Source organism: Aegilops tauschii, chromosome 2 (assembly GCF_002575655.3).
Source record: "Aegilops tauschii subsp. strangulata cultivar AL8/78 chromosome 2, Aet v6.0, whole genome shotgun sequence".
NCBI classification, from domain to species: domain Eukaryota; kingdom Viridiplantae; phylum Streptophyta; class Magnoliopsida; order Poales; family Poaceae; genus Aegilops; species Aegilops tauschii.
This window is the reverse complement of record NC_053036.3, coordinates 371,357,358-371,428,891: the sequence shown is the minus strand read 5'-3', so window position 1 is coordinate 371,428,891 and position 71,534 is coordinate 371,357,358. Positions and strand designations below refer to the sequence as shown.

At 46.6% G+C, this 71,534-nt stretch overlaps 3 protein-coding genes across 6 annotated transcripts; 2 read left to right on the top strand and 1 right to left on the bottom strand.

Annotated features, from left to right (window-relative positions):
* The first annotated feature begins 24,489 nt into the window (after nucleotides 1–24,489).
* On the top strand, nucleotides 24,490–34,235 carry LOC109774549 (sucrose nonfermenting 4-like protein). Of its 2 annotated transcripts, none has more exons than XM_020333285.4 (13): nucleotides 24,490–24,877; nucleotides 24,965–25,040; nucleotides 27,138–27,323; nucleotides 27,428–27,544; nucleotides 27,618–27,677; nucleotides 28,097–28,186; nucleotides 28,259–28,384; nucleotides 28,782–28,923; nucleotides 29,013–29,186; nucleotides 31,483–31,546; nucleotides 33,346–33,415; nucleotides 33,824–33,923; nucleotides 34,071–34,235. In XM_020333285.4, the coding sequence occupies exons 1-13, from the start codon at nucleotides 24,810–24,812 to the stop codon at nucleotides 34,160–34,162; spliced, it is 1,365 nt and encodes a 454-aa protein (XP_020188874.1). In that variant the 5' UTR covers nucleotides 24,490–24,809; the 3' UTR covers nucleotides 34,163–34,235. The 2 variants fall into 2 exon arrangements, with proteins under 2 accessions (XP_020188874.1, XP_020188873.1); XM_020333284.4 differs by having other exon boundaries at nucleotides 28,253–28,384.
* A 1,262-nt stretch (nucleotides 34,236–35,497) lies between these two features.
* On the bottom strand, nucleotides 35,498–36,895 carry LOC109774559 (pentatricopeptide repeat-containing protein At5g61800). Its single transcript, XM_020333300.3, has one exon. The coding sequence runs from the start codon at nucleotides 36,893–36,895 to the stop codon at nucleotides 35,498–35,500; it is 1,398 nt and encodes a 465-aa protein (XP_020188889.3).
* A 2,309-nt stretch (nucleotides 36,896–39,204) lies between these two features.
* Nucleotides 39,205–40,322, top strand: LOC109774550 (uncharacterized). Of its 3 annotated transcripts, none has more exons than XM_020333288.4 (2): nucleotides 39,205–39,456; nucleotides 39,578–40,322. In XM_020333288.4, exons 1-2 carry the CDS (start codon nucleotides 39,220–39,222, stop codon nucleotides 40,106–40,108), a joined length of 768 nt encoding a protein of 255 aa, XP_020188877.2. In that variant the 5' UTR covers nucleotides 39,205–39,219; the 3' UTR covers nucleotides 40,109–40,322. The 3 variants fall into 3 exon arrangements, with proteins under 3 accessions (XP_020188877.2, XP_020188875.2, XP_020188878.1); XM_020333286.4 differs by having other exon boundaries at nucleotides 39,575–40,322; XM_020333289.4 differs by having other exon boundaries at nucleotides 39,283–39,427; nucleotides 39,575–40,322.
* Nucleotides 40,323–71,534: the final 31,212 nt, after the last annotated feature.

Below are 71,534 nucleotides of genomic sequence, written 5' to 3'. Positions count from 1 at the left end.
ATAAATTTTTGAAAACATGCAATATTTTTATAATGCAATAAAATTGCGAATAAAATCCGAATAAATTCCAATAAATGATTTTAACACTTTTCCTCCAGTATTTCAATTGTTTTGGAGAAGTCATATTTTCTCCTCTCGTTTATTTTTAAATGAAATATTTTTCCGGAGAGAAAATGATTAAAACCAAAATCCTCGTTTTATAATTTGATGAAAATCAAATATGAAAATTCGAGAAAATCCCCCACTCTCTCCGAGGGTCCTTGAGTTGCTTAGGATTTATCGAGGATTTGTCAAAATGCAATAAAATATGATATGCAATGATGATCTATGTATAACATACCAAATTGAAAATTTGGGATGTTACAGGAATGTAGTTTTGACATCCATTTGCCAGATTTCATAAAATGTGGCAATTTACTAACATGATTCGGACAGACTTAAGCATCGCTACGAGTGAGAAAATCTCATCGCAGTCAACACCTTGAACTTTGTCAAAACCTTCTTCGACAAGTCTAGCTTTGTAAGTAGTAACACTACTATCAGCGTCCGTCTTCCTCTTGAAGATCCATTTATTTTCTATGGCTTGCCGATCATCGGGCAAGTCAACCAAAGTGCACACTTTGTTCTCATACATGGATCCCATCTGAGATTTCATGGCCTCAAGCCATTTCGCGGAATCTGGGCTCGTCATCGCTTCCTCATAGTTCGTAGATTCGTCATGGTCAAGTAACATGACCTCCAGAACACGATTACCGTACCACTCTAGTGCGGATCTCACTCTGGTTGACCTACGAGGTTCGGTAGTAACTTGATCTGAAGTTACATGATCATCATCATTAGCTTCCTCACTAATTGGTGTAGGAGTCACAGGAACAGATTTCTGTGATGAACTACTTTCCAATAAGGGAGCAGGTACAGTTACCTCATCAAGTTCTACTTTCCTCCACTCACTTCTCTCGAGAGAAACTCCTTCTCTAGAAAGGATCCATTCTCAGCAACGAATATCTTGCCTTCGGATCTGTGATAGAAGGTGTACCCAACAGTCTCCTTTGGGTATCCTATGAAGACGCATTTCTCCGATTTGGGTTCGAGCTTATCAGGTTGAAACTTTTTCACATAAGCATCGCAACTCCAAACTTTTAAGAAACGACAGCTTTAGGTTTATTGCTAAACCATAGTTCATACGGTGTCGTCTCAACGGATTTAGATGGTGCCCTATTTAACGTCAATGCAACTGTCTCTAATGCATAACCCCCAAACGATAGTGGTAAGTCGGTAAGAGACATCATACATTGCACCATATCTAATAAAGTACGGTGACGGACACACCATTACGCTGTGGTGTTCCAGGTGGCGTGAGTTGCGAAACTATTCCGCATTGTTTCAAATGAAGACCAAACTCGTAACTCAAATATTCTCCTCCACGATCAGATCATAGAAACTTTATTTTCTTGTTACGATAATTTTCCACTTCACTCTGAAATTCTTTAAACTTTTCAAATGTTTCAGACTTATGTTTCATTAAGTAGATATACCCATATCTGCTCAAATCATCTGTGAAGGTCAGAAAATAACGATACCCGCCGCGAGCCTCAACACTCATCGGACCGTATATGTTGGGGATATTACCACTGGGCGTAAACCGGCCAGGAGAGGCCGGGTTAACCCCATAGGTAGTTCATCTGTATCTGAAGTCCATGAAGACAGACGGTGACGCTTTATGGAGGCCCAGGGCCCAAAGCCAGTTTAAGGCCTATAGACATAAACCGGCATTGATATGTAAACTTGTATTGTAAGATAGAAGTAGCAAAGACCGAGCCGGACACGATTATGAGCCGGCCTCGGGATTCTGTAAACCGACGGGCGTCAACCCATGTATATAAGGGGACGACCCGGCGGCGGTTCAGGAACAACAGACAACAACTCGAGACTCAGGCAAAGCGTATTCGCTCCCTGGTCATCGAAACCCCAGAAATTCCATCACAACTAGACGTAGGCTTTTACCTTCATCATAAGGGGCCGAACTAGTATAAAACTCTCTTGCGTCCCTTGTCCGCTTTAACCCCTTTAAGTTAACCCATAGCGATGGCTCCACGACTAAGTCCTTTCTCTAGGACAACTATCGTGACAAAACCACGACAGTTGGCGCCCACCGTGGGGCTATTGCACGATGGTTTCAAGTTCTTGGAGGGCAACTTCGAAGGACTCAAGGGTTACGCTGTGGGCCGGATGACCAAGAGTCATCGCGGCAAGCTCTACATCGACGATGCAGGCTGGGGCCCCGAGGCCGACTCAATCGAGTACGAGTATCGGGTCCCCTTTGGTGGCATACACGTTTTCATTGGCAAGATCGGTGAACCGGGCCCTGAGCCGGACATCTGCACCGACCTCATCGAAACGGCTCAGCATGCGAGATCTGCCCGGGTCAAGCCTGTCATGAAGCGTGCCTTCGTGGGAGTTATCCATGGAGGGGAATCTAAGGATAGATCGAAATCTAGTGGTGAGACCATCGTTTATTCCGGCGACGAGTCATCGACCGGAGAGACCGAGTCGTTATATCAGTTACAAGATGGCCGGATTGGGGGCTGTTCTGATAGCGACAGTATTCCGGACCCCTTCGATCTGCCAAACCGGGTTGCGATCTTCATGGCCGGTACGCAACCGACGCTCCACTCTTCGACCGCAGCGGCGATGATTTCCTGATTGACAGCGGCAACAGCGGCCGGGGCAGGAGGCCCTGTGCGACCGCCAGCTCAGGTTCTATCTGATTTGTTTGACGCGTTGGCAACGCTGATGGCGGAGGTTAACCCGACGGATCAGGATGCACACAATGCGGAAATCGCGAAAGTGAAAGATCAGATCACCCAAGCCAAAGCCGACTTAGCAGCTGAGGATACCAGGATGGCCGCGGAGCGGGCCGCTTTGGATGCACAAGCTTACTGGATTATGCTGGATCAGAGTGCGTCGAACGAAGTCCTGAAGAGGAGGTACCGATCTCGCCTGCCGCCGGTTTATGACGCTAGAAATCTCTTTAACACCCCAGGAGCAGGGACCAGTAATCCGCCGGTGGTAAACCGGGCGGAGGCACCTGGAGCAGGGGCGCCGGTTCAGCCGCGTTTGGTGGATCCGCCTCGTCAGAACAACATTTTAAGACTGCATGTCCCCACGCCACCGGGTCATTACTCTAACCCGATGGACAACATTGTCGCTGCCGCTTCACGGCTGGCGGCCATCCCGATCGAAGGCGATTCTCCGGCGGCGGTCGAGACGCGTCGGGTTAAGGAGCTTCTTCAGACAGCCTTGGTTCAACAGGAGGCTTATTCATATAGTCGCGATCGGATTCATTCCACTCCCCGTCCAAGCCGGAGTTACAGCAGGCGTATGGATGAACTGGCAGTATCAAGCAATGCGCGGAACCGTGATCCGCCCCGTGGCAATAACCCGGCGGGTGGTGCTGGTGATGCTCAGGAGGTGGTGGACCGGGCTCGGGCACGCAGAGAGGCTGAGTTAGCGGCGCAGCATGAAGCCCGTCAGCTTACTCCGGTTCGTCCAACCACATCGGTGGAACCAGAAGTTACCTCTAGTTCTTTGGGAGTGCCGTGTCTCATCCCGGCGTTGCGCAATGTGCGCCTGCCCAAGGATTTCAAGGGCCCGCGCAAGGTGTCGAATTACACCGCCGATTTATCCCCTGAAACATGGGTCGAAAGCTATGAGATGGCCATGGAGATGCTGGACGTAGATGATGCGGCATGTGCAAAATACTTCACCATGATGCTAGAAGGGACGGCCTGCACTTGGCTAAAGAGCTTACCGGCTAATTCTATCAGGTTATTCAGAATTTCAAGGATACATGCAAGCAGCCCATGTCAATTGTGGACTTAGCTGCCTGTGTCCAGGAGGAAGGAGAGTCAACAACCCATTGGGTGCGCCGGGTTTCGGAGATTTTGCATTCATCGGACCGCATCAACGCTGACACCGCAGTTTTAACATTGGAAGGCAATTGCTGGTTTGAACCCCTGAAGTTGAAGTTGGGACGGCTCAAACGTCATTGTAATGACATGGGAACCCTCATGGCTGCACTGGTGAAGTATGCCGACTCTGATAGTACCAAGGATCCCGAGTCTGACGATGATAAGACAGGGAAGGGAAAAAAGAGCGGCAACGCCAAGGGGCAGCACCACAACCCGGCGGGTCATGGAAACGGCGGCAAGCGTAAGGCGGACCACGGTTTAGACTTTGTGGCTAATACTAATACACATGACAAGGGCCAGCGGCGTAAGGGTAAACCGCCCCAGCGCGGTGGAGGGCCAAGTCCTAATCCGGACCGTTTGTCTTATCTGTTGAACCAGCCCTGTCCAAAGCATGGGACGAAGGAGCTCCCGTCCACGCACCTCTGGAAAGATTGTTACATTATGCAAGAGTTCAAAAATTCTGATTCTTTCCGGTATGATCATGGACCAGGAGGCGGTTCGGGCCCTGGGTCTCATGGGCTGGGTTATAGTGGAGCAAATTTCGGTTCAGGCTTCTACGGTAATCAGGGTGGACATAACAATCAAAGTAATCAGGGTAACCAAGGTGGCTATAATCATCAGGGCAATCAGCAGCAGCAGCAGTCGGGTTACCAGAGCAACCCAAAGCAGTTGAATAGCGGACAGTATCATGTCTTCACCACTAGCTTGGACAAGCGCGATCAGAAGCTTCATAAAAGGGCGGTGAATGCCGTTGAACGGGCGGTGCCCCGTTATTTGCGCTAGTCCGAGCAGCTGATTGTGTGGAGTAGAGAAGATCATCCACCCCGGGTTGACAATCCGCGTCATCTGGTTCTGGTGGTGGCACCTCAGGTGGGAGGTTATAAGTTCACTAAGGTACTCATGGATGGAGGGAGTAGTATCAATATCCTTTATTATGAAACTTTTTGTCGTATGGGGTTAACAGATAAAAATCTTAAACCGTCCAATACGATGTTCCATGGTGTGGTGCCTGGTAAGTCGGCGTATCCTGTTGGTAAGATAGCTCTGGAGGTGGCTTTTGGAGATGAGCATGACTCGAGATCAGAAACCTTGACCTTTGAAGTGGTGAAAATCAGAAGCCCGTATCATGCCCTATTTGGACGGCCAGCTTATGCTAAGTTTATGGCACGGCCTTGTTATGTCTATCTGCAGCTCAAGATGCCGGGTCACAAGGGAACTATAACCATGCATGGGAGCCGCAAGATTGCTCTGGAGTGTGAAGAAGGTGATGCGGCTTATGCTGAGTTGGTTTGTGCAACAGAAGAGTTGAAGTTTTACAAGGACAATGTTGATCCGGCAGATATGACTTCGTTGAAGAAACCAACTACAGAGCATGATCCGGCCCTGAAGTTTAAATCGACTGATGAGACTAAGCTTGTTGACTTCGTGCCTGGCGATTCGTCCAAGCAGTTTAGCATCAGCGCTAACTTGGATCCGAAATAGGAAAGCGCGCTCATCGAGTTCATACGTGAGAATCGGGACATCTTTGCATGGAAGCCTTCTGACATGCCAGGTGTACCGAGAGAACTCGCTGAACACACTCTCAATGTTGATCCCAAGTATAAACCGGTCAAGCAGTTTCTACGCCGGTTCAATGAAGAAAGACGCAAAGCTATTGGAGAAGAAGTAGCCAGGCTCTTGGCGGCTGGATTTATCATTAAAGTATTCCATCCTGAGTGGTTGGCTAATCCGGTGCTGGTCCTTAAAAAGAACGACACTTGGCGTATGTGTGTGGACTACACAGACCTTAACAAAGCTTGTCTGGCAGATCCCTTTGCCCTCCCTCGTATTGATCAAATTATTGATGCTACGGCGGGTTGCGAGCGTTTGAGCTTTTTGGATGCATATTTTGGTTATCATCAGATCAAAATGGCAGTTAAGGATCAGGAGAAGACAACCTTCATAACTCCCTTTGGAGCCTTCTGCTATGTGTCCATGCCCTTTGGGCTCAAGAGTGCCCAGGCGACTTATCAACAGTGTGTGCAGAATTGTCTTCATAAACAGATCGGCCGCAATGTTCACGCCTATGTGGATGATATTGTGGTGAAATCAAGGAAGAAGGAGACATTGATTGATGACTTGAAGGAAACCTTTGATAACCTGCGGGTTTATAAAATGATGCTTAATCCGGCCAAGTGCATCTTTGGTGTACCTGCAGGCAAGCTCTTGGGCTTTTTGGTGTCTAACAGGGGCATTGAAGCTAATCCGGAAAAGGTCAAAGCCATCACCTCCTTGGCAAAACCGAAGTGTATCAATGATGTTCAACGCCTGGCAAGCCGGATTCCCGCGTTGAGCCGGTTTATCAGTCTCCTTGGTGAGAAGGCCATCCCTTTATATCAAATGCTGAAGAAAACGGATAACTTCGTTTGGAGTGACGCCGCTAATGAAGCATTTGAGGACTTAAAGTGGCAGCTAGCTAATCTGCCGATTCTAGCTGCTCCGGTTGACAAAGAACCATTGTTGCTATATGTGGCAGCTAACGCTCGGGTTGTTAGTGTGGCTATCGTGGTGGAGCGCAAGGAGGCCAGAAAGGAATATCCGGTTCAACGGCCGGTCTACTATATCAGTGAGGTACTTATTGAGTCCAAGCAGAGGTACCTGCATTGGCAAAAATTGGTGTGTGGGGTTTTTATGGCAAGCCGGAAGCTTAAGAAGTATTTCCAAGGTCATCCCATCACGGTGGTCAGCTCTGCTCCGTTGGGAGATATAATCCAGAACAGGGAAGCAACTGGCCGGATTGCTAAGTGGGCTATAGAGCTCGGGCCTCACGGGTTGAAATACATACCCCGAACGGCAATCAAATCTCAGGCACTTGTGGATTTCATCAATGATTGGACAGAATTACAAGCGCCAGAGGAGAAGCCGGATCATACTTATTGGACTATTCATTTTGATGGGTCCAGGCAATTGGAGGGCTCGGGGGCTGGAGTCGTATTAACTTCCCCATGAGGTGATAAGTTTTGTTATGTTCTCCGTTTAATGTTCCCTTTCACTAACAATGCAGCTGAATATGAGGCTTTACTCCATGGTCTTCGGATGGCTAAGGAGATGAACCTAAGCCGAGTTAAGTGCTTCGGTGACTCGGATCTGGTGGCTCAACAAGTGTCCGACACTTGGGATTCCAAGGACCCACTAATGGCAGCATATCGTCGTGAGGTGGATATTGTTGCAGGTCACTTTAAAGGTTATCAGGTGGATCATGTGGACCGGCGGAAGAATGAAGCAGCGGACGCTTTAAGCCGCCTGGGTTCCCAACGTAAACCGGTTCCACCTAACGTCTTCCTGGATGTTTTGCATAATCCGTCCGTCAAGCTCCCTGGTGAAGAGGATTTGGTTGTTCCTGATCCGGAGGCTTAGTTGGTGGCGGCTCTTCATGTTATCCTGGATTGGACGGTTCCATATCTGGCGTATATGAACCGGGGCGAGTTACCAGAGGATGAAACTTTGGCCAGGCAGATAATCTGGCGGTCCAAGTCCATGACTATTATCAATGGAGAGTTACATCATTGCAGTGTGACAGGGGCGTTTCAACGCTATGTGTCTCCTGAGGAAGGCCGTGAAATTTTGCGTGAGATCCACGAAGGAGATTGTGGTCACCACGCCGGTTCAAAATCTTTAGTGGCCAAGGCGTTTCGTCACGATTTCTATTGGTTGACAGCTCATGCTGATGCCGAGGACTTGGTCAAAAGATGTGATGGCTGTCAGAAATTCTCAAGGCGCGCTCATGTACCGGCTCAAGAATTGAGGATGATTCCAATCACCTGGCCGTTTGCAACTTGGGGGCTGGATATGGTTGGGCCTTTGAAGAGGTCCAAGGACAAGAAGACCCACCTTTTGGTGGCGGTTGATAAGTTCACGAAGTGGGTGGAGGCAGAGCCAGTTAGTAAGTGTGACGCAGCCACGATGGTTCAATTCATCAAAAAGGTGATCTTCCGGTTCGGCTTTCCACACAGCATTAGACAATGGTACCAATCTGTCAAAAGGTGCCATGAAGGAGTTCTGTCAACGTGAGCACATCCGGCTTGATGTGTCATCAGTGGCTCACCCACAGTCTAATGGTCAAGCGGAGAGGGCCAATCAAGAGATCTTGAGAGGCATCAAACCCCGGCTTATGGTTCCTTTGCAACGGATGTCGGGTTGTTGGGTTGAGGAGTTACCTTCTGTGTTGTGGAGCATCAATACCACACCCAACAGATCGACAGGATACACACCATTCTTTATGGTTTATGGAGCGGAAGCAGTTCTTCCTAGTGACATCCGTCATGACTCGCCTCATGTAGCGGCATATGTTGAAGCTGACAACGAGAAGGCACGGCAGGAAGCTCTTGACCTGTTAGATGAGGAACGTGACATGGTGGCAGCCCGTTCGGTGATTTATCAGCAAGATCTGCGTCGTTATCATAGCCGCCGGGTTAGAACCAGAACCTTTCAAGAAGGCGATTTGGTGCTTCGGCTCATCCAGGATCAGACGGATATGCATAAGCTATCCCCCCTTGGGAAGGACCCTTTGTGGTCAGCAAGAATCTGCACAACGGGTCATACTACCTAATCGATGTTCGAGAGCGCAAAGACTCACGTAAATCAGAGGAGGAGGCCAACCGGCCATGGAATATTGCTCACTTCGGCCCTACTATACTTGAGCTATAGGCTCTGCTTATGTACATATTATGACATGGTATATATTATAATAAACTGGAACCTCAGCTAAAGCGGGGTATCTGTTGTTTTTCTTACATCATGTGTGGTTACATGGAGCTTAGAAAGCGGCGTCCGGTTTACCCCTTGATTTAGCTTCTCAAAGCTTTATATTACATCACTTGGGGGCTTGGTCGTATCCGAACCATAGCTACACCTCTTGATCGGCGCAATGCCACAACATCACTTGGGGGCTTGGTCGTATCTGAACCACGGTCACACCTCTTGATCGGCTCAAAGCCACATCAATCCGGGGCCAAAGAGAGTGTTGTAAAACAACAGCTCAAACATAGGCACCCACTAAGCACAGCTCACAATGTTGCTTGGGGATTCTTTACTGTCGAAATGAACTAAGAATCTACACTTGTAACAGGCTATCAAGCCATGGCTTGGAAGCCTGGTGTATACACCTAAAACCCCGGGTTAACCTGCCTATTTAAGTAAGTCACTCCGCCCAGGTAAACCTGGTATGACCCTTCGAACTTTGACAAGTTACTCTAAAATGAAGACCCTGAACTTGTCAAGTTAAAACGATGATTGGTTAAGGATTGAGGGCCATCTTAAAAGGCTTTGCAAAAATGGTTTAACTCAGTGGCCTGGCAGCCCATGAAAAGCCTCGAATTTGGGGCCTGGCAGCCCGTGAAAATCCTCGACTACAACGGTTTTTATTTGCCTTTTGCTAAGTTTTCTTTGTTTCATAAGATTTGTGATGTTTTTAAAACCGGTGTTTATCAACCCGGTTAGGCTGTCAACTACAAGTTGTCAGTACACGATCAAATTATAATCCGGAGACTATCAGCCCGGTCTGGTTTTGACTCAAAGTCACCAGTATGGAATAAACCGGTGTTTATCACAGCCCGGAATGGTTTTCTGATAAACCGGCATCATATAACAGGAATTACTTCTACTCCGGATTAGGGTTATTACCCTCATTACAAAGTTGGTCAGCCAACACTATGCCTAAAGGTCACAGGTATCATATATTTCCATATTTGGTTATCTTTTACAACCTTGGTTATAAACCTTGGTCATATATATATTTGGGTATCATGACCCGCCCGGTGGTAAACCGCCAGGGCGCTTTAAGCTTCTTATCTGCAGGAACAACTTGAATAAATAGCTATGGATTATGAACATTATATCTTAAGCATGGCGGATTAACACGCATCAGTTGCAGATAAATATGCACGAAGGCATAACAGACCAAGTGTTTTAACTAGCCTATTACAAGGCGTTTCAGTGCCCAAAGGGATAATTGTTTCTCAATAAGCATTGCAGCACGTGGAAGACTAAACCGGCCCCCGGATTATGATTGCTTATCAGCTTGACCTGACGGCTGTGGATCATCTTGCACCGGTTCATCTTCTTCGTCTCTACCCAGCGGCTGGAAGTCAACAGTTGTCCAGTCGATCCCAGTTAAAGCTTGGAACACAGCTTTGTCGCTTATAAGGGTTGACGGTTCAATATCAGGGGCATAAGTGTGCTTACGGATTGGAGGGATCAGATTTTGCGCTTCAGGAGTTGGTGCAGCAACCCGTTTGTTATTGGTGTCATAGCTCGCCTGGTAAAAAGAAGATCAGCTTCTTCAGCCAATTGACAAGCCAGTGGACGTACTTCCCGGTTTATGGCGCAGAGATCCTCCTGATCAAATTCTGATCCGTCTTCTTTTAAGCTGGGATAGTCTTTAGCCACTTCCACCGGATCAAGGTCAGGTACCCATGCTTTTGCCCGGGTTAGTGCGGTCAAAGCACCCGCCCTTGCAGCAGATCTCTTTAGCTCTTCTACTCGGGCAGGCAGCATCAACAACCTTGATGAGGTTTCCTTAATTAAAGTGGGGGAGGCTTGTTGTGTGAAGCGGCACAGATGATCCGTTGTGCACCGGTATATAACTGCTCTATCAGCGTGTAGGCGGCTTTCAACTTCTTCTGTACATCAGGGCCCAGATGGCTAATGCGAGTTCCTGCACCATTGTACACATCAGTAAACCGACAACACATGGGAGAGATATGTTGAAAGTATTAAGGAAAAGATGTTTTACCGAACACAGCAGCAGTCATGGCATGAATCTGCCGCTTTACGCCGGTCAGTTCATCAACCACCGGTTTAAGAGAGGCTTCTGCTTTTTCAGCCCATTTTATCAAAGCGGATTTTTCAGTCTCCCAAACCGCCCGCTCTTTGTTGAAGCCCTCTTTCAGTTTCTCCATAGTGCCTAGAGCGCTGGTCAATTCTTCCTTCGCTTTGGAAGTTTCAGCTTGTTGGGACTTGAGGTTCTCTTGCAGATCAGCGGTTTGGCTTTCCTTCTTGCTCAATTCAGCCTATAAAGAGACAGATATATAATGAGTTGACAGTACATATTTTAAGTACCAAGCACATAACAAGTTATGCCCTTAGTACTTGGGGGCTAATGCATATTTGCTCTTAATCAGAAATTTTTACAAGTCCCAAGCACAATACAAGTATTAAGCTTGGCACTTGGGGGCTAATGTGTATTTGCTCATAAAATGCTGATATGGGGATTCTTGTACAAAGTCCCGGTTCATCTTTATAAAGTTAAACCGGCCCTTGGGGGCTACATCAGTGAAGCTAAGATGCATTGTTGCAAACATGAAATTGTTACTAAGTCCCGGTTTAAATTGGTATCTTAAACCGTCACTCGGGGGCTACTGGAGTTGATAAACTACAATTAAATATAAGAGAGAAACACTTATGAAGTTACCTCATATCGCTCCTTCATCATATTTACCAAACCGGCTTCATAGTCACGGCTGGTGTACAGACGGTTCAGGAAGCCAGAGTGAAGGTCTTGAGCATTCAGATGGGCATAATTTGACAAATCGGCGTTCCATTTGCCTTTGCCAATTGCAGAGAGCTCATCTTTGGCAGTATGCTTTGACAAAGCGACAGGATTGCCCGGAGCGGTATGGCTAGTGCCAGTAATCATAATGTCATCATCTTTGTCATCAGCAGCCGTTACCGGGGTTGGCGGTTTGTCAGTATTTTTAACTGGACTTGCTGGTCTATTGTCAGTTCGGACAGGGCTAGTTGGCTGGTTAGCATGGCTTGTGGTGTCAACTTCTGCCTGCTCAGCAACGAAGTCATGATCTTGAGGCGGTGGGTCATTCAGTATGGCATCAATGTTGGTCTCTTCAGGATCTGGAGTTTTCTCCGGTTCAATAGCCACGTCTTCATCAGCCAGTTTATTCAACCGAGCTTTCTTGCTAGGTCTGGGCTTGGCGCTGAGAAAAATAAACATGAGGATCAGTACAGTATATCAAAATAGCAACATCAAGGATAACAACAAGTGTATGGCTCACCCAAGAACCGTTTTGAGGGGTGGAAGTTTTGTGGCCGACGACTCGCCAGAAGATGAGTGAGAAGTACCCTGATAATTTGAATCAGACGGGTTAAGAGGCTGGCGGAAACAACCTGCTTTGGGGCATGAAGTATCAATGGGATAAGAGACCTCTGATCGGTGTTTCCGAACCGGACTGTTCGGTAAACCGGCGGAGGTAACTACCTGGCCGCTGTGCCGGGTTGTGCAGCGAGCCTCGTGCTGCTGCGTCTTCAAAAGAAAGTTTGGGTCCAAGTAAGCAAGGGGGTGAGAAAATTTTACTTTCCGGTTTGCTTGACGGATTTTTGATGTTGGCAGAGGATCTGAATCGGAGGAAAGAATGGTTACCTCTATGTCATCAGCATGACTGCCTTCAGCGTCGTCCTGATAATAATCATTGTCAATGAGATGTACGAAAAATGAACCAAGAGAGTCAAGTTCTACCTCTGATTCCGGATTACGCACATCGTCATCAGCTGGTAGCTCGGAGGATGTAGTGGTCCTTTTCTTGGCAGGTTTTTTGATAACCTTGGTCTTTGGACGAACTGGCTTGACCGGTTTATCTTGCGGCTTGACCAGTTTGTCTTGTGGTGGTTTCTTATTCCAGAATGGATCATCACCCTGTCAGAAAATAATCACACTTTCAGAGAATATTTGGACAAAAGTAACTTCAGATAAAAAGATTATATGATTCTTACAGCTGGCGGTTTGTTGAAAGCACAGAAAGGAAGTAGTCCGGTTTGGGCACAGACAGCCTCCGGTTCGTTCAGCATTTTCTTTACAGCCTCAGTGACTTCTGCATCTATAAGCTGAATGTCAATGTGCCGCTGAGCATCCTTCAAACTCCCCGTATACTCACACATCAAACCAGAGCGCCGGCTTAAGGGCAGAATACTCCAGCTTATCCAGCAACGAGCAAGATCAACTCCTGTCAAACCGTTCGCCATGAAGGCTCTAAGCTTTGATAATTGGGGAGCATAGTTGGCCCTTTCTTTTTCCCTCAACCTCTGAGGAAAAGGATGTGTGTTGCTAAGGCATTCAGGGCGTTAACCCGGCAGGGGGTTTTCATCAGGTGGAGATGTATCCATGCAATAAAACCAAGTCTGGTTCCACTCTTTGGGGTGACTGTGGAGTTTGGGATGAGGGAAGGTGACTTCCTTCCTTTTCTGAACCGCCATTCCGCCCAGTTCCGTATTGGGTCCATCCGTGAACTCTGTGCGACGGTTTAAGTGAAAGAAATCCCTAAACAGTTCGACTATAGGTTCCTCTTGCAGATAAACCTCACAGAAGACTTGGAAGTGGCAGATGTTGGTCACAGAATTGGGACCGATGTCTTGAGGGCGCAGCTGAAAATTGGCTAGTACATCTCGGAAAAATTTCAAACCGGGAGGGCTAAAACCTCAACTCAGATGGTCAGCAAACACGACTACCTCTCCGTCCTTGGGTGTAGGAGGATTTTCCAGGCCAGGGACCCTCCAGTGGATGACATCTTTCTTGGCTAAAGCGCCCGTTTTAACAAGATTGTTTAACTATTCTTCGGTTACTCGAGAAGGAGCTCAATTGCATTCATAGATTTGCTTGGCCATGGCAATGAAAGATCTGAAACATGATTATTGCCGGTTTAAGATTTACAGTGGACAACTATACAGCGGTATAAGGATACAAGCATATTGATAAACCGGATTTGGTTATTCGTAAACCGGAGTCTGACAATGGAAACAGTGTAATGCATTGGCGGTTCAACAGGGGACTAATGGTATCTACCGGGCCATCATTTTTTCTATGGAGTTAAACCGCCTAATCTGGCATTAAAGGTATAAGTATCAAGATGTATAAGTGAAGGAAAAACAAGTTTCACAGTTTGGCATGGGAATTTCAGATCTACCGTGCATTGGATAATAAAAATATACTCTGGTCTAATATCAAGCGCTCAAAAAGTTCAGTAAGTTCAGATGAGTTGGATATCAAGCAGGTGCCTTAACAAGAAGAAAGGATTCTAAATTACAAAAGGCGCTGAAAATAGTCAGATCTAACCGGCCATTGGTTCTACCGAAGGAAGAACAGCTTCAAGCTATGAAGAACATCGAACCCTAATGGCGGATCTAGGGCGAGAAGAAGAGGGGCTTAGTGGTGCAGGAGGAAGCAGCGGAGGATCACCGCTTTTCTCTGATACGATCAGGTTGATGCAGCAGCCTTTGTTGAAGCAGAGACGAAGGACGACGGCGACGGCAGAGCTCCAGGGTCGGTCGGCGCGAGGAAGATGACGACTTCGAAGAGGCATGAGGGAAAAAAATGGAAAGACCCCCTGGCCCTATTTTTAAGGGTAGAAAGATAAGCGTCGGGCGCGAAAATCGGGGAGCCTAAATTTTGGATATGAGGCGGAGCTGTCGCCTCGATTGTCGGAGGCTCATTAATGAAGGTGGATTATACACAGTTTTAAATAACAGGTGACGTCACGGCGGTTTACCATGATCCTAGAAGATGATGTCACGTCGTTTTACAAGATCATGTGAAGATGTTGAAGAAGAAAATTTCTTAAGTATTGAGGATTGACATGAACCAGTTCAAATCAATCTGGGGCCTAATGTTGGGGATATTACCACTGGGCGTAAACCGGCCAGGAGAGGCCGGGTTAACCCCATAAGTAGTTCATCTGTATCTGAAGTCCATGAAGACAGACGGTGACACTTTATGGAGGCCCAGGGCCCAAAGCCGGTTTAAGGCCTATAGACATAAACCGGCATTGATATGTAAACTTGTATTATAAGATAGAAGTAGCAGAGACCGAGCCGGACACGATTATGAGCCGGCCTCGGGATTCTGTAAACCGACGGGCGTCAACCCATGTATATAAGGGGACGACCCGGCGGCGGTTCAGGAACAACAGACAACAACTCGAGACTCAGGCAAAGTGTATTCGCTCCCTGGTCATCGAAACCCCAGCAATTCCATCACAACTAGACGTAGGCTTTTACCTTCATCGTAAGGGGCCGAACTAGTATAAAACTCTCTTGCGTCCCTTGTCCGCTTTAACCCCTTTAAGTTAACCCGTAGCGATGGCTCCACGACTAAGTCCTTTCTCTAGGACAACTGTCGTGACAAAACCACGACAACATACATCAGTATGTATTATTTCCAACAAGTCTGTTGCTCGCTCCATTGTTCCGGAGAACAGAGTCTTAGTCATCTTGCCCATGAGGCATGGTTCGCAAGCATCAAGTGATTCCAAAAGTCCATCAGCATGGAGTTTCTTCATGCGCTTTACACCAATATGACCTAAACGGCAGTGCCACAAATAAGTTGCACTATCATTATTAACTTTGCATCTTTTGGCTTCAATATTGTGAATATGTGTATCACTACGATCGAGATTCAATAAACCATTTATATTGAGTGTATGACCATAGAAGGTTTTATTCATGTAAACAGAACAACAATTATTCTCTAACTTTAAATGAATAACCGTATTGCAATAAACATGATCAAATCATATTTATGCTCAACGCAAACACCAAATAACATTCATTTAGGTTCAACACTAATCCCGAAAGTATAGGGAGTGTGCGATGATGATCATATCAATCTTGGAACCACTTCCAACACACATCGTCACTTCACCCTTAACTAGTCTCTGTTTATTCTGCTACTCCCGTTTCAAGTTACTACTCTTAGCAACTGAACCAGTATCAAATACCGAGGGGTTGCTATAAACACTAGTAAAGTATACATCAATAACATGTATATCCAATATACCTTTGTTCACTATGCCATCCTTCTTATCCGCCAAGTATCTAGGGCAGTTCCACTTCCAGTGACCATTTCCATTGCAGTAGAAGCACACAGTCTCAGGCTTAGGTCCAGACTTGGGCTTCTTCACTTGAGCAGCAACTTGCTTGCCGTTCTTCTTGAAGTTCCCCTTCTTCTCTTTGCCCTTTTCTTGAAACTAGTGGTCTTGTCAACCATCAACACTTGATGCTTTTCTTGATTTCTACCTTCGTCGATTTCAGCATCATGAAGAGCTTGGGAATCGTTTCCGTTATCCCTTGCATATTATAGTTCATCACGAAGTTCTAGTAACTTGGTGCTAGTGACTAGAGAACTCTGTCAATCACTATCTTATCTGGAAGATTAACTCCCATTTGATTCAAGTGATTGTAGTACTCAGACATTCTGAGCACATGCTCACTAGCTGAGCTATTCTCCTCCATCTTGTAGGCAAAGTACTTGTCAAAGGTCTCATACCTTTCGACATGGGCATGAGTCTGAAATATTAATTTCAACTCTCGGAACATCTCATATGATCCGTGGCGTTTCAAAAATGTCTTTGAAACCCCGATTCTAAGTCGTAAAGCATGGTGCACTAAACTATCAAGTAGTCATCATATCGAGCTTGCCAAACGTTCATAACGTATGCATTTGCTCTTGCAATCGGTCTATCACCTAGCGGTGCATCAAGGACATAATACTTCTGTGCAGCAATGAGGATAATCCTTAGATCATGGATCCAATCCGCATCATTGCTACTAACATCTTTCAACTTAGTTTTCTCTAGGAACATATCAAAAATAAAACAGGGAAGCTAAACGCGAGCTATTGATCTACAACATAGATATGCTAATACTACCAGGACTAAGTTCATGATAAATTAAAGTTCAATTAATCATATTACTTAAGAACTCCCACTTAGATAGACATCCCTCTAATCATCTAAGTGATCACGTGATCCATATCAACTAAGCCATGTCCGATCATCACGTGAGATGGAGTAGTTTTCAATGGTGAACATCACTATGTTGATCATATCTTCTATATGATTCACGCTCGACCTTTCGGTCTCCAGTGTTCCGAGGCCATATCTGCATATGCTAGGCTCGTCAAGTTTAACCCGAGTATTGTGCGTGTGCAAAACTGGCTTGCACCCATTGTATGTGAGCGTAGAGCTTATCACACCCGATCATCATGTGGTGTCTCGGCACGACGAACTTTCGCAACGGTGCATACTCAGGGAGAACACTTATACCTTGAAATTTAGTGAGAGATCATCTTATAATGCTACCGTCGATCTAAGCAAAATAAGATGCATAAAAGATAAACATCACATGCAATCAATATAAGTGATATGATATGGCCATCATCATCTTGTGCCTTTGATCTCCATCTCCAAAGCACCGTCATGATCACCATCATCACCGGCGTGACACCTTGATCTCCATCGTAGCATCGTTGTCGTCTCGCCAAATATTGCTTCTACGACTATCGCTACCGCTTAGTGAAAAGTAAAGCAATTACAGGGCGATTGCATTGCATACAATAAAGCGACAACCATATGGCTCCTGCCAGTTGCCGATAACATCGTTACAAAACATGGTCATCTCATACAATAAAATTTAGCATCATGTCTTGACCATATCACATCACAGCATGCCCTGCAAAAACAAGTTAGACGTCCTCTACTTTGTTGTTGCAAGTTTTACGTGGCTACTACGGGCTGAGCAAGAACCGTTCTTACCTACGCATGAAAACCACAACGATATTTCGTCAAGTTAGTGTTGTTTTAACCTTCACAAGGACCGGGCGTAGCCACACTCGATTTAACTAAAGTTGGAGAAACTGACACCCGCCAGCCACCTGTGTGCGAAGCACGTCGGTAGAACCAGTCTCGCGTAAGTGTACGCGTAATGTCGGTCCGGGCCGCTTCATCCAACAATACCGCCGAATCAAAGTATGACATGCTGGTAAGCAGTATGACTTGTATCGCCCACAACTCACTTGTGTTCTACTCGTGCATATAACATCTACGCATAAACCTGGCTCGGATGCCACTGTTGGGGAACGTAGTAATTTGAATTTTTTTCCTACGCACATGCAAGATCATCGTGATGCATAGCAACGAGCGGGAGAGTGTTGTCCACGTAACCTCGTAGACTGAAAGCAGAAGCGTTATGACAACGCGGTTGATGTAGTCGTACGTCTTCACGATCGACCGATCCTTAGTACCGAACGTACGGCACCTCCGTGTTCCGCACACGTTCAGCTTGGTGACGTCCCGCGAACTCACGATCCAGTAGAGCTCGAAGGAGAGTTTCGTCAGCACGACGGCGTGATGACGATGTTGATGAAGTTACCGACGCAGGGCTTCTCCTAAGCACCGCTACAATATGACCGAGGCGGATTATGGTGGAGGGGGGCACCGCACACGGCTAAGAGATCAATGATCAATTGTTATGTCTCCAAGGGGTGCCCCCCTCCCCGTATATAAAGGAGCTAGGGGGAGGAGGCGGCCGGCCAGGAGGAGGGCGTGCCAAGGGGAGTCCTACTCCCACCGGGAGTAGGATTCCCCTTTTTCCAAGTTGGAGTATGAGAGGTGGGAAAGAGGAGGGAGAGAAGAAGGAAAGGGGGCACGGCCCCCTCACCCAATTCGGATTGGGCTTGGGGGGGCGCCCCCTCCTATGCTCCTCCTCCTCTATTCCACTAAGGCCCAATAAGGCCCATACACTTACCGGGGGGTTCCGGTAACCTCTCGGTACTCCGGTAAATTCCCGAATTCACCCGGAACCATTCCGATGTCCAAATATAGTCGTCCAATATATCGATCTTTATGTCTCGACCATTTCGAGACTCCTCGTCATGTCCGTGATCATATCCGGGACTCCGAACTACCTTCGGTACATCAAAACATATAAACTCATAATACCGATCGTCACAGAACTTTAAGCGTGCGGACCATACGGGTTCGAGAACTATGTAGACATGACCGAGACACGTCTCCGGTCAATAACCAATAGCGGAACCTGGATGCTCATATTGGTTCCTACATATTCTACGAAGATCTTTATCGGTCAAACCGCATAACAACATACGTTGTTCCCTTTGTCATCGATATTTTACTTGCCCGAGATTCGACCGTCGGTATCTCAATACCTAGCTCAATCTCATTACCGGCAAGTCTCTTTACTCGTTCCGTAACGCATCATCCCGCAACTAATTCATTAGTCACATTGCTTGCAAGGCTTGTAGTGATGTGCATTATCGAGAGGGCCCAGAGATACCTCTCTGACAATCGGAGTGACAAATCCTAATCTCGATCTATGCCAACTCAACAAGTACCATCGGAGACACCTATAGAGCACCTTTATAATCACCCAGTTACGTTGTGATGTTTGGTAGCACACAAAGTGTTCCTCCGATAATCGGGAGTTGCATAATCTCATAGTTATAGAAACATGTATAAATCATGAAGAAAGCAATAGCAGTAAACTAAAACGATCAAGTGCTAAGCTAACAGAATGGGTGAAGTCAATCACATCATTCTCCTAATGATGTGATCCCGTTTATCAAATGACAACTCATGTCTATGGCTAGGAAACTTAACCATCTTTGATCAACGAGCTAGTCAAGTAGAGGCATACTAGTGATACTCTGTTTTGTCTATGTATTCACACATGTATTATGTTTCCTGTTAATACAATTCTAGCATGAATAATAAACATTTATCATGAAATAAGGAAATAAATAATAACTTTATTATTGCCTCTAGGGCATATTTCCTTCAACCGACTGGCGGGCCACTGCGTGCTTCACCCACCACTGGAGCCGCGATCGACCAAACCGCTTGCGACGGCGTACAACAGGGAGAGTGGATGATGAGGGAGCCGACCGATACTGGGTCGACGGCTGCCGTAGGAGGACGTCGCAGGCACTCGTGCGAAAGTGCGCTGACTTGCGGATAGGAAGGGCCTCGGCGTCGAGGGGGGCCTCCTGGAGCCAGGCGGAGTCGTCGGCGATGAAGACGAGCATGCCGAGACGGATCTCGTGGCCCAAAGCCAAACCACCGCCAGAAACCATGTTGATGGAGATCGAAAAAAAACTACAACCTCACCGGAAGTTGCTAAGACGCCTGCCCCACGGTGGGCGCCAACTGTCGTGGGAGCAAGTCTGACAGTAAGAATAGGGGGTACGTAGGAGGAGGCAAGGCCCTAGCTACGGTGAAGTTGTGCACGCAAGATTTATGAGTTCAGGCTCTTCTCGGAGGAAGTAATAGCCCTATGTCTCGGTGCCCGGGTACGTAGGAGGTTTAATCATATTGCTTGGTTTTATTCTATCTACATCATGTCATCTTGCTCAAAGCGTTATTCTGTTTGTCATGAACTTAATACCATAGATGCAGGCAGGAGTCGGTCGATTGGTGGAGTAATAGTAGTAGATGCAGGTAGGAGCCGGTCTACTTGTCACGGACGTGATGCCTATGTATGTGATCATTGCCATGAATAACGTCATAACTATGCGCTTTTCTATCAATTGCCCAACAATAATTTGTTTACCCACCGTATGCTATGTTTTGAGAGAGAAGCCTCTAGTGAAAACTATGGCCCCCGGTCTACTTTAATCATATTACTAAAACCAAAATTACTTCGTTGCAATTTATTTACTTTTCTTTTAGTTTGCAATTTCTATATCTACCACAACCATATTTGATCCTTGCAAGTAACGACTTCAAGGGGATTGACAACCCTCTTGCCCGCGTTGGGTGCAAGTATTTTCTCTTGTGTGTGCAGGTGTTGTTCACTAGGATTTGCGTGGTTCTCCTATTGGTTCGATAACCTTAGTTCTCACTGAGGAAAATACTTATCAACTACTATATTGCTTCACCGTTCCTCTTCGGGGAAAATCCCACCGAAACACACAAGTAGCATGTCGTGGGAGCAAGTCTGACAATAAGAATAGGGGGTACGTCAGAGGAGGCAAGGCCCTAGCTACGATGAAGTTGTGCACGCAAGATTTACGAGTTCAGGCTCTTCTCGGAGGAAGTAACAACCCTACGTCTTGGTGCCCGGAGGCTTGGTCGACTGGATTATGCGTGAGAGTTACAGGGGGTGCGAACCCTTGTGCCAGAGGAGGGGGTGGCTTATATAGAGTGCGCCAGGACCCCAGCCATCCCACGTTGCACGGGGTTCAATATACATTGAGACATGGCGTTACTGGTAACGCTAGCTATAAAGAGTTGTAAATGATCTTTAAGACTACGGACTGAACGCCTGACGTTGCCATCCTAGGGTGGCTTTAGGTCTTCTGTACTCCGAGTGGTTTCTTGTATGGTCAAATGACTTCATCTTGGTCGAATGGAATTGGGGTATTTGAGTGAGATAACTGGTCGAGTGGATCGCACTCCAAAGTGACTTCAGTTGGTATCCTTTGTTGTACTTTGAATGTTCTTGACTCTAGGGTAGTGACCTTGGTAGGGCATCTAGGTCAGGCCTATGACCCTACCCTAGGTTCATGGCATCGTCATAGCACGCCATCGAGCACCACTAGTTCATTCTTCTCTAATACAATACTTTCATTAGTTTATATTCAGTGCTCTATGTCCTATATCATTCCATCTTCTATGGCTTAGCTATGTTATGTATACTATAGTTTGTTGTTTTCAAAGTTGTTTGTCTGTATGCTCGCTTGCTAATCCTTTGGTGTTATCTTGTTATTCAGCTTAGTTATGCTGTGGTGAGTATCTCTTGGTAGGGTGATTGTTCTCATTCGTATCTATTCATCTATGCTATTTATTCTGTTTCCATTATGTGTTACTATTGTCGTTGTGAAAATTCTTTGTCACTATACCAGAACGATTATCAACACTTTCATCGAAAGTTTTGATAATCTGTCTCGGTTGGTGTGTTTTATTTCAAGTAACTGTGACTGTTCTATTTCAGTGTTCATGTTCTTAATCTTATTTTCGCTGTACCCTTGGTCCTAACAACTACGAGCCGTTAATAGGTCGAAAGTCATGTCGGACCAGAAATAGTCCCAAGTGTAGCACGTGCCATTAATAGGCCGAAATACACACCAGGCTGGAAATGGGCCCATCTCTACAATGGACCACTAACAGGCTGAAAGAGCCGAAAGACATGCACGGGCAGAAAATGACACAATTCCACCAAGGGCCGCTAACAGGCTGAAATAAACATCGGGCCAAAATGGGTCAAAGTGTACCATGGGCCTTTAACAGCCCGGAAGACACCCCAGACCGTAATTGGGCCCGAAGACACAGTGGACTATTAATGGGCCAGAACTACTGGTGGGTGGTAATTGGGCCTAAAGACATAATGGACTATTAACAAGACAACCCACTAACTTTTCACTAAATCTTGTGGGCCTCTGACTGGGCCAACATATTTTACTAAAAGGGCCACTGTTGGGCCTTGCCACGTGTCGTCGTTTCATAGGCGCGTATAGTCCATTGGATGGGCGACACCTGTCATAATGTAGAGCTGACACATGGCTTTGTTGGCGAATGAGAATCCGTCACGAGGAAAATCACCATTTGGTTGGGGCTGTCAACGGGTATCGGATCTGGAACTTGACTCGATAGCTTAAGGACGGTCCGTTAGGGTGGCTGCCATGTGTTCGGTTACTCTTGACGAAAACACTTTCATGACACGCCATTTATCACCATGGAAGTGAAAATGGATTATTGCCATGTAACACATCCCCGACAACGCAGGTATGACTATCTTGATTCTGCCATAAAAACGTCACAGATGCATATGGGTGACAGAAAACGTGACCTACTATGATAAAGGCGTATCATCACATATTTGTCTTTTTTGTAGTGTTCAGGGATGAATCGAGAGAGGCCATTGTACCTGTGAAGAGGATCAAGGTGTGAGGCAAAATAGAAGAATGCATGAATACACACAGGTGACTTTGGAAATAAAACAGTGACCCGAGAGAAATGTAAATACTTCCTTAACATATTCTTTGGGTGGGATAAATGATTTTGAAATTAAAATAGTGGTCCAAGGGAAATTTGTACATACAAAGAAGTTTGCACAACTAGAGTCTACAACAATTCCACCGATCGAGATAAAACACAAGGTCACCCTTCAAAGATTTGTATGCGAGGGAGATCTACAAACTGCATACAATGAGAACCCTAAGTTTTTATGGATCAAACATGCAATATATATCCACAGAAAAATACCGCGGATGAACACTAATTCGCGATGGAATGAAGACCCGTGTTCAGGATCCCGTAACATAGCTTGGTGAAGAGGTCCAACTATGGCGTGCGGGAGGAGGATGGTCCACGATGGTGAGGAAATTCGTCGGCGGCGTCCTTTCTGGCAGTGAAGCGGCGAATATGGCATCGACGAAGGAATCAGAGCGGCCGTGCTCGGTTTGGTGTTAGAGAGAGAGAGAGAGAGAGAGAGAGAGAGAGTAACACGAGGAGTCCAGAATCGATCTGTTGGCATAATCGGGACGGGGTGCCCGATCCACGGAATTAGGTCAGGGCATGAGAGGGAGAAAGTGAACTAAAACATCCAGTAGAAGTACACGTCCTTTCAAAAGCCACAATAGAGGTATGTAGATCGTTGGCAAGATCTGTGTCACAGAGGATCAACAGGCTAGAGGATAAAACGTCATCAGTGACGCCTTTGCAGGCGTGCTCGCAACCCGAACATGGCACACGCATGCTGAGCGTCGTGCGTGTTCAAATGACCACGAATGCAAACCAAGACATGTCTAACACCTTGCATTAAATGCAAAAGAAGACTACCAACCATAGATCGCCACAGGTGTACGAATCCTAGGCGAGGAATTGTGTAATTCGGTGCTACGTGGGCTCTAGCCCACGTATTCGACTTATGTTCCCACATATGTAAAGTGGCCACTGTGGTGCCCCCCAGGCTTATATAAAGGGAGGACCACGACCACCGAGAGGGAAGAGCTCAACCAGAAGAAAAAGATACACACCAGTAACAAGGTCGGGAGTAAGATAGCCACTAGAAGGATGCTCGGGAGCGTAGTCTAGGCCATCACATGAGCCCTAAGCATACCCAAGGCTCATCCGAGCACGTCAAAGCTTCCCCGAACATACCAACAAACCCGAGTGTATCTAAGCTTCATCATACGACCACCATCAACCAACCACAAACGGGAAGTAGGGTATTACGTCACCGTGTGACATGAACCTGTATAAACCGTGTGTGTAAGGCAGTTTGTTCGCCTTGGTAATGGGTTTACTTGGTACTCCCTCCGTAAACTAATATAAGAGTGTTTAGATTACTATTTTAGTTATCTAAACACTCTTATATTAGTTTACAGAGGAAGTACATCATTGGGGTAGTCTAGATCATTAGATTTAGGTGATTAAGGGCTCTGATTACGGGGTATCACTTATGTCGATACAACATTGAACAACTTTAGACCGTTAGATGCAAGTAATCGTACGGCTGGTGTTATATGGATCCAATCCTACTCGCGCTTTTAATATTAGTGGAGATGGATGAGGATGAAGATGGAGATTTGCTCTAATTACGTGGAAAAGCAACTTTTACAGGTTTTTAGTTGCTGGAGATGTAGTGTGCGCCGTAGGGAATTGGTGGTGCACGAGTGGCATGGAGCAGCGTCCAAAGCCATGAGCACACTACAAGGCTCTTCACTCCAACAACCCAAGCCAACCAAAACGAAAGCGGAAAAAAACAAACGTTCCACGCACTCCAACACTAAACACCAACGCTTTTCTCTCTCTTCACTCCTCCCTCGCTTCTCCATCTCCGCCTCCCTCCCTCCCTCCCTCTCCCTCCTCGCACCAAAATTCCTCTTTTTATTTCACCTCACGCCAATCCTTACCGTCCTTTGCCCTCGCGTGCTCTCCTACAACCCAATCCGGGCTGCTGGTCCTTGGATGGACTCGGGTCTCGACTAGCTATAGGCCCTGCTCGGCGCGGAGGGCGCGCGACACTCACTCCTAGGGTTCTTGGCCCGGGGCTTCTCCAATGGTGCACCGCCGCTTCTCCTGGCCCTTCGGCGGCCAGCGCGCCTCCTTCTGTGGCAGCTTCACCGGGTGGGCCGCAGGGACTCGATCTCGGTGCCCAGAAGCTGGATCTTTTTTCCATTGGTAATACTGATTTCATCTTCTTTTTCTTGTCAGCTGGAGGGAGTGCCCCATGGGGCTCGTCGGGACTGAGTTCCAGGTGGTGTTCGATCTCCCACCAGGGCTTTATCAGGTGCGTTATGCTCGAATTGCCTAGATTATGCTCGAATTGCCTAAATTACGCCCGCTCCTCGCTCCGATTATGTATTTGTGTGCTGTTGCACTGTTTATGGCTTTGCTGCTAGGCTTGTTAGTTACGATTGGCGTGCTTGTATGTATGAGCTATGGTGTTTTTCAGACAAGCAGGATCGAGTTGCTTGTCGGGAGGGCTTATCGTGTTGATTTTGTGTTTGTCCCTGTGTCCATTTTTTCCTGTCAGACGGGCGCATGGACGGCAATGCATCTATAAGGTTTGTTGCAGTAGTTGAGTTGTGGTGGATGGCCATCGAAGGTGCTGGCTCAATGTATTGTATTCGAGCATGAATGAACGGATGAACAAGTGAAGTAGTTATCATTGACACACAAGTGAGAATGTAGCCGATCTTGGGTCGAGCTATTTTATGCGTACAAGCTGTATCCATTTTGCCAGTAGCAGGGAGCTGTCATACAGATTTTACAGTTAGTGAGCTTAACTGGTGATCTGACGTCAATTGCACGCAGTGATTAAAATCTGCATATGGATGACGAGTGGTGGTTTACTGATGTCAGATACCTTTTGACTGTTATGCTTCTATGTGACCCTTTTGCTGCTTTTGATGACTGTCTTGCAGTGTGGCAGGCAGTAGCCGTATGAAAACTCTGGTTAGACATAGGATCACAAGGGCTAGGTCTGAAATAATGTACAATTGGCCTACAGTGATTTTGTTTTGTTTTGAGGAATGCCTAACATAATTGATGTCTTGTTTGATAACATATGCTACTGATGTTCTATGATTGTAGGCCCTGTGCACTAGCAGATAAACCAGGCATGGTCGTAATAAATGACATCTTAGATCTAGTGCCAGATACATGCCATATTTTTATGTCGAACGCTGGTAGCTAACAACTTCTGATAGTACCGCCACTCGTCGTAGAGCATGCTGCCAAAAAAGCGGGAAATCAAAAGTTGACCTGTTACATTTACTATTTGGAGTTTGAGGGGAAATACTGTTATTTCAGCTGCACCATTGACATTCCTAGTTTTGCACTTTGACCTGTACAAAAATTGTAAAGATTCAACTTGCCCTTTTTCATGGTTTGAAGTCTTACCTGTTTCAAAGCCATAGACATGCGCATCTATCTAGTGAACTTAATAGGTAGGGAGTTATTAATCTTTAATGCTAAAAAATGAATGAGGACAAGAAGCTGTTCCATGTCTCCATAACTCCAGACAAGAAGTTGGAGATGTTATGTAACGGGCTTAACGGCTGCTCTAGATTTGAGTATACAACATCAATGCCTGTAATGCCGTTTGTAATTTGCAGTATGTTGTGACCAGGTTTCCTTTTTTGCCATTTATTCCATCTTTTCTTGAGTTATTACTAAGCCTCTTTTCTGCTGGAAGCTATTAATACTTGAATTGTACCAAATTTGTCTGATTTGCCATGCATTGACATCCCTTTACCTTGTTACTTAGCAATCCATAAGATCTTTCAAAATTATTGCCTAACTAATTATAACCATGGAATCTTTCGCATACTCAATATTGGGTTTTGTATTTTGGCTGTTTTGCTTCAAGATTTAGCACCTTCTATTTCTGCAAATGCAGCCAAGCATGACTCTAATTATAAAGCCCTTTGCTGCTATTCTTTTACAACTCACTCTTATGTAATTGTAGGAAACATTGCGTTTATGCAGCAAATTCACTCACTTGTTCTTGAACATTCTACCATTTATCCCTATAAAGCTGTCAACTGGTGGCGGCGGTCTGGCCACCTTTGGGCTATGCCACCTAATGGATCTGGCAGAAGCAGATATAGTTCGTCGGATCTGGCCCAGATTTATTTGAATCTGTAGTCTGTAGCAATATGGGCATTGTGCTAGTGACGTTCCCAATGTGATTCTTTATAGTTCCGTTCTTAGGTTAGGAAGCAACTCAAACATGATCTTGCGCTGGTAATTTTTTTGCAGATAGTATATTCCTTCTATGCTTTCCGTACCAGTGCCCCACTACTTTCGTACAATATTCTCCAGCTTCTGTGTTTTATTAATGCATATGCTTACATTGATGTGGTCTTTTGCTTCAATTCAGTACCGCTTTTTGGTGGATGGTGTCTGGAGATGTGATGACACAAAACCTATTGTACGTGATGAATATGGTCTGATCAGCAATGAAATGCTTGTCACACTTGTGGAGAATAATACACACCCGGCTGTACAGCTAGAGCCATCTCCCATTAGAAGAATGAATTTGGATGAGGGTACTATCTTGACAACAGTACGTGTCAAAGTTCCAAATTTTACTTTTTGTCTTGCATAATTTGTAGACTCTCCTGAATAACTAATGCTTAATTGTGTACTGTGCCATAAATCTCCATACAGATGCCACCAGAACCACCATCTCGAAACCCGGGCATGCAGATTGCAGTTTTCCGCCATCGGGTCTCTGAAATACTATTACATAATACCATATATGATGTTGTTCCTGTTTCTAGCAAGGTTAGGCTCTTGTTTTATGATCAACACTTTGTCTTTGACCATGCAATAATCAGTTTTCACATAAGTATTTCAGATAGCAATTTTGGATGCTCGGCTTCCTGTCAAACAAGCATTTAATATTATGCATGATGAGGTATGTGTTTGCAAGAACTGCTATGTGTGCTTTTGTTTTTTTTACTTCGTTATGTCTGAACTTCCCTGTGTTGGATCATCATGTTATTGAGGAATTTTAAAAATATTCTTGGAACAAGTACCCTCATCATTAGCCGCAAATCCCATCCCGCCCTATATGTTATACAGTTATCCAAATTCTATACCAGCAGACATCTCCTTTATCTTTACCCAGAATAACACAATTACTATCACCACTGTACCTCCATTTAGTAAGGTAATTTAGATGAGAAAAATTATCATTTACTTTTCAAGGTTCTATTTGTGTTGGTATTTGTCCTGGTGTATTCATGTATGGCTTGGTCCGCTAGCCAACATGTGATTTACCTTGTCAATCAAATGCCATAAGAGTAGTACGCAATTAACCTTTTCTTGTTTTAGGGCCTTGCTTTGGTTCCTCTTTGGGATGATGGCCAAGGAACCGTAACAGGCATGCTAACTGCTTCTGATTTTGTATTAATTTTGAGAAAGGTGAGATCTCAATTACTGTATTTCTTCCTCTGTCAGTGAGGTTTTTACTAATTCTCATATCTGCAGTTGCAGAGGAACATTCGAGTTCTGGGCCATGAAGAGCTTGAAATGCATTCAGTTTCTGCTTGGAAAGAAGCAAAACTGCAGTATTATGGAGGGGCTGATGTCGCAGGCATGCAAAGAAGGCCATTAGTTCATGTATTTTCCTGTACATTTTCCAGGCTTCTCTCATCTGATTAGCTGTGTAAACATTCTAAAGATCAGCATTGGCAAATAGGAAAAACTAATTATATGCCCAGAAATATAATGCTACCATCATTTTCCAATATATGTCAATATCGTTACTTGAACATTCATATTGACTGATCTACCATTCATTGTTGGGATTCTTTCTGCTAACCCGGGATATTGTAGAATGGGGCCTGGGTATTCCAAAGCCTAAATTCCTCCACATCCAAACATGCCAGATAGTTTGAATCTTCTGTATTTGCAGGAGTTGAAAATTGTTGGAATCACATTTTTTTTAATTCTTTTTTATCAGTAAGGTGAAATAATAATTGTCCTTTTTCTTTTTCCCTACAATGTCTTTCTTCAGGTTAAGGATTCGGATAATTTAAGGGATGTGGCACTGACTATAATACAAAATGAAATATCTTCAGTCCCTATCTTTAAGTCCTCGATGGATATATCAGGGATACCGTTACTTAATCTTGCAACTCTTCCAGGGATTTTGAAATGTACGGTATTTTTTATGAGACTTTGTTCTCCTAGCTAATTTTACCTGCATCTCGATTTGAGCTTACCTTTACCTTGATGATGTATTTAGTTCTTTGCTCAAAGCTCCAAGAACAACCAGAAGGTTATCCCATTTTGCGAAATCAGATTTCCAGTATTCCTATTGGTACATGGTCGCAGCATACTGGAAGGGCAAGTACTAGACAGCTTAGAACATCGGGACTGAGTGCTCCTCTAATTACTTGCCTGGATTTTCTTCTGGAAGGTACCATATGAATGACATTTGAAATGCAGATAGTCATGTTATTTTCCCCAGTTGATCCATAAGAATATGGCGCGGTGGTTGTTGGCTACATAATCAAATTAAGTAGGTGACTAGTTCCCTTTTTTTGTGGGAATAGGTGATCAGTACCTTGAATAGTGCAGGTAATCAATTTCAAGTGAACAATCAAGTCTGAAATAAATGTGCCCAGGACTTGTACAAAGGCTTCTAACACGTGTCATCATTGACTCATGCAGACATCCCATTAGTTGTCATCTTTTGCAGTGACACATTTGAGTTTTTCCTGTTAACTCTAATACCTCGCCCTCCTGAATTATAACCTCTGTCCAGAAATAGATGAGTTTTACAAAGTGAGCAGTCAAACTTCCTAAGGACTAATATACTAAAAAAACATTTAGGCTGGTTTAGACAAAAATGATACATTTAGATTTGTCATGAGAAATACATTTATCCTGCAACAGGTTTGGATTTCCCCCCTAATACATCCACACAAAATATAACGGTCAAAGTTGCATATCGGAGAATCGTCTATTTATGAATAGATGGAGTACCCATTAAACACTAAACAACAACAAACAACAACAAAGCCTTTAGTCCCAAACAAGTTGGGGTAGGCTAGAGCTGAAACCCATAAGATCTCGCAACCAACTCATAGTTCTGGCACATGGATAGATAGCTTCCACGCACCCGTCCATGGCTAGTTTAATGGAGTACCCATTAAACTCTCAACCGAGAAATTTGGACAGCTATATTTGTAAAAGAGTAAAGTACCAGAAGCCCTAAAACTATTTGAGGGGTGTCAGATTAGTCCTGATACCATGAAACATGCATATATAGGTCCTAAAAGTTTGTCAAGTGTGTCACCCGCAGTCCTATCAGTGTTGCATCAGCTTTGACTTGCATGCGTGTTAGGCCGACCACTGTTATGTGGCAATATTTTGCACAAAACCCACCATAAAGTCCACTCTTCTAATTTTGTGGCCCCTTCCCTTCGCACTCGCTCTTTCCCTTGGCTTCCTCTCCACCTCCGACAACCATATTCTAGCGGTGAATGTGGCGCAAACGCAAAATTGGCAGCGGTGTACTTGAGCTCGTACCCAATATGTTCCACAAGGTGTCCTACATCTACTTCCTCGACATGGCACAACTAGGTCCCGTAGTTCCTCTTGTTCTTGCCGTCTACGGCCATTGTGTTACTGATGCACTCATGTTTGGGTGGGCACATCTTGTCATATGCAATATAAACCACCAAGCGCCTCAAGTTCTCCCCATCGTCTCTATAGACCGCATCAGATGACGCGACGACAATGCTCTTCACAATCGATGCCACCTTACAAGTTGCGCCACTATTGTGTTCGCCGTTGTCGCCACCGGCAATCAGGGTAACCGGAGTATGCCGAACCGATTCCCCCCACTTAGAGGAGCACCACGACGCGCCGAACACATCCTCACCACCGACTTGTCGTCATGCGTACAACAACGCTTCAATAGGAATGTTTGTCCCCGACTTCGTTTCTCGAGATGCTGCCCCGATCTCCGCCAGTGGTGAGTTCTAGCTCGATTAGTCTGGTGTGTGCCTTCCTCTCTGCCCCCTCGTTATTTCCCATCGGTCAATTTGATGGTGTCGTTATTGTAGCTCCGCATCCACATGCAATGCACGTATTTCTATTCGTTCCCTTTTGCTTCCATGTTTCTTTGTCTTGTTTTTTTCTCGCTTTGTGCCACGCTAGTAGCCTATACACGAGGATTGTAAGTGTTTTGTGCAGGTTGGACAGGATCCGCTCAGGTGGGGAGGTGGGCAACAGAGAGGATGCGTGCAAAGAGGAGGTGCCACAAATTAGAAGAGGGGACCTTTTACGGGGGTTTATGCAAAAAGCTGCCACATGCCAATGGTCAACCTGCCACGCGTGCAAGTCAAAAGCTGATGCAGCACGGATAGGACTGCGGGCGACACACTTAGCAAACTTTTAGGACCTAGATGTGCATTTTCATAGTATTAGGACTAACTTGGCGAATAGTTTTAGGACTTGTAGTGTATTTTACTCTTTGTAAAATACAATAATCAGATTTTAGTTGTTGGATTCCTGGAAACCTGCCATCCAGCAATCCACATAGATGACGTGACACTACTTGAAATGCTTAAAAAAATGGGACTCATCTTACGAAGTTGAGGTTCTCTATTAAACGTGTTCCTTTTTAAACGGCACGTGCGAGATTTTACATCATTATGAAGTAACTGCTACTGAATCTAACTGTTACATTTTTTTTCATTCTACAGATAGAATAAGCTCAATTCCTATAGTTGATGATAATGGATCCCTTCTTGATGTCTACTCACTCAGGTATTGATATACTGCTATTACTGTCCTGCACTTTTGTATTGATATACTCAATTAACCATGCTTGATGAAGTTGCCCACTGGGGCTTGAATAAACACTGGTTATCTTTGTCTGATGACAGGATGCACCCTAAAACAAGAGCTTGCTCTTAATAATTCTGGTCATTAATTGTCACCCAACAGTCTAACAGTAGCAAAATCACAGCTTTGCTTTTGGAAAGGAATGCAGATTTTGTTATATGCTAAGAACACATACTGATTAGCTGTTGCTTATTGCATTTGTATTTGAGGATTATGGTGCAGCATTACTAAAACATAACAAACTTTCTGGTCATCAAACCATGTGCATCAAACTAATCTTGGTCAAGTATACCTACAGGTCACTCTTTATAAATATTACTAGGTATAAAGTATGGTGCAGCATTAAAGCTTAGGCAAGTATACCTACAGGTCACTCTTTATAACTATTACTAGATACACACTATTATCTATACCAATATAAGAAGACCGAAAGGGGGCAGATCCAACTAATCTTGGTCATCAAACCATGTGCAACGACCTTGATTGCTCCAATGATGAGCGCTCAACATGTTTAGTGTGCAATCAATATCATACCAAATGTTAACATTAGGACTAACCATGTAATTAATACTACCTTTCCTAAAAACATATCCTACCTAATACATCAGCATGCAATAATATCCTACCTTTTTTTAACTCTCAATTAATACCCTACTTGATATCAATGTGCATTGTACGTACGCATTTACTAGTACTCCCTCCGGTCCTTTTTACTCCGCATATAAGAATTGTCTGAAGTCAAGCTTCATAAAGTTTGACCATATTTATATGAAAAAATATTAATATCTACAATACTAAATTTATACAATATGAAAACTAAAGTCATGATGCATCTAATGTTGTTGATTTTCACATTCTGAATGTTGGTATTTTTCTCTATAAATTCGGTCAAAGTTTACGAGGTTTGACTTCAGACAAACCTTATATGCGAACTAAAAAGGACCGGAGGGAGTAACTACTAGTACTAGATACACACTGGCCATTATTATAAATGCACTGTCTGTATACTATTTGGTGCCTTTTCGATCGTACTCATGTGTCTATTCCCTTCACAGCAAGATAAACATGGCCTATTTACCACATTTTTCATCGGTCATGGATTTCTGAAAAATTATGTCTTGTGACTAAATTTCTGGTTAGGTTGACTGGGTTCATCTGGATTTTGAGAGGGTGGTACTAATTATCTTAGTGAAGTTATTAGAAAAGGAGTTGGTAGACCTATCATGTTTGTCCTGGTGGCACTTCTGCTTGTTTTCTGATCAGCATCCTAAGCTGCTAAAGGATAAAAGATTCCTAAATGTGAATTGCATTCCTCATTGTACACTGCACATCAGTTGTGTGGTCCATTTGGTAAGATTGATGAATGGCTGTGAGGTCAATAGTCCATGCATGTAATGTGGCCAACTGGCCGTGTCTTGAAAGTTGAAACTTTGAACTCTTTGCTTCTTTGGTCCATTTGGCATAATCTTGGTTTATTTTTGCTGATAAATTTGGTGTCACCGGATATCCTATAGCGTTCATCAGCTAATTTATATCCTTTATATCTTTCACATTTGGCCCTGTTTCAGATGTTTTGTATATGATGTTTCTGAAAAACTGGAGTCGATATACCCAAGCAAAGCATCAGTATCTTTAGAGAAAACGCCAGGATAGCTGATGTGGTTATCTTGCAACTGCCCTGTTCACTCAATTTAACACTCAGCATTAACCTGTTTCTACAGTGATATCATGGCTCTGGCGGAGAATGATGTTTACGCTTGCATTGAACTTGAGCAATTGACCGTGGAGAATGTATGTTCCCTTCATCTTGCTTTGAGCCTGTATCCGTTACCTTCTTTTGATATGCATAAATTTGGACTCATGTGCTTCTGTGATGTCCGTTCTGTTACATAATTAGATGACACAGCTTGAATGTTGTGATGTTGGTTCATCAAATGTGAAGAGGAAGAAAATAGAACATGAAGTTATCTGGCCAGGCTGATGTCCAATGGCTCATTTATTTGTTGCATTAATAATTGAATGATTGAATCAGTGAGTTCAATGGTCCATAAGTCCACTTGAAACCAGGGCATACGCTCAACTGCACAAATTGCTATGGTTCTTGCTAACTTTTCTGTATATATCCATGCACTGCATTTTTACAGTGTATTTGTTTTCTTTGTGATTATAATCCAACTCTATACTGAACCCTCTTTTTAGGCTTTGGAGCTGCAATATCAGGTGAATGGGCGGAGACAGTGTCATACCTGTTTGAGCACGAGTACGTTGCTCGAGGTGTTGGATCAATTGTCTGTTCCAGGTACTAGTTTGTGAGATAAAAGCGCATGCATGTAGGGAGTGAGTGAGGATTGCATTTTACATGAGATCAGTCTATAAAATTGATGATTTCTAACATAAATTTGACAGATCGGTTTGAATTTCTGACATCATGTATGTATCTTATCAGGGGTGCGGCGGCTTGTCGTTATTGAACCGATGACTAGATTTGTGCAAGGAATTATCTCATTGAGAGACACAATAACATTTCTCGTTGGATAACATTTGTGTAGCCATTTCATACATGAAAGCCTGTTGTATTTGATTGGGACAAAATAAAAATGTTGCTTTGGCAGATGCAGGAGTTGTTCATATCTTCCATTGTGTTTTCACTTTGAAACTTACAATATCATGAATTATGCACAACTGAGCCTTCGTGGCAAGAATGCCATGCCTTGGAAGCATGAAGAACGGACCGACTGAATCAGTACTGCCGCAACCTTTTCCTGCTTTGCTGATCGGAGTGCTTCAACGTACTGTTGAGGCTTGGCTACTGTAAAGAAGGGGGAACAAGCTCAGATTGAGATTTAAGAGCTACAGAATCATTTTGAAGATTTGATGGAAATCATGGGGCAGGTTGAATTGTTCAGTAATGACATGGGGCAGGTTGAATTGTTCAGTAATGAACTATATGTTCTCATGACATGGTATGATTTCTACTGATGAGTTTCAGACAAAGCCCTAGCAACATCAAGAAACTGGATATAGATTTGAAAGCATGTGAAATCAATCGGTGTGCGTGTGTCGGTCATTGAGAATTCATGATTCTCAATAGTCGCTAACCTATTGCAATCTTGCTGACAACAGTAAGAACCAAGCTATGTTTCGCTCTAATGGTGTGTAGATCAGTTTATGTGCTGCTTGTTTTGAAAAGGAATAGAGGTCGTGATTGGTGTAATGGGCTACAACGAAGACCCGAGACCTGAGAAGAAGTTTGCAAAGAAGGCAAGGAGCGCACGGAGAAGTGCATGGATGAGTGACTTCATAACTCGTCTCGATTGCAGTATGCGTGCTTCTCTTCCATCATCTTTTAAGCATGGACTAACCGTTGTCTGTAGCGCATGAGTTTCTGCGACACCGATAGACCTGAACTACTCCCTCCGTCCCAAAATAAGTGTCGCTGATTGAGGGAGTATAAAATACCTTGAGGGAGTATAAAATACCGACGAGACCAGGTGAGTATTGTTCTGGCGGCAGGGAAAACATTAAGAACAGAGAATAGCTAAATGCATGAATTCTAGGCTGCACCTAGCTGCTAACCCATTTTGAGTATGCATTGTCATGTTCACACTCGCGTTTTGCAGCATAAAGTTTGCAACGCAAAGAGGTCTGGGTCTTGGACTCTTGGAGAAGAGAGTTAAAACTATATGTGCAGTAAATCTTAAAATAATGAAAATTTCACAACGATAAGTTGACGCCTTCTCACTATCTAATCATTGCTACTCCTAGCAGAGTATCTGTCCTCTTCCTGAGCCGATTTCTACTTTGCAATGGCGACCTTCTAGGTAGAATCTACTACACTCAGATAGCATGTTGCCGCGACCAACTCAGTATGTCTTATTGGTCCGTTGTAATGGAACTGCAACCAACATTTCTCCTACCAATCCTCTGATCCATCAGTTTCCTAACCCTTGCAACATCCTCCCACCTGCCAGCATCTGCATAGATCCCGGCCAGGACAGAGTATACCCCGCCGTCTTCAGGATTGAGCTCCAGCAAATGTCTTGCTGCAACCTCTGCTGCCTCCACATTCCCGTGCATTCGACAACCAGCGAGTATACCTCCCCAGACGTAAGCATCCCCTTTCGTCGACATCTTCTCGACCATCTTCATTGCTTCCTCAATGAGCCCGGCTCGACCAAGCAAGTCGGCCATGCATCCATAATGCTTAAGCTCCCGAGACACGCCATACCTGCCTTCCATCTCGGAGAAGATCCTCTTTGCCATGTCAACCAGGCCGGCATGGCTGCAACCGATCAACACCCCTAAGAAGGTGACTCCGTCTGGTCGAACCCCCTCAACCAGCATGCGGTTGAAGTACTTGACTGCCACTGTGCCATGCCCGTGCATTGCCAGCCCGACGATGAGCGCATTCCAGGTGAACACATTCCTCACAGGGCACCAGTCGAACACCTCCTGGGCAACCTCAACACACCCACATTTTGCATACAGATCAACAAGCCCTGTGCACAAGAACACATTCGGCCGGGACCTGCTTTGCATCACATACTCATGGACCTCCCGTCCCTTCTCTAGCGCCCCGAGATGTGCGCAGCATGACAGCACTGCAGTCAGTGCAACATCGTCTGGTCCCAATCCCTCACCTCTCATCCTGTCAAACAGCGCCACCGCCTCCTCCCATTGCCCGACCTTTGCACAACCGGCTATCACCGTGCCCCAGGACACGGCATCCCGCTGCGGCATCCGATGGAACTCCTTCATGGCAAGCCCCAGTCGCCCAGCCTTGATGTACCCGTCCATCAGAGCATTGTACGAGATGACGTCCGGTGTGGGCATTTCGTCGAACACCCTGCGCGCGGAGTCCGGCAGCCCGTTCTTGCCGTAGAGGGAGACGAAGGCGTTGGCCACGTGCGCGAACGGGAGGAGGTTGCGGGTTACCGCGACGGCGTGAAGGGAGAGTGCGAGCGGGAGGTGGAGGCGTAAGGAGGAGGCAGCGGAGACAGCGAGAGGGAGGGAGCGGCGGGTGGGGGGCACCGAGAGGCGGAGGAGGAGGAGAAGTGTGTAGGGGCCGCGGGCGCACTCGAGGCGGGAGTAGGCGACAAGGAGGAGCGTGTGGGTGTAGGGGTCGGGGAGGGAGAGGTGGCCGGCGACGACGGCGAGGGCGTGCGCTGCGAGGAGGCGTCGGATGGGGAGCCGGGCGTGCCGGCGGGGGAGGGAAAGGACGTTGGGGAGGGAATGGTAGGGTGGAGGGAGGGTTGGAGGTGGTGGCGCCATTTTCGCTCTGGTGGTTAGGGATGGCGGGCACTTGAAGATGAGACATTTTTGGGATTCAAATAATTCAAAAACCTGAAATTACCAAGTTTCATACAGTATACGGAGTAGAAAATATAAATTACCCGATCTATATGAACTGGAGGCGGAGGAGGGGAAAACAAATGAAGATCAGAATGGAGGTCTTGTATCTCCTCGGAGCAGTCACATGGAGGTTGCCTTGTTCTTGTTCTCTACGGTTATTTTTTTTTCACGAGAAACTTCCACTTTTGGGTGGTAGAAACTTGCAATCTATAATCCAATCCATCATTTCATGACAGTATAGAGGACATCCCGCTAAAAAAAAGTATAGAGAACATCAGAGAGATAGAGATAACAAAAATTACAACTAGATCCATATACAATCTAGCGACGATTACAAGCACTAGAACGAGCCAAAGGCGCACCGTTGTCATTGCCCCTCCCTCACCGAACCCAGGCAAGTCTTGTTGTAGTAGACAACCGGGAAATCGTCGTGCTAAGTCCCCACAGAACCTGTGCACCAGAACAACAATCATCGCCGATGGAGAGAGTCATAGATCAGAAGGATCAAACCTGTAAACACATGAGTGAAGACTAGATCTAAATAGATCCACCGAAGACTTGCACTGATCAAATCCCATAAGATCCGACGAAGACACATCTCCACACACCACAGACGACGCTAAGTACACCGTCGAGACGGGGGTCGAACGTGAGAGACATTATTCCTACCGAGAGACATCGTCACTGCCACATAGGCCTAACCAAGACATCGAATCTAATAAGGATAAGAGCGGGCTTCCTCCTACTGGTGGGGTCCAAAGTCCTCTGCACCTTCATGGCCTAAAGGCCACCGGAGGCGGGCAGACCAACCTCTTGTTCTCTATGAGGTCGAGGTCTTATACTCCAAATGTGTCAAGCTCTCTAATTTATTCTCATATGATTTGCAAACCTTATACCTGGTCCTAGTTACGACTTTATAGGGGCGAAACTAGATGGGAGGTATAGATTCACCAAGCCTTTGGCCTAAACCTCTGCAAGCTGACAGGTGCCTGGATATTCTGGGTGAATCAATCCGGACAATTCAGGTGCTAGGAGTTGTGTGAGTTGACTTGGTGTCGGCGGCTGGCAATGCAGGCTTAAGGACTTGTGTAGTCCAGGCCAGTGTCAGAGTGTTCTCGATTTCGGCCCGGACAATCCGACCACCTAGCAATGGTTGTACATTCAACGTATTGACCCTTGTGGTTGTGACGTATCATGTTGCAGGATTTACTGTATCGAGGGAGTGATACGAAGTAGGGTTATGACGCTATACTCAACTCTTTCCCGTGTGTGGATAGACGTCACATGACTAGATATTACTTATCTGCAGCATAATTATTGTAAGCTAGCCTAGACGTATGTTGTAAAAGAGACTAGATCGGTGATGTAATACTATGACGTGATGAATTTTGGTATTTCATCTCAACTATACATGTCAGCTATTGATCCAGGCACTGACACAGAAAGCGCAGAGATTCGAGACCTCTCTGGACCAGGTCGTGACATCAGCCGCTCAAATTTGAGACCCAGTCGATGCGCTGCCCTTTTTTAGAAGTTAAACCGGTTGGGAGTTTGGCTAGGTTCGGTTCTAGAGTTGTCGTGAACATGTATATGGATCGCCAACCAATTTGTGAATGAATGGTTAAGAGGATAGTGGTATCCCCAACTCACTAGAGTTCAAGTTCTAAACTTGACACCGGTGCTCGCATTTTTTTGAATTTATTTCAGGTTTTTCAACGATGTGCGTTTAATGGGAGGAGACGTCCCCGTCGACTTCGTCAATCTCAAAATGATGTGCCGGATTAGTCTCTCGAAGATGTTCATAGGGGTAGGATGTACGTGCGTGCGTCCATAAGAATTTGTGTATGTGCGTATGTAGGAATATCTACGTCTTACCGTGTTAAAAAACATGTCTATTAATCTTAGTCCTACAATTCGTTTGTGTCATCAATTGTTGTTGGCTCTTCCTTTTCTTTTCAGGAGCATAAACTCTTGTAAGACTTTCGATTCCAGTACACCGGTTGATGCAGAGGCGATATCCATTTCGGTTAGGTTCTTGTGGGTGCGGCTTATAGGCTAGCGCTGATTTCTGTATTTTTACAGTTGTTGTTTCTTCGTCGTCCCACTAATTGTCACCGCTCCATGTCCTGGCTTCACGGCGGCGGCATTAAATATTCAACAGAATTTGTTAACCGTTGAGATGTGATCCGACACCCGATACAGGGATCGCTCGCCATCTATTCGCGCCGCACCAGGGTTTCAGAATGGCATTCAAGACCGATCCGTCCCGACGTGATCTCGCCACCAAACCAAATGCAAACCATAGGAGAAAACATAAACACCTTTTTTTTTTGGCGAGAAAACATAAACACCTTCGTCCTGGTCGGACGCAGCGGCCACATCTCCGCTACTTCCTCTCCGCCATCTACTTAAGATCTTCAAAGGTTTTTCTTGCGATAAGGAACTGCAAAGGTGAGCTTACTTCTTCTGCTTCTGCAAAGGTGAGCTTACTTCTGCTGCGCTTCTCCCTCCGGCTTTGTTGAATCCAGAACCAGGAGAAACATGGCGCTGGATCGTGGGCGCAGCCGTTCCTGAGTCGAGGCGTATCTTTATGTGCAGAAGATGCCGACGCTGAGCATCACGGTGGACATGGGGTGCAGCCGCTGCAGTGCCAAGATCCAGAGGGTCCTGTCCTCCATCCAGGACCGAGGCAAGTTTGTCATCGAGAAGATCGTGTACGAAGATAACAGGGTGCTCGTGTCGGGGCCCTTCGACGCCGACAAGCTGACATGCAAGCTCTGGTGCAAGGCCAGCAACGTCATCAAGAACATTGAGGTCGTCAAGCCGCCGGTGGTAGCCAAGCCGAAGGACGACCCTCCCAAGCCCAAGAAAAAAGAGGAGAAGCCCGAGACCAAGCCAGCCCCGTGCAACCAGCTGGTGCCGTACGCGTACCCGTACCCGCTGCCGTACCCATCGGCGTGGCCGTGTGGCTGCGGTACGTCGTGCTGCGAGGGCCACTCCAAGCCACCTCCTCCGGCGCCGGCGCCCACGTGCCAGTGCCACTCCTACCCGCCGTACCAGCAGCCGATGCCCATGCCGTGCACGCCGATGGTCATCTGCGAGGAGAGCCCGCCCGCCTGCGCCGTCATGTAACTGCGTGTACGTCCCTGCTCGACGGTGTACACCACCTCTTTGAAGCCTCCATGTATCCAGTCCATGAGTGATTTGTTTGTAATTCTTTCAACATATTTCCTTAAACGTCTTCGAGCTTAATGCTGTCTGTCGAATAAGTGAGCGTTGTATATATGTTGCTTAAGGAATCAGGAAGTCCCAAGCAGCCTAGAGCAATTTTCACCTTGTTCAAAAATCCTTTACTCTTAGAATTTGAAAATACAATGCCTTGTTTTACAAAGTGTAATGCATTTCTTTCACCACTTAAATTACAATGCCTACCCAGGCCGACTGATCTAAATTCGGAGAGCCTGAATCTGGAAGCTGATGATCTTCATGGCATTGATCCTGGCATCCCTCAGGAGGGCGTTAAGGCGGCCATTGATGCTAGGCTAGGTGACAAGGCCCCGGGACCTCACGGTTTCACGGGCATTTTCTTCAAGAGATGTTGGCACATCATCAAAGACGATTTCATGGCAGTTATCCACCAGTTCAGTAACCTTTAAATGATGAACCTACACTGGCTTAACCCAGCCAACATTGTGCTATTGCCAAAAAAGGATGGGGTGGAGAAGATTGGGGATTTCGTTTTATCCATGCTATTGCCAAGATCATAGCCAAGGTGTAGGCGGTCCGTCTTTCCCCATTCATGAACAATCTTGTCTCCAAATACGTGAAGTGCTTTCATTAAGAGGAGAAGCACTCACAACAACTTCATGTATGTCAGAAACCTAGCGAGACGGCTACACAAAAATAAGACCCTTTCTCTGCTCTTCAAGATCGACATTTGGAAGGCCTTCGAATAGGTGTTGGCGGTCCGTCTTTCCCCATTCATGAACAACTTTGTCTTCAATACACAAAGTGCTTTCAATAAGAGGAGAAGCATTCACGACAACTTCATGTATGTCAGAAACCTAGCGAGGCTGCTACATAGAAATAAGACCCCTTGTCTTCTCTTCAAGCTCGACATTCGGAAGGCCATCGACTCGGTGCGATGAGAGTACATCCTTGACCTGCTACGTCGGCTGGGCTTCCTTCACCGCTTCCAGGAGTGCGTGGCGGATCTACTTTGCACTTGCTCTTCATGCGTTCTTCTTAATGGAGTTGCAGTGCCTCCCATCTACCATGGACACAGGCTTAGACAGGGGTACCCCCTCCCCCTTCTCTTTGTCCCGGCAATTGACCCACTTCAAGGGGTTGATCTGGACGCCGCTACGAGTCACAACCTCTTGCACATGGTCAGAGGACGACGCCCGGCTGTTTGTACCTGACTTTACGCGGATGACGGTCTTTCTCACGCCGACAAAGGAGGATATACACAACCTTGCTATAATTCTTAAATCATTCAGCGACATTATCGGGCTAGCCACCAATTTCCAGAAGAGCTATGTGGTTGCCATCCGTTGCGGGCAGTTAGACCTTGATGACATCCTCCATAGCATCCCTGCCGTTCGGATGTCCTTCCCAATGAAGTATCTTGGGCTCCCCATCTCCATCTGGCAACTGAAGAGGGTGGACCAACATCTTGAGGACAAGGTTGTTGCAAGACTGCCTCCCTTGCAAGGAAGAAACATTACCACAGTCAGATGTTCAAATTGGTGAAGTCAGCGCTCACTTCTCAAGTCATCTACCACATCACACCGCTCGTGACCCCCCCTAGTGTTCGGCAAAGTGTTAACAAGATTGAGTGTGCCTTCCTGTGGTCGGCTAGAGCGAAAACTACCGGTGGGAAATGCAAAGTCAACTGGGAAACCATCTGCCGCCCTACTCACCTTGGTGGACTCGGTATCCTGCATTTGGGAAATTTGTGAGGGCTCTCCGTCTGCAATGGCCTTGGTTGGAATGGAAGGATCCCACCAAACTATGGGTGGGACTCGGGAACCCGTGAAACGAGGTGCACATGGACCTTTTCTATGCCTCCACTGTCATTTCCATCGGTAATGGAGGCAAGATGTCGTTTTGGGATGCCCCATTGTTACAAAGGAAAAAAACAAAGGATATCGCCCCCCTCATTTTCGCTGCCTCCCGTGGAAAAGGTGGGTGGTGCGAGATGCACTATGGGACCTTGCTTGGATGTGCAAGATCAACACTTCCATCAACTCTATGTTCATCCATATTATCGAGTTTGTAAACCTCTGGATCAGACTAGAGCAGATCACTCTCCTTGAGTATGTTGACGATGACATGTCATGGAAATTTGAGGCAAATGGAGAATACTCGGCTGCTTTCGCATATAGGGCCCAATTCCTTGGGCCCACATCGGTTACCATGAACAAGACCATCTGGAAGCCCCCCCTAAAGTCAAGTTCTTCTCTTGGTTGGCGATGCAAAGTAGGAACTGGAGGGCCGGCAAATTGGAAAGAAGGGGTTGGGAAAATTATGGTCTTTGCACCCTTTGCAAGCGGACCAATGAAACTTCCGCCCAACTGTTCTACAAATGCTGGTTCATGTTGAGGGTTTGGCAGATGGTCAAGGAGTGGTTCACTAGTGGAGAAATGGCTACCACAACTTTAATTGGTGGCGCCCTTTCCAATCAATGCCACCACTATTTTTTCAAATAGTAGCGGCGTTGGCATATTTGATACAACACCTTTATATAGTTAGTGCTCACGTTGCTATTATTCCAACACGACACATATTGGTGGGCCCATTTGTACTGACCAGGCACAAGCTAATGCTTGCGTTGTATTTCAGTCAACGCCGTACATAATTAGTTTAGTGCTGGTGTGCTAATTCCTGGCACGCCACAAATAATTTTGAATCTTTTTATTCTTTTGAACATTTTACAACTTCGAGTCTTTTTCTTATTTTGAGTCTTTTTATTATTTTGGAAGTTTTATAATTTTGAGTCCTTTTCTTATTTTGAATCTTTTATAATTTTGAGTCTTTTTATTATTTTGAGTCTTTTTATTATTATTGTGAGTCTTTTTATTTTTTGAATATTTTTTATTATTTTGAATCTTTTATAATTTTGAGTATTTTATAACTTTGAGTATTTTATTATTTTGAGTATTTTATTATTTTGAATCTTTTATAATTTTGAGTCTTTTATTATTTCGAATATTTTATTATTTTGAGTCTTTTTATAATCTGATTATTTGATTATTTTTAATCTTTTACAATTTTGAGTCTTTTTCTTATTTTGATTCTTTTTATTTTTAAAAATTTCATAATTTTGAGTCTTTTTCTTATTTTGTATCTTTCTTTTTACTATTTTGAGTCTTTTTTTTTTATTTTGAATATTTTATAATTTTGAGACTTTTTATAATTTTGAGTCTTTTTATTATTTTGAATCTTTTATAATTTTGAGTCTTTTATTAATTTGAGTCTTTTTACTATTTTGATTTTGAATCTTCGATTATTTTGAGTCTTTTTCTTATTTTGAATCTTTTATATTTTTGAGGCTTTTTTGTTTTTTGATGGTTTAGTTATTTTTCCGACGTGGGCCTATTCGGCCTAGCCTAACATTGCATTCGACATGGCTGTGTTGAAACCTAGGGGGCGGGCCCCTCGCCGCACTCGACACCTCTCTATCTCGTTCCCTTTTCGTTCTCGCCGCTAACTTCGTCGACCCCCTTCTGTCGACAGTGATTTCGGCCATTTTCGGTGTGCTCCGGTGTTCTACTATTTCTTCTAGCCCTCCCCATCTTGCTGACATACATCTACACCTCCCCTCTCATGGCCATTGCAGGACATCTTTGTCTCTTTTTATTTGAAACCTAATGTTAAGGTTTCGGCGATGACGACATGCAAGATTTAGGCGATGGCGATGGAGACGTGGGCGGGTGATGACGCACATCAGCTCCTATCCTCAATGAGCATCTCCCTTTCGATTTGTTTGCTTGAATCTTGGCACTGTAGAAGATTAGCTAGGTTCATTCTAGTTTTAATTAATGGGCTTTGAGAGTGCCAAAAAATGGTTAGAAAAAAATAATTGATAGTGCCAAAATGTAAACTTTGACAGTGCCAAAATGTAAGCTTTAAATGTGCCAAACTGGAAACATTGATGGTGCTAAAATGTCAACTTTGACAATGCCAAAATGTAAGCTATGAATGTGCCAAACTGAAAACTTTGACGGTGTGAAAATGTAAACTTTGACAGTGCCAAAATGTAAGCTATGAATGTGCCAAACTGAAAACTTTGACAGTGCCAAAATGTAAACTTTGACAGTGCCAAAATGTAAGCTATGAGTGCCAAAATGTAAACTTTGACAGTGCCAAACTAGTGTTGATCCATGTCATGTTTTCCTTTAGTTGCATTCATATACTCTAGTTCATACTAGGCATAAGTAGTGTTGATTGGTCATGTAGTGTTGAAGACTTGATATAATATGCAAAAAATTTACTAGTGTTTTGGATTTGATTCATATGACTAGTAATAGGTACTACACTTGATATTTGTCAATGAAAGAGCATATCAATTGAGTAAAAATGCCATGGTATATTGAATTTTCCATGAAATGTACAATAAAAATGTCGTTATGTGATATACACTTGTAAAACTGCCATGTGTGGTTAATTCCCTGTCATATGTTGGCATAGTTCAGTTGTCATATGTTGTCATAGTTCATTTGGTCCTAGCTGTAGTTGTCATGGCTGACATATTATTTTGTAGTTGGCGTCGATGAGCACGTTCAACAGCCACTATAGGTCTTCTTTTAACTTCGCGGCGTATGCTGACGGAGGCGATGCAAGCAGCAACCGAGTAAGATTCCAAACACATCCATGATCATTGCAACACAAGAATATCTAACCATTCATGATGATTGCAAACACATGCATATCTAACGATTTCAAACATTGGACTTGGTAGGGATACATACCGATTTTGACACCCATTGAGGAAATGGTATATGATGTGGACATGCTCAACCGTCAGCTTCTAGAGTCTCATGAAAGTACCATCAAGGCCCTGAAGGAGATGAATGCCACACTGAAGGCAGAGAGGGATCAACTGATTGACGATAAGGTTGATCTCTTCGATAAGACTTAGGCTAAAGGAGCAGAGGGATCAGCTGATCGAGGAGAGGGCCAGCTAAAGAAGGAGAGAAAGGTCCTCGATCAGGGCCAAGAGAAATGAGCTTAAAATGTAGAAAGCTCATTTGAAAAAAGAGTGAGAATAAAAATAGGTACAAGATTTGACAGATGAAGGCAATCCTTGATCAAGAAGTGTGATCGACCACCTAGGCTATCGATGCTATAGTTTGTAAGTTGAACAGTTTGTTAAGTTGAACTAGTTTAGTTCTTGAACTGCTAACTACTCCCTCCGTTCCAAAATAGATGACCCAACTTTGTACTAACTTTAGTACAAAGTTGGGTCATCTATTTTGGAACGGAGGGAGTATTATGTAGTTTGTTGAGTTCATGAGTACCTTTCTAGTTTGTTAAGGTGAACTTGTTGATGCAGCAGTATATATTAAATTAGATGATGGATTATGTAGCTCAATATCTAATTGGTGGTGTGGCGCCAACAAGGCATGTCCGTGGTAACATATATTTACTATTGGCTTGGCATGCCATTAGCACACAAATGCTGCTGACGTTGCTCTTGTCGGATCACGGGTTCCGGCAAAACCCTCAAGGTTCGAACACTGGGGTGCGCGCGGAAATTTCCTCCCTACCGATCTATGCCCTAGCTCGCTAAGATCTCGCGGATGAACTCGACGAACTCGCAACATAAAGACACAAGATTTATACTGGTTCGGGCCACCGTTGTGGTGTAATACCCTACTCCAGTGTGGTGGCGGTGGATTGCCTCTTGGGCTGATGATGAACAGTACAAGGGGAAGAACAGCCTCCTGAGGTTGGGGTGTTCTTGTGTTCGGTGGGTGGCTATGGATTGGCTCTCGATCAGGTGAGATGAAGCTGCCCCCTATTGTGGTGGCTAGTTCTACTTATATAGGCCCTGGTCCTCTCCCCAAATATTGAGCGGGAAGGGAGCCAACAACAGCCAATTTGAAAGGGGACAGCTAGTACAGCTTATCCTGACAAAAGCGGTCTTCTCCTGCGGAAAACCCTAGTGGTGACGCCGTCTCGGGCTCCACGATGACCTCCGTCCTGCCGTCTGGCTGGTCTTGGTCTTGTTGCACTGATATGGAAACCTTTGCCTAATGCCTCGGTACTCCGCGTCTGCTGTGGCCTCCTTAGCACCAAAGAGGAAACAAGGACGCTGCGCGCGCTGGCGCTCGCCTGGCGCCCGCCTGATCTTGATCGTCATGGCTCACGTCACGAGAGCCTCGCGAGGTTTGCCCTGCCTTGATATCTCCGCTCCTCGCGAGGCAGCCTGGTGAGGCCGCTCCTGAGGAGGTCCCGCGTCGTCCGCCTCGCGAGGCTTGGCCCCTCGCGAGGGTCTTGATTGCCTTGTTGATGAAGATGGGCCGTACAGGCCTGCTAGCGCAGCCACGCCATGGGCCGCAGGCAGGCAAGACTGGGGACCCCCGTTCCCAGAACGCCGACAGTAGCCCCCGGGCCCAAGGTGCGCTCGGGCTTGGCTTCGCGGCGAAGCCAAAGGTCAAGCGCGGAGCACTGAGGACCCCAAAAGCCCGCGGCCTTGGTCGACGCGTGGCGATTGATTGGACGTGGGCGTCTCCGCTTCCCCACGCTGCCTCGGCAACTGCTCGATTTGACAAGTCCCTGCGACATGCAAGGAAAATCATCATGTGATCGTGGGAGGCACCGGTTGGCCCTCTTCCGCTATAAATGGGGAGGGGGGCGGAGCCCCTGTCGCCCATCTCTTCTTGGTTCACTTGCTTCTTCCTCCTTGTTCCACCGCTAGCAGCAATGGCGCCGCCGAAGAGGTTCTCCGCCGCGGAGAAGGGCAAGGCCCCTCGGGAGGGACCCGGCTCCCCGACGCCCAAGCGAGGACGTGGCCGTCCCCGCAAGCATGCCGCGACCCCCGCCGTGGCTCCCGGCTCTCTGGGTGGCGCCGCAGTGCGTGGTAGGAGTCACTCTGGTCGCGGCAGTGCTGTCGACGAAAGGAGAGGCGTCGTGGTTGCCCGACCTCCCCGACCGCCGTTCCATGCGTCCGAGGTGCTGCCGGAGTTCATTGTCTGGTCGGAGGATCCGGCCGGCAGCTGGCTCCAGCTCCTCCGCTTCTTTGCCGACGAGCTGCCGGCCTCCGGTCCAGGCGGGCTCTGGCTGCAGGCAAACGGTTGCTGCAGCCAGGCTTGTTGGGTCGCAGTCGAGGTCTCCGTCGCGGGCAACATAGCTCTGGCCCGCGGTTGGCAGACGTTCGCTCGCGCGCGCGGCCTGGGCAGGCGGTGCACCCTCCATTTCAAGTTCGACGGCGATGCGACCCTCTTCGTGAGGGTGTTCGGGGAAGACAGTCGCCGCGCCGGATGCTGCCCCAAGGTGAACGACGGCGAGGAGGTGCTCGGCCTTGGCGATGGTCGGGACGAGGAGGAGGACGAACCCGCCGGCCGCGCTTTGTCTGGCTATGGTGGCTCCTCCCTTGGCGACAGTTCCAGCAGCGGCGGCCTTGATCAGCCGCCACGCCGCCGCGCCCGCTTCGAAGGTGGTAGCGGGTCGTCTCGTCGCCGCGCATCGGTGAAGCGCGAGGAGGGGTCCAACTAGACCCGGGACGTCACCAAGGCCCTGCCCCCGTCGGCTGCTGCAGGGGCGAGCGCCGCCTTTGTCATGTTCTCCTTTTCCTTCCTGCATCGAAATGAAACTAGCATGGGCCCGGAGGGGCGTGTATCAAACCATAACTTATTAACCATTATGCTATGCTTGTCGTTTCAGTGTTGTGTGGCTATTTTTCGCAAAGATAGCTTAGCCTGGTGCATTCGGGGCGCCCTCCTCCTTACGAGGCGTTTACTTCCTCGTGTCCATCTTGACCTAGTGGTCTGCGATTGCTCAGGAACTGCAAAAAATTTGTTAGGGAGTTTGCCAGGAGATTTGTCGTTCACCCAAGCCTTGACCCGGCGCTTTGTATCGCGGTACCCGAGGGCATGGATTAGGAGAGATGCGCCAGCTTTCGGGCTCGAACGAGGGTGGCTCGCGAGAAGGCAGAGAGAAGAAAAACGCTCGCGAGGGCACCTGCCTAGCCCCCCTCGCGAGGTATGCGAGAGAGAGAACACGAGCGAACCAGAGCCGGAAAATGCGGTAAGAGGCGAGGGAATCGAATCAGCAAGGAACACCAAAAGCAAACTTCGATTAAGGAAAAGCGAGCCAACTACGGAAAGCAAATGAAAAACCGCGTCCGGCACCTAATCTAGTCTTCAAGTCTTCTCACCAGCGCGGAGCTAAGTGCTGCCACTAGGCGTGGGGGGAGCCCCAGGGCCTGAGGCCGGCGCTCCTGAGACTCCGGGGCATGTACAGCCCCACTCATTATTACGTGAGAGTGTCACGGGCAGCGATTCTTCACAGGCACCGGGCCTTCTTCACAGGCTCTGGGCCTTTCTTCACAGGCTCTGGGCCTTGCTTCATGGGTAGAACTTCCGGAGGTGCTGAATGTTCCATGCGTTCTGGATGGGTACCCCGTCCTGCGTCTCCAGGAGCGCGGCGCCAGGCCTGGAGACATGGACGACCCTGAACGGGCCCTCCCACATGGGTGAAAGCTTGTGCAACCCTTCCCTGGAGAGGACCCGCCTCAGGACGAGGTCGCCCGCCTCGAGCGTCCTGGAGCGGATGTTGCGGTAGTGGTATCGCCCAGCGCCTGCTGATATCTTGCCGCCCTCAGTGCAGCTTCGCGACGACGTTCCTCCCCCAGCACGAGGTCCATCCCCCGCGTGGCATCCTGCTGCGTTTCATCGAACGCCAGGACCCGTGCGGAGCAATGCTTAACCTCGTGAGGAAGGACCGCTTCAGCTCTGTAGACCAGGAAGAATGGGGTCTCGCCCGTTGGCTTGGTGGGGGTGGTTCGGATGGACCACAACACGGACTGGAGCTCGTCGTGCCAGCCCCTGCCACAGGCCTCGAGCTTCTTCTTGAAGGTCCTGGTCTTGAGGCCCCTCAGGACCTCCGCGTTGGTGCGTTCGGCCTGACCATTGCTCTTGGGGTGCGCCACCGAAGCGTAGAAAATCTGCGTTCCAAGGTTAGCACAGTAGGTTTTGAAGAGGTTACTAGTGAACTGCGAGTCGTTATCTGTGATAATGCGGTTGGGGACCCCGAAGCGGCTCACGAGGCCCTTGATGAACTTGACAGCAGAGCCAGCTGGGATGGTACGGACGGCTTCCACTTCCGCCCACTTGGTGAACTTGTCGATGGCGACGTAGAGGTAGCGGTAGCCCCCAGGCGCTCGAGGGAACGAGCCCAAGATGTCCAGCCCCCAGACCGTGAATGGCCACGTGAGTGGAATGGTCTGGAGGCCCTGAGCCGGCTGATGAATCTGCTTGGCGTGGAACTGGCAGGCTTCGCAGGACTTCACCAGCTCAGCTGCGTCGTTGAGTGCAGTGGGCCAGTAGGACCCACTGCGGAATACTTTGCCGACGAGGGTCCATGATGACGAGTGGTGCCCGCAGTCCCCACCGTGTATGTCAGTTAGCAGCTCCTTCCCCTGGTCCCTGGAAATGCAGCGTAGGGAAACGTCGTTTGGCCGCTTCCTGTATAACTCACCATCCTGGATGCAGTACGCCGTGGCTTGCCAAACCACACGCTCTGCATCCTCCTCCTTCTCCGGCAGCGCCCCTTGCATCAGATATTCCTTGAATTCCTTGGTCCAGCATCCCTCCTGAGGCTTGAGCGCCAAGAGTAGGCGAGCTCCTGAGGTCGGACCACAGGCCGGGGCTCCTATGGCAGGAGGCTGTGGGAGCTCCTCCCGAGGCTGAGCTGTGCTTGAGAGTGGTGGTGTCGCCGATGGCTTGAAGAGCCGTTCCTCAAAGACTCCAGGCTCTTGTGGCTGCCGCTTGGATGCTCTCTTGGCGATGTCATCGTCTTCCTTGTTGGTGCCCCGGGGCACGTGCTGCAGCTCCAGGCCCAAGAACTGCTTCTCCATCTTGCACACCTCCGCGAGGTATGCCTCCATATGCTCGTTCTTCAGCTCGTATACCTTGTTGGAGAAGTTGACGAGGAGCTGCGAGTCGCCTCTAACGGTAAGGCGCTTCACCCCCAGAGCTGCCGCGGCCTTCAGGCCAGCTATGAGGCCTTCGTATTCCGTGATGTTGTTGGAGACCTTCTCGCCCTGCTGAAAGCAGAGCTGCACGGCGTAGTAGAGCTTATCCTGAGTGGGCGAGATGAGTACTACTCCAGCCCTTGCACCCTGGTGCGCGAAGGCGCCATCGAAGTACATGACCCAACCGTCTGGTGCCTCACTTCCTGGCGAGGTGGACCGGTCTTCGCCTACTTCAAGTGTCGGGACGTCCGTCCATTCCGCCACAAAATCAGCGAGCGCGGCCCCCTTGATGACCCTGGTAGTGCTGAACTCTAACTGGAATGCTTGCAGCTCGATGTTCCACTCAGCGACCCTTCCAGCAGAATTGGGGCTCCTGAGCACCCTCTCCAATGGGTAGGCTGAGACAACCTTGATGGGGTGCCCCTGGAAGTAGTGCCACAGCTTGCGCGAGGCCACCAAGAGTGCGAGCAGGAGCTTCTGAGGCATGGGATATCGCGCCCTCGCATCTCGCAACACGGTGCTGACGAAATACACCAGGTGTTCGACGAGGGCTGGCGCGGTGTCTGGGCTCGCGTCTTGCGGAAGTTGAGATGCCTCCTGAGGTGACGGGACTCCTGACGCCTGATTGTTTGCCGGAATTTTGGCGGCGTCATCCTGTTGAGCTCGGTCTTCTATCGGCGCTGCCACGGCTCTTGCGGCGCCTTCCTGATCTTGCATTGCTTCAGTTGTAGCCCGGTGCAGCGCGCCCTTAGCTTGGTGCTCCTCCTGAACTGCCACTAGTGCTACGCTGGCGGAGTACGGGGTAGCGGCGAGGTAGAGTACTAGGGGCTCGAGGGGTCGTGGTGCTACCATCACCGGAGGGCTGGTCAGGTATCTCTTGAGGTCCTGAAAAACTCGGTCGGCCTCCTGGGTCCACTCGAATGGGCCCTTCTTCGTCATCAGCTTGAAGAAGGGTAGGGCGCGTTCCCCTAGCTTGGAGATGTAGCGTCCCAATGCAGTTACCCGACCAGCCAGCTTCTGCATCTCCCTAAGGGTCTACGGCGGGCTCATGTCCTCGATGGCCTTGATCTTCTCTGGATTCGCCTCGATCCCTCTATGGGACATGAGGAAGCCCAGCAGCTTGCCGGAAGGGACGCCGAACATGCACTTCTCCGGGTTAAGCCGCAAGTTCACTTGGCGCAGGCTCGCGAAGGTCTCCTCCAGGTCTTGAATCAAGGTCCTTGCCTCCCGAGACTTTACCACAATGTCGTCGACGTAGGCCTCTGTGTTTCTCCCGAGCTGCCGCCCCAAGGTGATGTGCATCAGTCGCTGAAAGGTTGCACCTGCGTTGCACAGTCCAAAGGGCATCCAGGTGTAGCAGTACATCCCACACGGGGTCAGGAAGGCTGTCTTCTCCACATCTTCTACCACCATCTTGATCTGGTGATACCCTGAGAACGCATCCAGGAAGCACAGCAGGTCGCACTCGGCGGTGGAGTAGACGATCTGATCGATGCGTGGGAGCGGGAATGGATCTTGGGGGCAGGCTTTGTTAAGGTTGGTGAAGTCGACGCACATCCGTTCCTTCCCGCCTTTCTTCGGCACTACGACGGGGTTCGCCAGCCATTCGGGATACCGAACCTCGCGAATGGCACCCGCCGCCTCCAGCTTGCGGGTCTCTTGGACAATGAAGGCCTGCTTCTCAGTGGACTGTTGTCTTGCCTGCTGCTTCACGGGGCGTACATTGGGGCATACCCTTAAATGATGCTGAATCACCTCTCCCGAGACTCCTACCAGCTGATTGGGCTCCCATGCGAATATATCCTTGTTTGCGCGCAAGAACTTCACCAATGCTTCCTCTTGACCTGGGTCGAGGCTAGCACCTATGGTAAAGGTGGCTCCTGAGGGCCCGTCCTCGTTGACTGGTACCTGCTTGGTTTCTGCCTTGTCTTGTGTGAACAACTGCTTCTTCTTGGTCGGTACGGCTCCCTTGGGCTCGGAGGTGCCCGCGTCGGCAGGCTGCGCCGCCGCGGCGGTTTTGAGGGCGAGCCTGAGCGCCGCCAGGGCCTCCTTGGCGTCCCCTTTGACAGTGAGGATGCCTTTGCTCCCGGGCATCTTCATGAGGTTGTAGGCCGGATGAGTCGCTGCCATGAACTGGGCCAGAGCCGGGTACCCGAGGATGGCGTTGTACGGGAGGCCGATGTGGGCGATGTCGAAGTCGACCAGCTCGGTGCGGTAGTTGTCGCGCGTGCCGAAGGTGACAGGAAGGCGGATCTGTCCTAGAGAGCGGGCAGTGCCACCACCAACTCCTGAGAAAGGCTTGCTGAGGCTGAGCCGCTCGAGTGGCACGTGAAGAAGGCTGAAGGCCTCCACGGAGAGCAAATTGAGTCCGGCACCACCGTCGATGAGGGTCTTGGTAACAGCCACGTTGCAGATGGTGGGCGTGCAGAGCATTGGGAGCATGCACGAGCCGGCGGTGGATTCGGGGTGGTCCTCTGAGCCGAAGGTGAGGTCGGCCTCCGGCGCACCCAACCCGGTGGAGCCCCCGGGCGCTTGGAAGCGGCACCAATCTGGCAGAGGAACGACTTGACGTGGCGATCCGAAGGTGGTGCTTGAGAGCCGCCCAGCAGGGCCGCGACTGCGTGGTGCGCCGGTACCGCGTAACAAGCAGTGAAGAGGTCGCGGAGTTCCCCCCAGGATGCCACCGTGGATCCAGGGAGGTTGTGCAGCCAGGCACGTGGCTCGCCGGCAAGGGCCATGGGAAGCCAGTTGGCCATGACCTTGTCGTCGACCCCGGCCTCGAGGACGGCCTCCTCGTATGCCAGCAGGAAAGCTGACGGGTCTGCCACGCCGTCGTAGCGCGGCAGCATCTCCGGCCTGAACTTCGGTGGCCATCGCACCTACCGCAGGGCGGGGGCCAGGGCTCGGAGCCCCTGGCCCCGTCGTCAGCACCGGCCGTTGGAGCCGGTGGCGGGGCGCCTGCCATGAGGGAGAAATGCGGTGGCGCAGAGCGTAGGCTGGTAGAGAGGAGCTACGGTGCACCCCTACCTGGCGTGCCAAATGTCGGATCATGGGTTCCGGCAAAACCCTCAAGGTTCGAACGCTGGGGTGCGCGCGGAGATTTCCTCCTTACCGATCTATGCCCTAGCTCGCTAAGATCTCGCGGATGAACTCGACGAACTCGCAACATAAAGACACAAGATTTATACTGGTTCGGGCCACCATTGTGGTGTAATACCCTACTCCAGTGTGGTGGCGGTGGATTGCCTCTTGGGCTGATGATGAACAGTACAAGGGGAAGAACAGCCTCCTGAGGTTGGGGTGTTCTTGTGTTCGGTGGGTGGCTATGGATTGGCTCTCGATCAGGTGAGATCAAGCTGCCCCCTATTGTGGTGGCTAGTTCTACTCATATAGGCCCTGGTCCTCTCCCCAAATATTGAGCGGGAAGGGAGCCAACAACGGCCAATTTGAAAGGGGACAGCTAGTACAGCTTATCCTGACAAAAGCGGTCTTCGCCTGCGTAAAGCTCTGGTGGTGACGCCGTCTCGGGCTCCACGATGACCTCTGTCCTGCCGTCTGGCTGGTCTTGGTCTTGTTGCACTGATATGGAAACCTTTGCCTGATGCCTCGGTACTCCGCGCCTGCGCTGGCCTCCTTAGCACCAAAGAGGAAACAAGGACGCTGCACGCGCTGGCGCCCGTCTGATCTTGATCGTCATGGCTCACGTCACGAGAGCCTCGCGAGGTTTGCCCTGCCTTGATATCTCTGCTCCTCGCGAGGCAGCCTGGTGAGGACGCTCCTGAGGAGGTCCCGCGTCGTCCGCCTCGTGAGGCTTGGCCCCTCGTGAGGGTCTTGATTGCCTTGTTGATGAAGATGGGCCGTACAGGCCTGCTAGCGCAGCCACGCCGTGGGCCGCAGGCAGGCAAGTCTGGGGACCCCCGTTCCCAGAACGCCGACAGCTTCAACACCACCAGTAAATTTCATCACTAGCGCCATATTGGTGGCATTGGTACCCAACGCCAACAAGACGAATTTTGCCATGCGATAGCTAGTCTTTTATGAACTAGTGGTTGGGCCTAGGTATGCTTGAGATTAATAGATGGGCGACGGAAGGCAACATGAAGAGTTGGTGGACCAATATGTCAAAGCCCAATACTGCAAACCGAAAGGCTATGGCTTCCCTGACAATGCTTGTCTCCTGGGTTATTTGGAACGAGAGAAATGCTAGAGTGTTTTGAAAGAAATCCACGCCACCTTCTACATTCTTAAGCTCATCAGGGATGAGGCAAGGCTTTGGATGACGACAAGAGCTAGGCATGTGAGCACCATTGTGCCGCGAGAGTAGTCCCTCCTTTTTTGAGTTGGTGTTGGTGATGTATTTTCTCTCTCTCATGGGATATGATGTGGAGCTAGTGTGATGTACTTTGAATCCTTTCCCTTTCTTAATGAATGAATGAGGCAAATCTTTTGCCTCGGTTTCAATTTTTTAGAAAGTTAACAACTGAGACTAGTTAACAGATTGGCATCATTGTTTTTTTTTTAAAATCACTACCAGGAATATTGCGAAATCACACTAATTTTTCTATATATTTTTGAGAATCTCAAAATCATACTGATGACCAGACAATGCTGCTTTGAGTGCGAACCTAACTAATAAGACCCATCTGTGAAGGGTTGAGGACTGGTGTGGTAGCCCGTATTGCTATATGTGCGTATGTAGGGCTCACCTTGCTGTTGGCACTTTGTTTCCTAACCTTTTTCTCTCCCAACTAGCCCTACATTGCATTTCCGCCTAGGGATAACCATTTTGTTTCTGGGAGCATATGCTCCTGGGTGAATAGTAAATTCAAAACAAACAATAAGTAAAATTTAAAAGTTCTGATTCTTTTGTGTGTAGATGTTCATGTTAGTGTAAGAAGCGTGATTGCCAATTTTCATGCGAAACAAGGTAGTAGTGCATTGTTTGTGAAAAAAACAAAATTAATTGTAATATTTGAAGATAACATTTGACGTTCGACTTTTTTTGTGCACATGTCAAAATGCTTAAGCTTGTCACCTAAAAATGTGCAGGTAGCAATTGAGTGTGACAAGGAACATATCTATTTTTTTGTGATATTTACAAAAGAAAATTGGTGTGCAAGAGCATATGCTCCTAAGAGCTGAATTGGATTTCCGCGCCTATCTATAGGTTGTTTATTCAATGTAGTCAAAGGCCGATCATACTCTGCACCCTTAGTTAGCAACTAATACGCTCACATGAAGGCCTTCTCGTCAATGAAACAAAAAATAGATGCCCTTCAATCGAGAGAATCCACAATATGCCAAACGACCACCATTCTGAAAATTTGAGTAGTAACATTTTTACCATCTTTGCTCTAGAATGGCGGCTGTATATTTATTGGTCAAGGTTGCAATTTCAAGATCGATTAAGGTCAAGTATTATATTAGTACCTAAATGGTAAGGAAAACTCGCAGGGCCACGTAGGTGGGGGGCATGGACCTGCCCAACCGTGCTCGGTCGCATGATAGCCTCGCGATCCGCAAAGTCGTTGGATTTTGCATGAGGACACACCAAGTTTTATGTTTCAGTTTCTGAAATGTACGATTTTTTGTTCGCTGTACTAAATTTCATGATTTTGTCATTCTCTTGTACCAACTTTCAGCAGTTGAAACTTAACGAAGTTCAAAAACTCATCAAAACGTGTTCAAAATGGATCTTATTTGAAATTCCTCGTGACAGGAAACACGAATATGCAAACGAAACTTAATCTAGACTTTTGTTCAAAAGATATAAAAGATTGAAAATCGAAAGCCAAAAGAAAAAAAAAGACATTATGCCCCCACCCCTGTGTGCCAAAGTGCGTCCAGAATTTATTGAGGATTTATCATTATATGGAAATGCATTATGTTTATGATCACCTTAGGTATGTTTCTCGATTTCTGTTGCAATGTACAAAAATATCATATTGTCTTATATTTGTGCTTGGTTGGGTATATTTTTAATTTGTTCGCAAATAGTAAGATATCGCCCCCCTTGTTGTTATTGTGATATTTTGGTGTATTATACAAATCAATTTTCTTTTAGAAGAGTGTTTACATAAATGTCAGCGCTAATGACATTTCTGGATTTCTAAGGCAACACACAGAAAGAATGATTAGTCTTCCCGTCATTAGATAGTACAATCGCGCCAGCTATTGATTCCGGATTGCACAAGGTTGGGGTCAGCAAAACAATGGTATAGTTATTACAAAGTACCTCTCTCTACTTAATTGATATTTTTACCAAGACTTGTGTAATTTTTTCAAAATATTTTAGCAGCTTTATCCCTAGACTCTAGCGACTCGGTCTCACCAATTAGTGTAAAACCTTTTACATTAATCGGTCTCACCGAGTGGTTTCACCCAGTCCCACCGAGTTGTGCACAAAGGTGTGTAATGGTTAGATTTTTGGTGATGGCTATATATACCTACCCATTCCACCTACTCTAAGAGAAAGCAACCAGGACGAAACTACCACTTCCCGTATCCATTTTCTGAGACAGAACCATCTACACTTGTGTTGAAATCAAGGGGATTCCACTCCAACCTTTGGTCCTTGATTTCTAGCCCCCTAAAGTTGCTTTCCACTCCAATCCTTCTCCTACTACCATGTCAAATCTGTAAAAGAGGGATTGAGTGTTGAGGAGACTATCTTTTGAAGCATGGGAGCAAGGAGTTCCTCATCAAGAAAAACATCTATTACCTTTTGTAGCGTCGTGTCTCCTAGATTGGTTAGGTACCACTTGGTAGCCTCCAAATCTTGTGGAGTTGAACCAAGGAGTTTGTAGGGTAAAGGAGATCACCTACTTCGTGAAGATCTACGTTGAGTGAGGCTAGTCCTTCATGGACGGAAGCCATGATGGCATTGACAAGGTTGCTTGTTTGTGGACCCTTCGTGGGTGGAGCCCTCCATGGACTCATGAAGTTGTTACCCCCCGTGGGTTGAAGTCTCCATCAACGTGGATGTATGATAGCACCACCTATCGGAACCACGCCAAAAATCATCATTTTTTCATTGCGTTTGATTTCTTCGATCCCTCCTTTACGTTCATATGCAAAGCCTTTACTTTCCGTTGCCTAGTATCTAGACTTACATGTGTAGGAAGCAATGCATATTCTTGGTCATAACCATGCTTTTGGGCTGTTGTTCGTGTTGGCTTGCAAGGTGAATTATTTGAAAATGGAAAAGAACCAGATGGTGAAGCAACGGCGGAAGAATTGAAGATGTTGCAATACAATGCTCAAGTGTGTGACATTCTCTTCAATGGTTTGTGTCCCGAGGAGTTCAAACAAGATAGGTAGCCTTGAGATTGCAAAGGAAATTTAGGATACTTTGGTTGACATGCATGAAAGTACCCAATCCATCAAGGAATCCAAGTTGGATGTGCTCCAATGTCAACTTGAAAAGTTCAAGATGAAGGATGGCGAAGAAGTCGCAATAATGTACTTTAGGCTTGCTCTCATCACAAATGAGATTGTCGGCTTAGGAAGTGAAGAGATGACCGGCAAATTCATCATCAAGAACATCCTTAGAGCCTTGGATGGAAAGTATGATACCGTGTGCACATTGGTCCAAATGATAGCAAACTACAAAGATCTCAAGCCCACGGAAGTCATTTGAAGGATTATCGCTCATGAAATGTCACTCAAGGACAAAGAGGAGCTCCACAACAATTCTAGTGGTGCTTACAAAGCTTCAAGTGATGCTCTAATAACTTCAAGTGACAAGCTTGTGTCCAATGAAGAGATAAGCCTGTCGGATTTAGGGCTCCGCGGACCCAAGAAGGTTTGAACTCTGTGCGTGTGCGAAAATCTCGACCGGCTCAAGTCTCAAGCTTGCCCCCTCCCCCCACAACCTAACCTCGTCAAGCTCGCACGAGCGGGGAAGAAGATGAACACGGCAGTTTACCCAGGTTCGGGCCACCTTGCGGTGTAAAACCCTACTCTTGCTTTGTGGTGGATTGGCCTCACGAGGAGGCTGAGGATGAACTAGTACAGTGGATGAGCAGCCTCGTGAGGGCTCTGGTGATGGGGGTGGAATGGCTCTCCTCTCCACGTTGGTAGCTAACCTACATTTATACTGGCCTCGGTCCTCTTCCCTCAAAACATAGGTGGGAAGGGATCCCACAACGACCAATTTGAAAGGGGACAAGAAGTACATCTAATCCTGACGAAAGGTGGTCTTCACCTGCAAAGCTTCTGGTCGTGACGCAGCGGTGGGCTCGATGATGACATCTGTCCCACCGAGCTTGTGGTCTTGGTCTCCTTGCACCAGAATGGAAAGCTTTGGGGGATTCCTTGGGAACTTGTGCCTGTCCTTGCTTCCTTAGCACCGAAAGGGAAACTACCTCCTCTGTGCCCGCTGGCGCCCGCCTGGTCTTGGTCATCATGGCTCACGTCATCGCAGCCTCGTGAGGCTGGGTACCTGCATAGAAATCTCTGCTCCTCGAGAGGCAGCACGGGGAGGCCGCTCCTCTCGAGGTCTTGATGCCGTCCTCCTCGCGAGGTCGGCGGCCCTCGCGAGGGTCTTGTCTTGGAGGCCTTGCAGCTGGGTCGTACCAGCCCGTGGAGGGAGCCACGCCGTGGGCCGTAGGTAGGCAGGTCTGGGTACCCCCGATCCCAGAACACCGACAGTAGCTCCCGAGTCCAAGGCGCGCTCGGGCTAACTGCGAGGCGAAGCCAAAGAGGGAAGGCAGAAGCGCAGCGGGCCCCAATCGCCTGCGGGCCAGGCTTGACGCGTGCTGCTCGACGGGACGCGGACGCCTCCACTCCCCCATGTCGCCTCGGAAACTGCCCAGGCTGACAAATGACTAGCGCACGTCCACAGGGCCATCATTGCCCGAATGCGAAGGGACGCCGGTTCGCCTCCGGCCGCCTATAAGAAGGCGAGGGGGATGGAGCCCCCCAGGCCATCTTCATCTCCTTGCCCCCACACCGCATTCTTGCCGCAACATCCATGGCGTCGGTGAGAAGGTTCTTCGCCGTCGAGAAGGGGAAAGCTCCATGAGAGGAACCGGAGTTTCCCTCACTGAAGAGAGGGCGCGGCCGCCCTTGCAAGATCACCGCAATGCCCGTGGTGACCCTTCCCTGATGTGAGCGTGCCTCGCAGGGAGTCCACGCTGGCTCTAGCATTTGCGCATAGGGTCCTTCCCGTGGGGACGGCGATGGAAGCTGTGGAGGACGAGGCCATGGAGAGAGGCAGGTGACGGCCGTCCGACCACCTCACCAACGGGCCCATGCTGAAGGCACATCCCGCGAGTTTGTGGTGTGGGTGGCGATGCCACCGCGCACCTAGATCCGACTCCTGCGGTCCTTGGCAGAGGAGCTGCCAGCAAGGGGGGCCCATCGAACTATGGTTGCAGCACGACGGTTGCTGTGGCTAGTCCTTGCAGGCGGAGGTCGAGGTCACCTTCTCCGGCGATGTCGTCATGACCCGGGGATGGGGAACGATTGCCCGCGCCTGCGGCTCGAAGGGGAGGCACGCCCTCCACTTCAGGTATGACGGGGCAGCGATGCTCTTCTTCAAGGTCTTTGAGGAAGATGGCAGGCACCTGGAGTGCTACCCGGTGGGCGGCAACAGCTACAGCGAGGCCCTCGGCAGTGAACTTGCCCTTGGCCACGCCCGCGACACCCCCAGCAGTGGCGACACTTCCTCCGGGATGAGCTCAAGCGACGACGACTACGACGAGTCGCCGTGCCCAGATCAAGGGGGAGGAGGACACCGACTAGGCGCCATGATGCCAGAGCCGGCGCCTCCTAAGTTGTGGCCCTCGGGAGGCCTTTTCTTTTGTTTTATATCTTGCATCAAAATCATGAGGGGCCCCGTGGGGGCGTGTAAGAAACGCGATGCCTGTGCCTTCATATTAATGTTTCTAGCTCATGTCGTGTTCACGTTTCTTGCTTGGGCACGGGTCCCCTTTTCGTTCTTGCGGCGGCTCAGTGCTCTACGTCGACAGGACCCAGTCCCCAAGCAAGCTTCAACCATCGCTGGTATGCCAGGTTGCGATGCCGTGGTTAAGGCTAGGAGGTGAGCGGCCCGGGGTCCAGTAAGAGCCCCTGAGACACGATGCTCAGGAGGTCCCCTTTGGCGTGCAAGCGGCTCCCGAAAGATTAAGAGGGGGATTCCCTGCCCGAGCGAGGTCGCGAGAAAACAAAGCGTCAGTGGTAAGGCTCATGCTGGCGCGTGTGGGATAACTTAGCTTAGCGAGCTTGCGGTCCGTGGCAGTTCTTATTTCGTCGTGAGGGCGACCTTCTCTGGAGCTTTTGATCTTGCGCATGTTCCATGTTCTGTAATGAATTAAGGTAAACCCCGCAAGGGGTGCGTGAGGAGACTGATGCCCATCATATTCCGAGAAAACGCATCAGTGTTGGGCCACACCCCTCTCCCTGTACTCCTCCGCAAGGCTAGCGACCACCCTTTCTTTGCCCATCATAATGATCTACGTCCTTAGGACCCAGCCCTCGAGCAGGACTCAGCCGCCACTGGTGTGCCAGGTCGTGATGCTGTGGTCAAGGCCAGGGGGTGAGAGCTCAAAAGCGAGTAGGGGCTCCTGAGGCGCGATGCTCAAGGGCCCCCCTTTTAACGTGCAAGCGATTTGTGCGAATGAGAAATGGACCGCCCTCTGGAGGCGCTTAGGAGAGGCTGTACCCGGCGGCCTGCAGCATATGAAGCAATTTCACTTAGCCTTTTGCAAGCTGGGATGCTGCTTGATCTCGGCGGGTCCTTCTGAGGCGGTGAGGCATTGGCGAGGCCATGTCGAGGTCCCGTCTCCGGAGGCTCCTGCGTATTAGTTAGTCACGAAATACAAGGGGCGGCCGTGCTTGCTGGTCTGCTTGTGATCTTTTCGTGAGATGACAAAGGCACTAAGGACTTGCTGAGGTGACGTGCACGGGCCGGCCCGCGAGCCAGAGCTATGTCTCTTAGATTTATCAGTGCTGCAAGGACGAACCCGAGCACATGCGCCATCGCGGTAGCCCCCTCTCGTGGGACGTTCAAGGGGAGACCTGGCAACTCGCGGAGCCTGTAGAGGTAACTCTAGAGGCAATACATGGTTAGGTGTAAGGTTAACAACCACAATGGCTCATGAAAGTATAAATCATGCAAAGTATATGAACTGAAACAACGCAACTGCGGGGGCGGACCCTGACAGCTTGACGATAATGCAGGCCGAGGGGCGCCCTCAACTGAACAGACCAAAAAGTCACCTGGCACCAGTGTTGTAGAAGCGTCGGGGTAGCTGAAGACACGTGCCGTGGAGATTGCTCCTCACGAGATGGGCGGCTCTGGAGGCTTGGCAAGCTCACGAGGCCCGGGGGGCTCGCGAGGATCCGGGACCTCCTGAGACATGACCGCCAAGCACCTAGCCTCGTGAGACGCCATAGCACGCTGCATGGCGCCCATGTTCAGCAGGCCAAACGGCATGCAGACGTAGTTGCAGGGGTAGCCCCCACTCCGGTCGACGCGCGACGGCCAGAAGAGCTCATGCGAAGCAGCCCTGTTGAGGCCCGGGATGTTGACACAGACGCGCAGCTCGTCGCCCGCATCAGGGGGTGCAGCCGCACTGGGTGGTGCGGGGTGACGCTAGCCACGCATGGCCCGCGCCTTCTGAAGCTCCTCGATCGCCTTAGTGATGAATTCTCGTGTGCCTGACGCCTCGCGCCTCGTTCCTTGCTCGTGGGGGCGTGCGTTGAAGCACGCCTCCAAGTGGTGCCCGAGCACCTCCCTCGTAGCACCGGTCAGGTTAGAGGCTCGCCAGATGGAAGCCCCCGAGCCCTGATGCGGCTTGAACTACGTCGGTATTTCCCCAAAGAGGAAGAGATGATGCAGCACAACTACGGTAGGTATTTCCCTTAGTGATGAGACCAAGGTTATCGAACCAGTAGGAGAACCATGCAACACTACGTGAACGGTACCTACACACAAAGAACAAATACTTGCAACCCGACGTAAAAGAGGGGTTGTCAATCCCTCATGGGTAAAAAATAGGTAAACTTGTAGTAGATTGGATAAATAGATCTACCGAGAACGTGAGATAAAATAAATAACAATAAATTGCAGCAAGGTATTTTTGTGTTTTTGGATTAATAGATCTTAAAGTAAAAGCAAATAAAAATAGATCTTGAAGGCAAATATGATAAAGAAGTGACCCGGGGGCCGTAGATTTCACTAGTGGCTTCTCTCGAGAAATATAGCATACGGCGGGTAAACAATTTACTGTTGGGCAATTGATAGAACTTCAAATAATCATGATGATATCCAGGCAATGATCATTACATAGGCATCACGCCCAAGATTAGTAGAGTGACTCCTGCCTGCATCTACTACTATTACTCCAGACATCGATCGCTATCCAGCATTCATCTAGTGTATTAAGTTCATGGAGAAACGGAGTAATGCAATAAAAACGATGACATGATGTAGACAAGATCTACTCATGTAGGAATAGAACCCATCTTTTTATCCTTAATAGCAATGATACATACATGTTATTTCCCCTTCTGTCACTGGGATTGAGCACCGTAAGACCGAACCCATCACAAAGCACCTCTTCCCATGGCAAGAAAAATCGATCTACTCGGCCTAACTAAACCAAAGATTCGAAGAAGAAATACAATGCTATAAATAACCATGCGTATAAGAGATCAAAAGACTCAAATAACTTTCATGGATAAAAACATAGATCTGATCATAAACTTAAAGTTCATCGGATCCCAACAAACACACCGCAAAAAGAGTTACATCAAATAGATCTCCAAGAGACCATTGTATTAAGAATCAAAAGAGAGAGAGGAAGCCATCTAGCTACTAACTACGGACCCGTAGGTCTACAATGAACTACTCACGCAGCATCGGAGAGGCACCAATGAGGATGATGAACCCCTCTGTGATGGTGTCTAGATTGGATATGTGGTTTCTGGAACTTGCAGCGGCTGGAATTGATTTCCGTCGACTCCCCTAGGGTTTCTGGAATATTGGGGTATTTATAGAGCAAAGAGGCGGTGCGGGAGGCGACCGAGGTGGGCACAACCTACCAGGGCGTGCCCAGGTGAGTTGTGCTCCCCTCGGAGCCCCCCTCTGGTACTTCCTTGGCCCAACTTGTGTCTTCTGGTCTAAAAAAATCTCCAAAAAGTTTTGCTGCATTTGGACTCCGTTTGGTATTGATTTTCTACGAAGTAAAAAACAAGCAAAAAACAACAACTGGCACTCGGCACTATGTCAATAGGTTAGTCCCAAAAAATGATATAAAGTTGCTATAAAATGATTGTAAAACATCCAAGAATGATAATATAACAACATGGAACAATAAAAAATTATAGATACGTTGGAGACGTATCAGCATTCCCAAGCTTAATTCTTGCCTGTCCTCGAGTAGGTAAATGATAAAAACATAATTTTTGATGTAGAATGCTGCCTAACATGTTCATCACATATTCTTTTCTTTGTAGCATGGACATTTATACTTTTTATATGGTTCAAAGCAAAAGTCTAGTTTTGACATGAAGATTTCAATACTCAAGCATATCAACAAGCAACCATGTCTTTCAAAATATCAATACTAAAGCAAGTTATCCCTAGCCCATTATGCTCAATCATTGATCCATTCATGAAACACACTCGCATATTAGCTACACCCAATGCCCAAGTACGATCATAGTGCCCCTTAGTTGGTGCTTTATAAGAGAAGATGGAGACTCAAAATAAAAATAAAAATTGTATAAAGTAAATAGAAAGGCCCTTCACGGAGGGAAGTAGGGATTTGTAGAGGTGCTAGAGCTCAAAGCAAAAAAGATAGAGATAAAACATTTTGGGTGGCATGCTTTTACTGTCAACAAAAACGATCGAGTAGTTTCCAATACTTTCCATGCTAGATTTATCATAGGCAGTTCCCAAATAGAAAATAAAGTTTATTCCTTTTTCCACCATACTTTCACATTCCACGGCTAACCGAATCCACGGGTGTCGTCCATACCAACACTTTCCAAGGAATCTATTATTTGACAACATAAAGTAAATTCATTTTCATTTCGGGACTGGGCATCCCTAATACCTTTGTCGTACTCTCATGCAATGACAAGTGAATAAACACTCATCTTGAGAATAACACATCTAGCATGGAAAAATATCGGCCACCCCCTACCGTTTCATGAGTGGTACGAGCGCACAGAAAGGAAATTTATTTTGAAAATTAGAGATGGCACATACAAATTTGCTTAGAACGACAAAAGAATACCGCATATAGGTAGGTATAGTGGACTCATATGGCAAAACTGGTTTTAAGTATTTTGGATGCACACATAGTGATCATACTTAGTGCAAATGAAGGCTTGCAAAAGATTGAGAAGCATCCAACCAAGAAACAGAAAATCTCATAAGCGAGCATTAAGAATAACTAACACCGAATAATGCACCACAAGTAGGATGTAATTTCATTGCATAATTATCGACTTTCGTGCTTGCATAGGGAATCACAAACCTTAACACCAATATTCTTACTAAAGCATAATTACCCATCAACATGACTCACATATTATATCATCATATCGCAAAACTATTGCAAGGAATAAAGTTTATTTTGTCCAATGATCTTCATGAAAGTTTTTATATCCCTCTTGAATATCTATCACTTTGGGACTAATTTCATATGTTGCTTTTGAAAGCTCAAAAAAATCTAAGTGAAGAACATGAGCATAAAAATTTTCTTCGCTCAAAATAATTTAAGTGAAGCATGAGAGAATTTCTTAAATTTTTTACTAACTCTCAAATAAATCTAAGTGAAGCATGAGAGCATTTCTTCAAAAATACTAAAGCACACCGTGCTAAAAAAGATATAAGTGAAGCACTAGAGCAATTCCATAGCTCAAAAGATTTAAGTGAAGCATAGAGAGCAATTCTAACGAATCATAGCATAATTTTGGCCCTCTAAAATAGGTGTGTCCAGCAAGGATAGATGACACAAAATAAAAAGCAACACAAGCAAAGACTCATATCATACAAGACACTCCAAGCAAAACTCATGATATGTGACGAATAAAAATATAGCTCCAAGTAAAATACCGATGGTCTTTAGAAGAAAGAGAGGATGCCACTCGGGCATCCCCAAGCTTAGTTGCTTGCTTCTCTTTAGATAATAGCTTGGGATTCCATGGGCATCCCTAAGATTAGGCTCTTCTTACTCCTTATTCCTTCATCCATCGTGATCTCACCCAAAACTTGAAAACTTCAATCACATAAAACTCAACAAAACCTTCGTGAGATCCGTTAGTACAACAAAGCAAATCACTACTATAAGTACTGTTGCAAACCCATTCATATTTTATTTTGCATTATATGTACTGTATTCCAACTTTGCTATGGCTCATACCCCCAGATAGAGTCCATAGATTCATCAAAATAAGCACACAACACAAAGAAAACAGAATCTGTCGAAAACAGAATAGTCTGTAGCAATATGAAAACTTTGAATACTTCTGTAACTCCAAAAATTATGAAAAATTCGGAAAACGTGGGAAATTTGTATAGCAATCTTGTGTAAAAAAATCAGAATTTTATCACGCTTCTGTGAATTTTGAAAATTATCTTACTGGACGCAAAAGTTTCTATTTTTAAACAAGATCAAGTCAACTATCACCCACATGATCCCAAAGGCTTTGCTTGGCACAAACACTAAATAGAACATAAAAACACAATCATAACATTATCATAATTGTGCAAACACTCAAGAAAATACAAAAATAAATTTTATTCATTGTGTTGCCTCCCAACAAGCGCTATCGTTTTACGCCCCTAGCGAGGCATAATGCAAAGATTCAAATATTGTCATCTTTATTTCTTGGATCCATAAGATGCCCTCATGATTGATTCATATGGTGGCCTAATTCTTGTTCTAGGTAAGTGTTCCATACCCTTCCTTAGTGGAAATTGAAATTTAATATTGTCTTCTTTCATATCAATCACGACACCAATAGTACGTAAGAACGGTCTACCAAGAATAATTGGGCAAGACGGATTGCAATCAATATCAAGAACAATACAATCTATAGGCACATAGTTCCTATTTTCAAGAATAAGGACATCATTAATTCTTCCCATAGGCTTTTTAATAGTAGAATCCGCCAAGTGAAAATTTAAAGAGCATTCATCAATATCGGTAAGATCAAGCACATCACATAAAGATTTTGGACTTGTAGAAACACTAGCACCCAAGTCACACAAAGCAAAACACTCATAATTTTTAATCTTGACTTTGATGGTAGGTTCCCATTGATAATGTAATTTTCCAGGAATTGAAATCTCTAATTCCAATTTTTCTTCCAAAGCTTCCAACATAGTATCAACAATATGTTGACTAAAAGCTTTACTTTGTTCATAAGCATGGAGTGAATTTATCATGGATTGCAACAAAGAAATACAATCAATCAAAGAGCAATTATCATAATTAAAGTCTTTGTAATCCAAAAGAGTGGGCACATGACTAGTTAAAGTTTTGACCTCTCCAAACCCACTTTTATTAATTTTCTCAACAAGATTTTCACCCTACAAATTATCGAGACGCCTTCTAACTAAACTTGACTCTTATTCAGTCCCTTTTTCAATCTTAATTTTACTAAACAAAGAATCAATAGAAGAAACACCAATCATTTTAAGATCTTCATCATTTTTATGAAAGCAATCGCTAGAAAACGCTTTTTCTAAAAATTCTCTCTTAGCTCTAAGCATAGCGGTTCTTTTCTTACTTTCATCCATAGAAAAATATAAATCTTTAATTGATTCTTCAACCTTAGGCACACAAATTTTCATCTTAAGATTTCATACATCATGAGAAATTCTATCAATACTTCTAGACATATCATCAATCTTACTCAACTTTCTTCTATCGTACTATTAAAATTCTTTTGAGCATTGATAAATTCTTTAATATTATTCTCAAGATCATAGGTGTTCCTATTATTATTATAAGAAGGATTACCATAGGAATTACCATAATTGTTAGAGGAATTTCCCGGAAAAGGTCTAGGATTAAAATTACCTCTATAAGCGTTGTTATTAAAATTGTTTCGCGAAACAAAATTCACATATATGGCATCACTATTTTGCTAAATCAAAGTAGACAAAGGCACATCATTAAGATCAATAGGAGCATTTTTATTAGGAACCAACTTCATAAGAGCATCAACTTTTCACTCAAAGAATTTATTTCTTCTACCGAATTAACCTTTTTACTAGTAGGAGCTCTTTCGGTATGCGACTGTGAAATAATTTGCCATAATATTATCAAGAAATTTAGTAGCTTCACCCAAAGTAATTTCCATAAAAGTACCACCCACGGCGGAATCTAGAAGATTTCTAGAAACAAAATTCACTGCCGCATAATTTTTTTGTATGATCATCCAAAGATTTAAACCATGAGTAGGACAATTTCTTAGCATCAATTTCATTCTGTCCCAAGATTGCGCAACATGTTCATGCTCAAGTTGCTTAAAATTCATGATTTTTGTCCTAAGGGAAATAATTTTTGCCTGCGGAAAATACTTACTAATAAAAGCATCTTTGCACTTATCCCAAGAATCGATACTATTGCGAGGCAAAGAAGAAAACCAAAATTTTGCACGATCTCGCAAAAAAGGGAGTAATTTCAACTTCACAATATCATTGTCCACATCTTTTTTCTTTTGCATATCGCATAATTTTACGAATGTGTTAGATGGGACGTGGCATCCTCACTAGGAGTACCGGAAAATGGATCTTTCATAACAAGATTCAACAAAGCGGCATTAATATTACAAGACTCCGCACTAGTGGCGGGTGGAGCAATCAGAGTGCTAATAAAATCATTATTGTTGGTATTGGAGAAATCACACAACTTGGTGTTCTCTTGAGTCATCGTGACTACGCAACAAGATTGCACTAAAAAAACAGATCTGACGAGAAATAACGACGAACGAAAAAGAGGGCGAATAAAACGACAAATTTTGGTGAAGTGGGGGAGATGAAAATGAGAGGCAAATGGCAAATAATCTTAATTGCAAGGAGATGATATTTGTGATTAGGAACCTGGTAGATGTTGATGATGTCTCCCTGGCAACGGCGCCAGAAATTCCTTTTGATGCGGCTTGAACTACGTCGGTATTTCCCCAAAGAGGAAGGGATGATGCAGCACATCTACGGTAGGTATTTCCCTCAGTGATGAGATCAAGGTTATCGAATTAGTATGAGAACCACGCAAGACTACGTGAACGGTACTTGCACACAAAGAACAAATACTTGCAACCTGACGTAAAAGAGGGGTTGTCAATCCCTCGTGGGTAAAATGATAGGTATAATTGTAGTAGATTGGATAAATAGATCTCGCGGGAACGCGAGATAAAATAAATAACAATATATTGCAGTAAGGTATTTTTGTGTTTTTGGATTAATAGATCTGAAAGTAAAATAAAATAAAAATAGATCTCAAAGGCAAATATGATAAAGAAGAGACCCAGGGGCTGTAGATTTCACTAGTGGCTTCTCTCGAGAAAAATAGCATACGACGGGTAAACAAATTACTGTTGGGTAATTGGTATAACTTCAAATATTCATGACGATATCCAGGCAATGATCATTGCATAGGCATCACGTCCAATATTAGTAGACCGACTCCTACCTGCATCTACTACTATTACTCCAGACATCGACCGCTATCCAGCATTCATCTAGTGTATTAAGTTCATGGAGAAATAGAGTAATGCAATAAGAATAATGACATGATGTAGACAAGATCTATTCATGTAGGAATAGACCCCATCTTGTTATCCTTAATAGCAACGATACATACGTGACATTTCCCCTTCCATCACCGGGATTGAGCACCGTAAGATCGAACCCATCACAAAGCACCTCTTCCCATGGCAAGAAAAATCGATCTAGTCGGCCTAACTAAACCAAAGATTCGAAGAAGAAATACGAGGCTATAAGTAATCATGCATATAAGAGATCAAAAGACTCAAATACCTTTCATGGATAAAAACATAGATCTGATCATAAACTCAAAGTTCATCGGATCCCAACAAACACACCGCAAAAAGAGTTACATCAAATAGATCTCCAAGAGACCATTGTATTGAGAATCAAAAGAGAGAGAGGAAGCCAGCTAGCTACTAACTACGGACCCGTAGGTCTATAGTGAACTACTCACGCATCATCGGAGAGGCACCAATGAGGATGATGAACCCCTCTGTGATGGTGTCTAGATTGGATCTGTGGTTTCTGGAACTTGCGGCGGCTGGAATTGATTTTCGTCGACTCCCCTAGGGTTTCTGGAATATCGGGGTATTTATAGAGCAAAGAGGCGGTGCAGGAGGCGGCCGAGGTGGGCACAACCCACCAGGGCGCGCCTGGGCCCCCAGATGCGCCCAGGTGGGTTGTGCTCCCCTCGGAGCCCCTCTGGTACTTCCTTGGCCCAACTTGTGTCTTCTTGTCCAAAAAAAATCTCCAAAAAGTTTCGCTGTGTTTGGACTCCGTTTGGTATTGATTTTCTGCGAAGTAAAAAACAAGCAAAAAACAACAACTGGCACCGGGCACTATGTTAATAGGTTAGTCCCAAAAAATGATATAAAGTTGTTATAAAATGATTGTAAAACATCCAAGAATTATAATATAACAGCATGGAATAATAAAAAATTATAGATACGTTGGAGACGTATCAAGCCCGTCCTGAGGGAGGTGTCGGGCGCACCTTCTTATGCAGGAGGAAGAGGCACCCCAGCAGTGGGTGTGTAGCCTGAGGTGCCGCAAGCGGGCGTCCCAGTCTCCTGACGGCTCTTGGGGAGGAGCTGCTTCTTCTTCTTGGGTGTGGCCTCGGGAGGCAGGATGCCGCCCTCATTGTCAGAGTTTTTCGCCGCTGCAGCCTGGTAGGCGCGCTCAAGGAGCAGCGTGCGTCTTTCTCATCATAGGCGACCGTGATGTTGCCGCTCCACCCTGGCATCTTGTAAGTGCTAGTTATCGAATAGAGGGGGTGAATAGGCGATTTTTTGAAAGTCTTCAAAACACGAGGTCTTTGAAGATAGACAATCAAATGGAACCTATATGATATGCAGCGGAAGATAAACTACTCTAGACAGACCATAGTCAAGTAAGCAACATAATGGAAGCATGAAGACTATAGCAGCTAGGTAGTACAGACCGGAATGGAAGATAGTATGAAACCAAACAGCTAATAGTCTTCACACAGTGAAGTCAAACAGATCAAGAAAACAAGCAATGACTGCACGAAGACAAACTAAAATGTAGAGGAAGTTGGGAAATAGGACCAGTAGCTTGGTGAAGACAAGGATTTGGTAGACCAGTTCCAGTTGATGTGATAACTGTACGTCTAGTTAGGGAGGCTGAGATTGAACTCAGAAGACCACGTCTTCACCTTATTCCCCTTGAGCTAAGTACACCCAGTCCTTGCCCAATCACTCTGGTAAGTCTTCAAGTTAGACTTCCAAACCTTCACAGACTCCGTTCATCGGCGATCCACAATGACTCTTGGATCCCTAACCGGCTGGAGGAGACAGTCCTCAAGTGTAACAAGTCTTCAGATCACACGGACAGAAAGACTTCAGTGATGCCTAACACTCTTTGGCTCTAGGTGTTTTGGGCTTTGTCCTCGCAAGGATATCCCTCTCTAAGGCTTCGTAGGCGGGTTGCACTCAAATGATAAAAGCCATGCACTAACTCTAAGTAGCCACCAATTTATGGTGTAGGGGGTGGGCTATTTATAGCCAGGAGGCAACCTGACATGATATGTCCAAAATGACCCTGGGTCACTAAGGAACCGACACGTGTCCAACGGTCGGATTTCAAACACACGCGACAACTTGGCTTGGGCTACAAGCAAAGCTGACTCATCCAACTCTGGATAAGATTTGCTCTCATTATCTTCACTCGAAGATATAGGATTTCGGTTGAGCATCACGTCAATCTTCTGACTTTGTTCACGTGGACCCCACTTAACAGTATGGTGGTTCCTAAGACTCAAGAAGGAAGAAAATGAAACTACGAAAGAAACTATGTCTTCGCACTCCATTGTCTTCCAGTGAATGTCTTCACACGTCATTATCTTCAACGTGACTGTCTTCACGAACCACCATTAATTGTCTTCAATGTCTTCGTACATTTTTAGGGGTCATCTCTGGTAGGTAAACCGAATCAATGAGGGACTTCTACCTGTGTTATCCTGCAATTCTCACAAACACATTAGTCCCTCAACCACGTTTGTCATCAATACTCCAAAACCAACTAGGGGTGGCACTAGATGCACTTACACATCTTGAGGACGTTGTAGCCATGGTTGGTTTCCGCCATGAACTTGGCGATGG

What these genes read in the sequence shown, in the direction of transcription:
- LOC109774559 (XM_020333300.3), bottom strand. Translation starts at nt 36,895, where the DNA reads ATGGCGCCACCACCTCCAACCCTCCCTCCACCCTACCATTCCCTCCCC.
- LOC109774550 (XM_020333286.4), top strand. Translation starts at nt 39,220, where the DNA reads ATGGCATTCAAGACCGATCCGTCCCGACGTGATCTCGCCACCAAACCA. An exon ending in CTTCTTCTGCTTCTGCAAAG is followed by an intron (nt 39,457 to 39,574) that starts GTGAGCTTACTT and finishes CTTTATGTGCAG; the next exon opens with AAGATGCCGACGCTGAGCAT.
- LOC109774549 (XM_020333284.4), top strand. Translation starts at nt 24,810, where the DNA reads ATGGTGCACCGCCGCTTCTCCTGGCCCTTCGGCGGCCAGCGCGCCTCC. An exon ending in AGCAATTGACCGTGGAGAAT is followed by an intron (nt 33,416 to 33,823) that starts GTATGTTCCCTT and finishes CCCTCTTTTTAG; the next exon opens with GCTTTGGAGCTGCAATATCA. An exon ending in GGATCAATTGTCTGTTCCAG is followed by an intron (nt 33,924 to 34,070) that starts GTACTAGTTTGT and finishes GTATCTTATCAG; the next exon opens with GGGTGCGGCGGCTTGTCGTT.